We start from the raw sequence: 72,089 nt of genomic DNA, 5'->3' as shown, positions 1-72,089 counted from the left end.
TCTACTTGCCTAAAAGTCCACAAACTGTCCATAACTCCTACAGTATATGTTGACAAATCATGAAATCATGACTGATGCATCTTTCTGTTCTATCTCTCCTCTGCCCTGCTTAATTACCAACCAGGCTAAGTATTCCCTACTTGCTGCAAAGGGAACCTACTATCAATATTTTGATGATTCATTAATGTGGGCCCTATCTGATCCTGATCAAGCTTTATACTTTTTCTCTTAAAAAGTAACACTTGGTGACCTGGAAATATGAGCATGAAAGGGAAGATACTGGAAGATTTGCTGCATGTCACTGTCACCAAATAAAACTTCTATTATGGATACACTGAAATGAACTGATGGAAGAAAAGAGAGCCACCACTGCTAAACCTACCTTAGCACAAAGTCTGTGTTATTTATTTACAATATTGCATGAATCGTCTGCACTTTCTCTGATAAGCCCACGGCTGCGTGTCTTTTCATTTCACCTGACATTTTGCTACCATTTGATAGGCTAAGTAACACTGGAAGCTGATTCATGGTCATTGTTTCACACAAAATGGATAGTTAAGACAGCTATAAGACTGTTTTGAAGAATATAATTTGACAGAGTAAATTTTTGCTTATATAGCAGAAATCAAGTAGGTCTGTACCAAATACAACTTTTGAGATAGCTAAAGGGAAAGCAGAGAATTTGACGAAGTATTTTACTGCTGTGCATAAAATAAGAAATTTAGAACAAAAAAAGATTTCTCAGGGTGCAGGAAGGCTTTTATTTGGAATTATATTTATTCTTAGCCTTGCCTGATAAGATGTTTGAAAGCTGTGTCTTTGTAAAGACAAACAGTTTTTCAGTTACAAATTCTTTGAGTGCCTTAAGAAAGATCAAATACACTGACATTTTGCTCCGTCTTGTATTTGTCTTTTCTTGGTGTTTCTTTTTTTTTTTTCTTTAGAAATTTGATTCAGAATCACAATTTCAGTTCATGGAATTGTAAGCTTGCTGTGTTGCATGATTCTTTAGCTTGCTTGATCATGCTCTGAAATGATAAAATCACTGGATATATTGTGCATGGAATAATTCAGACTTTTTTTGTCTTTCTAAGTGCAAGAGCCAGAAAATTGAGCACAATTCAAGTATAAGAAATTTTGCCTGCAGTTGTTTGCAGTTGGGCAGTTGTTGCAGTTGGGCAGCTGGTGAAAAAATTTGCTGACAGGTTTGCTTGGATAGTTATGCTCCAATTGGAGCCAAACAAACAAACAAAAATTGCAAACCTTGCAACAGTGGCCTGGAATTGTCCACAGCTGACAAGCTACTGCAAGTTAGAGATTTAGAGACTGCATGTTAATAATTCATGAGGTTGTTATGCAGTACACTATGTGACTTTCACTTTCTTGTTCATGGAGCATAACAAATGCAAGGTGTTATTTGTAGGTTCAGGCAGATTTTCACATTTTTTTTCTCTTCTAATTATTAGTTAAATATCTGATATGCTATGCGGAATTGAGAGGGGAAAGTCAAATAAGTCTAGTCTGAGAAAATGCCATCATGGTGTTCATCATCACTTTGTGACATTTGCTGTCCTTTCATTAAACTCCTTGGCATTTCAAGAAACCATGCCCAGACTAACTGAACTTTCACAAACTGTTTACTCCATAATATGTGGTTTGATAGTCTTCCGTTCAGGCACGTCAATGTATTTAAAAAACTCTAATGACCAAAGCTTTGCAACTGCTGATGTAATGTACAAAGATTCTTACCTGTCCCCATCTCAGTACAAAACAGTTGTCAATGACAAGACTATGGTCACAGTATTCAGTCAAAAAACTTCTCTGATGGCTTTGTTGACATTGAACCAAGTCAGGACTGTATCCAACCAATAGCCTATTTTCATAACCCCATGAAACATCTTGCCATTTGCCATAAAGTTTCCTCAGCATTCTCCTCCTGTTTGAAGTCTTCTGTGGATTCACAAAGGTGGAACAAGCAGTGCCTTATCCTGACTGCCTTTGTGTTTTTCTCCTCACAGGATGGTCTCTCTGTCATTCAGCTCCTATGACTCAGTGTGTGGCAGCTCATTCTCCCTTGCTGAAAGCCAGCACAGGCAGGATTTTATAGGGAGTTACACTAAGAAGCGTTTGGAATGAGACTTGTCAAGGGAGCAGATGAGACCAGCATCCTGATGGTGAGCCTGCAGGTTGACTTGCTGCACTTTCCCCTGTTCTCTTAATGGACCCAGGCATCCAACACACTATGGGTGAAGCAGCCCTGGCATGCTAGTCTGTACTGTTGTGTGTAAGGTGAAGGGCTGTGCAAAAACTTAGTTCATTGCCACATTCCCATGTGAAAATACATACACAGTGACAGCTCTATTAGGAAGAGTTATACTCTATAAAATGATGCCCTCAGATGAAAATCTTAAGATATTAATTAGTTGGGAACAGATTATGGATGTTAAACACCAAGCTATGCTGGAAGTCTTAGACATTTGTCAGTTGTATAAAAAGAATTGTGAAGCAAACAATCTTATGTTCTAGCTGTCTTGTCAAAAATAATTTGCTCACTAATCTTATCTTTATTAACTTGGTTATATTATGAAGGGCAAATGCAAGAAAATTCTTTCAGGTTTTCATCAAGTTAAATACAGCTCGCTATGTACGTAGTAGACACTGTTTCTTTCTAGAAGCAAAATTTCCATAATCTTTTAGCTTTCTCAACTTCTCGTACTGTTCTGCCAGCAAAGCCTTGCTAGGGAACTAAGACTTGCTAGGGAACTCCCTTATATGGGGAGAGGGCATAATTAGAACATCTCACCTAAGCTGGCCAAAGGAATATTCCATATCCTACGATATAATACAGAAGGAAAGCTTGAAAAAAAGGGGGACTTGGTCAGAAGGCTACTGCTGCTATGACTAGTTAGGCATCAGTCAGTGGGTGGTGATCAATTACTTGTGTATCATTTGCTTTAGTTACTATTATAGTTGTCATAGTTATCAGATTTATTGTCATTATTTTTCCTTCTTTTTTTCTGCATTAGTAAGTAGTTCTGATCTCAAACCACAAGTTCTGTTTTGTTTACAATTTTCTTCCATTGATGAGGGGACCAAGTGAACAACTGTGTGGTGCTGTGCTCCTTGCCAAGATAATGCACAACACTGGGAAAGACAGAATACGTGATTTTTGTGTATTGCTAAATTCTTCCCCCTCTTGTAGTTTCCAGAATTTTAGTTTGGGGTTTTCTATAATTTGTAAAGACATGGCAACTTTATGCCTTATAGATAGTGATGGTTTTGGACTGTAGGTTAACTACTGGGAGACAGATCTCCTGAGAAAATGAAGAACAAATCTACAAAGCTATTAATTCATTATAAAACTTCATACAATGTGTAGAAATTTGTCTACCTTCATTGAACCACAAAATAGCAAGGTAAAGGACGTGTAAGAAGTTTCAGTACAGTGAAGTGGATGGTACAACAACCGCTCAGAGAAGAAATTGGCAGCCATCCCTGAAGTTCATACATGTAATCTTTTCAGTTTCTGTTTATTAGTTTTAGGTGATTGCTGCCTTTAGGTTCTACAGTTTGTTCCAAGTCCATGGAGTAGAATTTTTTGTTGCACAGATTTTCTATTTTATTCTTGAGGTATTTCTAACCATGTTGTTTTAGACATTCTGGGTATTTTATAATGATTGGGGTTTGGGGTCTTTTTTCAGTGTTTTGCCTTTTTTGTTGTTGTTGTTTCTTTTTTTCCCATTCATAAACAAGTTGTTCAGCTATTCTATAAAAACAAATAGCCTAGGACTAATGCTTCCTTGACTCCTTGCCTTCCTTACTTCCTAATTTACTTAAAAGAAAAAAAATTTATACTAATTGCATGTATGCCTGTGGTTATTTCAAGAGTTTTTTCATTTGTTGCCATCAAAATATAAAATCTGGTGGTTCAAGACATCTAAGTCAGCCATATGCAATTTCAGAAATCTCAGTCCATCCAAACCTTTATTCCACAACATTTAAGCTTGTAGAATTTCTTGAAGTTCCCTTTTTGTTTGCAACAACAATATAAAATTTGATATAAGTTAGAGGGAACACTGTAATCTTCCACTCACTTTGCACGAAACAAGCCAGTAAAGACAGCCAGGTATGGAATAGAATAAGTATAGAATAAGTAGGAATAGAATGATAGGGAAAGTGCAAAATTAAAAATACTTGAGCATGAGACAATGCATGTTCTAAAGTAGTTGTGCCTGCATTTGACTGCATTGACTTCATAAAACTGCTCTTTTTTCATCTAGAATATGTTGTATATAAGACACAACCTTCAGGACAAAAAAAAAAAAAAAAAAAAGATATGACTGTTTTTCTTGTATTCAGGTAAAATACTGCAACCTAGTGTATTACTGTTCTTGAAGTCAGTTTCAAATACACTTTGGGAAGTAAGTTCTCAGCAGTACACTCTCTTGTTGCACTCTAGATTAACTCTCCTACTCCTCTGGGTGTTAGGAGAGCATGTGTCCTGAATAAACACAACAACACAAAATTAATCCCATTTCTAAAGCTTCACTCTGTTTTTACAATTTAATCTTCTGACATGACAAATGTACTGTCACCTGGAACATGTGCTCTGTTTAAGCAAAATGCTGGTGTGAAGTGTCCTGTTGGGAGTGATAATAAGATCTGTAGCCTTTACATCATCTGTTTCTTAACTTACAGTTGTGGTTTTGCAGTGAAGTCAATATAATTCATTTTTATGGGAAATTTGGAGAGACTGTGTGAAGGTTGTAGTCAATGATCCTTATTAAGCAAGTAGATTGACCTAGAATAGAAGAGTGTAAAATAATTGCAGAAGTAAAAATTTACAGAAAGGAACATTAGATGTTGCATGCTGTTAATTTTTCCACACAGAACAAAAATGCCTTCAACTGTCAAAGTTTTGCTTTGATTTAGGATTATTTCTGCATATTTTGCCATTCCAGTTAGGCAGTTTCTCATAACAGTTAACCTTCCAGCAGCTTCAAATCACAGACTACTAAAAAATGAATATTTTTGAAAATTATGTTATATCTCTATGTATGTTGATAACTGTATAAAAATTCCTGTATACAGGGACCTAGATAGGTTTAAAAATCTCTATCACACTCTTTAACGTTTTATTCTCTCACATTTCTTCATACGTAGATAGTGACTACCCACTCCTCTTTTGAGTTCAGATCAGTATAAAGACAAACTGGGAAAAATATAATTTATTCGAAATATCCTTCATTATCTATAACATTCATAGAGGGTTTTTTTGCACAGAAATGAAAATTAATGTGGTGTATTTCTGATACATCTGTTAAGAACAGTGGTGAAAAGTATTTCTTCCAGCATCGTTCTGCAGCTTGTGTTTGCTGGGAAATACTGATTTATTATCCAGTGTTTCCTCAGCCTGTGAAACTACCCACCTATTGATCACCTGGGTATTGCCAGTTTTACCCTAATTATTTCTTTGTGTTTCTGTGTGATATGAAACCTACTTGTCTTCTTCTTTGTGGAGAACTGGGTAAGTACATTTCATTTAATCACTCCTTATAAATATCTTCTAATGTAAGGCACAGTTTGCTAGCTTGCTTTTTTTGTTATTTTTTTATTACTCCTTACTATAAGAGTTCTTCTGTTCATACTAATCATCAGAGATACAAATGAGACCTGGTAGCATTTCTAAAAATTAATTGAAGCATTCTCATTCAGTTAGAAGCTTATGAAGCTTATACCAAATGTGGTGGCAAATTCTTGACAAATTCTACCCATTCTAAATTTTCTTTTTATTTCTAAGTTCGTAGTTGTTCCTCCTCATCAAAACACAAAGATGTACCTTGTGAAGTAGCTATAACCATGAATCTATATTGTGTATATCAAAACCTTTAAGCATGTTCAGAGACATGGTCAGAAATGTGAGCACCAGGCATCTTGTTTTATTTACAGTGACATGTAGACAGGAGGCAGGCAGCCAACACGTTTATTTCTGTTCATATTTATTACTACATGCTGTAGCACTTCTGCTGATGGCTGGTGTTTGGTGCAGGACAGATCCTGGGTACAGTAAGTGAAACACTTCAGACTGAGAAAACTGGAAAGCAGCTCTGCCAAGAAAGACTTGTGATACAGGTGGACAAAAAGCTGGACATGAGCCATCTGTGTGTGCTTGCAGCCCAGAAGGCCAATGGTATCCTGGGCTGCACCAACAGGGGGATTGCAGCAGCGTAAGGAGGGGATTGTCACCTTCTGCTCTGCCCTCGTGATTCTTCATCTCAGGTATTGCACCCAAGACCCCAGCATGAAGAGAATGTGGAGTTGTTGTAGCAGGCCCAATGAAGGGACATGAAAGTGACCAAAGGGCTGGAGCACCTCTCCTATGATGAAAGGTTGAGGGAGTTGGGATTGTTTTGCTTGGAGAAGAGGTGGCTCCGGGGAGATCTCATTGCAATCTTCTATCACTTGAAAGCAGCTAAGAGGGGGAATGACTTTTTACACAGGTAAAGATAGTGACAGGACAAGGGGGAATGGACCTAAACTGAAAAAGAGAATGTTTAAGCTAGATGCTAGGAAGAAATTCTTCACTCAATGGATGGTGAGGCAATAGAACAGTCTGCCCATGGAAATTATGGATGCCCCATCCTTGCTGGTATTCAACGCCAGACTTCATGGGTTCCTGGGCAGCCTGATGTAGTGGCTGGCAACCATGTCTTTGGCTGGGGGGTTAGAACTAGATAATCTCTAGGGTCCATTCCAATTCTAGTTATTCTATGAATCACTAATATATGGGAGAACCTTTCTTTGATGTTCATTATTCAAATGTTCTGTAGAAAGCATTAAATATTAGGATGGTAGAATTCTCTGTGTTCTGCCCTTTCATCTTTCTTAGTTCAAACCTTTCTCTAACAGAAACACTGCAAAAAGTTGCTGAAGGCACTGCCTTATCTCTTCCATCTTCCAGATACTTTCCTGCTGCTGCAGACAAAGAGTTGCAGCCCCTTCCTCTGCATTGGTCTGTCCTTAGTTTAAACCTTTTGTGATGGTGCTAAAACAAAAAGAAGATGTGCATAGTAACATGTGCTGGTTGGTTCAAAGGTGCACTGTCCTGTGCCACTAATGGTACAACCATTACCCTTTCCCCTGCTGTGCCAATTGTTGTTAAGCTGCCGTCCTACAGAATTAGTAATGTTTTTCACTCAACATTCACTCTGCTTCCACCAGTTTCTCCTCAAGAATCAAGATGGAAAAGAAAGCAGTATTTAGTTAATTGTAATTGAATTTTTCTACCCATCATTAAATGATTCACATCACTACTGATGGCTATTCTAAAATTCTTTGCTCTTGCTCTCTGAGTCACTGCAGAACAATCCATCTGATCCCTTTAAGTGTGTCTTATTCACCTAAGAACATTTTCTGTACCCTGAATATGTCCATTATTCAGCTATTTCCACATCTTATCTCTGCTGCTCTTACCTTCTGATGGCTTTTAATGAACGTCTCTGTAAGTAAAGGGCATTATTTGCATTCTACATGGTAAAATACAGATTTTAAAGCTGAAAGGGATGTTTAATTAGGGTATATACATGAGAAGGTACAATCTTAATGAGAAACTAGAAGACGGAGTCCAGCCCCTCACTAATGGATGTAACACAGAAATGCTTTCTTCAACCTGAAAAAGAGCTGAATTCTGTGGACTTTTCAGCACCAGACATCCCACTGAGCATAGAGGAGAACCTATGGGTACCTGTGGTCCCTAAGCTCATTGTACTCATGAAGAAAGATATTAACTTTTGCGTACTGGTCTCTTCCATGATATTAATGTGATTGGTGTCCCAGAAAAATGTAAATGATACCAGCCACTGCCTTTGTGGGAATGGAAGAGAAGAATGAATGGAGAGGCTCAAGCATTTTTAGCTCTAAAATTACACCGGGCTGCAAACAGAAGACTATAAAAGCTGTAATTTCTGCTAAGGAAAAAGATACGTAATACAGAAGATCATCACAAAAAAACACAGAGACTTTCATCCTCTGTTTCAACTCACAAGTGTCCACCACATTGTCCATATAAAGTTGGAATGAGATTTTCAGGCAAAACTGAAGTTGTCTAAAATCTGCTGCCATCAAAGATGGTGGTAAAATTTCTTTTTCTGACAGTACTAAGAATTCAGATTTCTCTGAGATTTGTGAAAATCTTACCTTTAGCCTTTTGTCCTATTAGAATAATAATGTTTGCTATTAATGTTTTCCCTATTGAAAATAATAGGGAAAAAATATTATTGCCTCCTTTTCTTGCTATTATTTTTAACATTAAATGTTGATTATTGGAGTATTTTGGTGCATCACACTTTCACAAACCTTGCAGAAGTCAGGTAACTACTCTTAAAGAAAGGGATATCAGTGTGCAATTATGTATATATTTTTTCTTTTAAAACTATATTATGTTCTTCTAGGAAAAAAGATCACCTATTCCTCACATAATGTATTAATTTTGTGAATCAGCTATTTACAGTTAAAAAGAAGAGTATAATGATGTTCTTGACTACTTGCAATGCTGTTGTCCTAGTGCCTTAATAAAGATGAAGAGTGTTGAACTGCCAGTCATTGGAGATCTCTTTATTTTAATTAACAAGGGTGCTTTTTCTTTTGTTTCACTCAGAAAAAAAAATGCAACCTGGAAGATTCCTTTCTTTCTTCACCACTGCTGTTGTTCTGTGGTGTATTAAAGGATACACTGTGGTAGGTTAATAATATGGAGGAAAAAATAATGTTTAGCATTAAAAGATATAGATGTTTCAGCCTTTTACTCTATCAAACCTTAAGGCAATAGGCAATGTCTTTCCAATGTCATGCTTCAGTAAAAGTCTTTTTAGCCCAGAAATGTCTTTCCAAACAAGAAAGACAAAAGCTTTTATTTTAAAAGCAAACAGCGATTTGCTGTACATTTGCCATGAATAGTAACGAGTAGATTTGTAGTATGTTCCTCTTTTTAATTAGCACATTGCTTTAAATTGACTGCTGCTTTTGCTGTATGGATGAGCACTGTCTTATTACCATGTATCTAGAGTTTGCCACTTGAAGCAGTTCATAAAGCAAGTTAGAAAAACAATGCTATAAAGTATTCTTGGGATTAGTACAAAATTCTTCAGTTTTACTCCCTACTTTGTGGGAAGAATTGGCTGTTATGGATGAAAGCAAACCCACTTGTAGGTATTATATTGCATAAGGATAAAATAAGATTATCTTAAAATAGATTTTTGTTGGGAGAGATATAGAATATATGTATGAAAATATAGCGTTTTTAACAAACTAAAAATAAAAAATACAGTGTTTAATAAAATAAAAAATTAATAATAATGAAGAAGATCACTGGATTCAGTTTTGTTGTTACAAACAACTTCTATATCCTTTAAGGAAATATATAGTATGTATAGTTTCATTATTGAATAAGATGAAAAAGAGAATTTTTAAAAAATCTTATATTTGATAAGTTTATCCAGTGTTTTAAAAGGTTACCAATATTCTCCCAGCTAATTCGTGAAAAACAGAATTTAAATATGAAGTGCTTATATTATGTGAGGTGTTTCAGGCAATGAAAGAAAAAAGCATAACAAAACAAAACAAAGCAAAGCAAAACAAAATAAAATAAGATAAAACAAACAATGGGCTTTTCAAAAGGGAATATGTTTTTCTTGATCACAGATGTACTTTTAATGGAGGCTTCCAGTGATTCAGAAAAATATCCCCTCTGTGGGATGGAATGATTAGTAAGGCAAAAGCCTACCTTGGCACATGCTTCTAATGGAAATTAAGAATCTTTCGGAAAATATAAGAAGCCTAAGCTGCCATAATGCTTCCTTGAGACATATGAATTAATGAATATGATGGCACATTAGATTTCGCAATGTTTTGAAAATGTGGTTGTGTCTTATATTTAAACAGCTGTGTGCATGCAGACATACAGATTTCTTTTAAAGGGAAGCAATAATTCCACACATTACATTCTGAAGCAGTTGGATTTTCAGGTGGTACAATTCTGATCACTCACTGCAACATTCACGTCACCAGATCCTGTATTGCTCTCAGATACCTTGCTCAAACATACAGAAATAAACAAAGGACACTAATGTGTTAGCTGCAGAACCACTTTCACTCATTAGTGGTGAGGCACTGTCTGAATTTGCAAAATGTGAACAGTGTAATGCTTCTAAACCCTTTGATATTTTAATGTTTATCTATGACATTTACACTGCAGAAACTGACTATCCTTATGCATTAAGACCACTGCTTATCTTAAGGGATTTTGTATCTGATAGCCTGAAAAAGTAGTCTAAAATGATGCCCAAAAAAGAATTGAGAGAAAGGAAATTATTAAATTATGGTGTGAATTAACAAATGTAAAAACAAACATGATTTTTCATGTAAACATCACATATATGTATATATTTATACAGAATAGATGTGTGTGTATAGTCCTTTACAGTTATGTATATCAATATCATAATTAAAAGTTTGTCTTCTAGAGTCTTTTTAAAGTTACAATATTTGAGTCAAATCCTGTTTCTAACAGGATAAGGTGGGTATTTTAGTGCTTCGAGAGTGGGAAATGTTGATAGTTAAGCTGTCAGCAGGAAATCTCCTTTGACCTAAGACAAATGTTATACAAAGTTTATCATGCAGGTAGATAAGAGGCTACAAAAAGTTCTATATTTGGGAAAAAAAATAAGGAAAAGAATAGGTTTGCTATCTGGTTTAAAAATAAAAACGAACAAAAATAAAATCTGAAAAAGGAAACATTCTGATGTTTATTAGACTTTTCAAATAAATGCCAGAGAAGGAAAGTGAACAGAGAGAGGACTGTGTGGTCAAGTGGAAATGTAAGAAGATATTTCACACAGATATGACCCTACCATATGCTATGCATTCATACAGTTTGTCTGTATAATTAAAGAAGAAAGCAGCCATAGTAATGTTTAAATCTGGCTTCTCCACAACAAAGTATGTCTGGATGCGTAAGCATAGCCAGCATAATCTGAATTTCTTCCAAAATGTGCTTTCCAGAGCACTTCCCACACAGCTGTAATTGATAGTGCACCACAATGATCTGACATCTTCCTTCAAGGTCTTCTGTAGAATACATCTGCTCTACAGTGGGAAAACAAAATATGAGTCTTAGCTGAATCTTGAGGTAGAACGGATTGAAGCTGGGAAATGGTTCAACACAATTTGCATATTATGCAGATGAAAACCTAATGATAAAAGAGTGTATTGGCAAACTCTGCCTCGTTATCTGGCAATAGTGTATGTGGCAGCATGGGGTACCTAGAAATAATCTCTTCTGATGTTACTTTGCAATTAAAAATTATGAAATCAGAGAAGTGCAGCGAGACACTTGCAAATAAGGTGCACTTGTGATGAACCACGTAGATCCATGCAATCCAAGAAGTCCAGTTCATTTTGGGACACAGGTTTCATGATTGCATGTTATTAATTCTGAATGGTGGAAGAGGGAAAGTAGCCAAGTGCTTACTGAATCCTCTTTTCTAGTTTAAGCTGCTGCATCTTCATCCTTGCCTGCCAGTTCCAAGTGTTTTTCAAGGAACATTGCTGAGAACAAAATTGAACACCATCAATATTAATGATCTGAACTAGGAAGATAGCTTTTAGTGTGCAAATTAATTACCCTAATCACAGGGTTTTTTGTATCCATTTTAATGAAATAACTATTTATTTCACTGAATCCTGGGCTTTTCTTTTGCAAATAAAGCACATTTACATGATAAATACGCAAAATGTAAATGGATGACTAAATTAAATTGAAGAGGAAAAAAGACCTTTTTAAATAAAATTTTCATAGGAAAAACAGCTAGATTAATGGGTTGGTTAGCTGACTGGCATCTGTGATTAAATCTTTTTAATGCATGTCAAATAGAATTTAATGGACTTCAAGAATTGTCTACATAGTCACTAATATCCAGGGGTTTATTGAAGATGCATTTTATTTCCTATTTCTAAAGCATAGACAGCTGGAGTTATATTTCTTATGGTTGCCCAGTATGTACAAGGACTGTACAGTTGGAAATAAGAGTAATAGAGGTTTGCATTTCATCTTTCCTGTGCCTTTTTATTCTGAAAACAACATTTTCTCCCTAAAGGAATGTAAAACAAGGAGATCCACTTTAAAATGGTTTCTGAATGTGCACATAGTCTTCTGATTTCGTCATTACATGCACATTTGTTTCATGTTGTTGTTTTCTAATAATGACAAGAAAGGAGAAAATGCTTAGTTCAGAGGAATTTTAAATGTATCTTTTAGATGCTATGTGTTTTGAAAACTTTATTTATTGTGGCAAAGCTTTGAAGGGCTCCAAATTCAACAGAGACAAGATTGGAAACACATTCGAGCTTGTGTTTTTGATAACAGTCCTGCAGAACAGAGCATCTTTCTCTACTTGTTTTTTTTTTTTTTTTTTTTTTTTCACACTCAATCCACCAGAGACATCTCTAACTTCCTTTGATTTGAGATGATCAATGGCAGCTGCGGCAGGCAGGCAGGATGCCCCAGGCACAATGCAAACAAGTCTCTCTCCCAGCTCACTAGGATTTACATTTCAATTGATGCCACATTTTTAAAGATAATTATAACCTATTTATATTAATATTTTTTCGGTGGCCTCTGTGATATTTTATCAACATAAATATTAATTTAGCACATCAAGGAGAACATTCTTTCTTCACTGCAATATCTCAAACAAAAATCTGCCCAAAACACAGGGCATCAAACCTGGTATCTCCAATCTCTGAGCAACAGTCACAGGAGGACTTCTGGATTTAGTTTTGCCTGGCCATATACTGTTTTAGGGATTATGTGAGAGTAACCTTTCCTTTCAACTTTAGACCAAGCTGTCCTGCTGCAGGAGCAGAATGTCTTCATGAGCTGACATCTGTGACTGACGTGCTTCCAAGCACTGTCTTTATGATGGTCAAAAATATCAAATAGATAAAATTAATTTTCCCGGAAAGACAAAGGGGAAATTGCTGTTGCTGGTACTGAGAATTTCTGAGGAGTTTTGCGTTTCATCACTGCAGACATTTTCTTATATTTAATATCAGTCCAGTCATTTATTTTCTTCTTTTTCTGGCTTTCACATCAGGAAAAGGCATTACAATGTATAAGCAGATTTTTCTACCTACCACATTAGATATTGCATCATATTTTTTTGATATTTTAGATATTGCATCGTATTTTTGCAACCTGTTCTACAGATGCTTAGTGTGTAGCATGCTCTACTTATTTATTAAGCCCCTGCTTTTCTTTCTTTTTTTTTCTTTTCTTTTTTTTTTTTTTGCATGCTTACTCAGTTTCTTTTACATTTTTAACAAACCCCCAATAATAGACATCATTCATTATTTCTACATTCAAGCCTATGGGTGAGGGGAATTAAGCATTTTTCACAAAAACTGACAAATAAGAGAAATCAAGGCATATTGCAAAGAAAATTGACACTAGTACCCTTCAGATGTTACAAGGAGTTCATCTGGTTGCTCTTCTTGATAAAGTACAGAGTTAAAGTCATTGACTCAGAATCTTTTTATATAGTAGAGCTTCATTTCCTACATACCAAGGCCATAAGCTTGAGCATTGCTTGGAGCTCACTGGGGGAATAAAACTGCTCATGAAATATTCATGACTAACATATATGCTGTCAGGAGAACTTAGTGTATTATGTATGACCCTCCTGTAATTATAACAAAATTATATTCACTTAAACGGATGTTTATCACTGTTAAAGGTACACCTAATGAGACAAAGGTCATGTGCCTAAAAACAAAGGGCTAACCCACCATTTCTGGCCATGTCTGAAAAGGCTTTGCCTTCTCACTGTTTGTTCAGAACATGTGATCAGCACTTATTCAGCTTGAAAGAATCCCCGTTCTCTGTAATTGGATGCCAAATACAGTATTAAACTAAATGCAATTCTAACATTATATGCATACATCTGGGAAATATCTAGACAGCATATTAAAATTCAAAGCAAATGTAACATAACTTTTTCATCTGATGTTGTCTGAAGGAATCAGAACTTGTTTTACATTATTATTTACATTTATGAGATTTATGTATCTTTATTAAAAGAAAAACAACACAAAACAATCCAAGTATCCTAGAGGGGATGGTTGTATTCAGCTTAAGAAGAATCTGTAGCTTTAGCTTGTTTATTTCTATCAGCCTTCCTCCACGCAAAGCATGATTCAAGGAAAATATTTTACTTCACTTCTTCCTCAGCGGTCATATTTTTGTAAGACAGATTTCTCTTTGTCTTTGCATGAACACATTTTGAGAGTTCAGAGAGAGATCTTACACAGAACATTACACGCAGCATCCTTCAGCAAAACACAGATTCAGTGCAATAAACAAACCTTTTCATTATCTCTGCAGATCTTTACCGGATCCTCTCTCAGTCAATGGTGTCCACAGAGACCACTCAAATATTCTTGCAGTGCTCATGAGAGTGACTCTCCAGCCCAGCAAAACTTCTACATCAAAGAAGTGAAAAGCAATTTACCACAATTCAAATTGCTGATAAGCAAAACTGACAAATTACAGGAAACTTAGCTATACAAGAACTGAAACTCAGTCTGGATATCATTACACTCAAGAAAGTAGGCTAAGTTCATCTCGGTCTAATGCTATTGATTTAATACTTCATCATCAACAGTACTGAAAGCAGATGATAAATCTTAAAACAAAACAAAACAAAACCACAGTGAATACCTAATCTTCCTTCAGGCCAAAAGAGTATTAACCTGCACATACTGCTCCTGAACTTCAGCAGGTTTGAAGCCAGACTATCTTGGGTAGAAGAAAGAACTGCAGATATTTCAGATGCTCTCTTTGTGTTATATCCGTGAGAAGAAGGTTTGAAAAAGACAGATGACTAGTCAGATGTCAGAAAGCTCAAAAGAATCAACCCTGTGCTCTCACCATGCCCTGAATTTATGAGGAAACACAGGGTTGGAAGTTTCAAGATAGCCTTTTGTCCTCAGGATCCTGTTTGGACCTGGGCTTCTACTCATTCCCCTCAACGTGTCATGTTGGCTAATATCCTTTCAGCATTTCTGATGTGGGGTTTTTTTTGTTTTTTTTTTTTAAGTTCTTGAAAAACTTGTACATGAGATGTACATGTGTGCATACAATATCTGTGAAACTCTGGTGTAAAAATAGTCATCTTTTGTTTTAATGGTTCAGCAGTAAAGGAGTGACATGGCCACTACACAGGAGCAGATTTTTTTTTTTCTGATGATAAAATAGATAGCCAGTTGAACTTTGTTTAGAAAAAAAATAAAATAAAAATGGAACAGTTCCACTGTAAATAGTTTCAAAATAATTAAACAATATATTGCTGCTTCACCCTGTCAAGAATGAAAAATTCTCTGAATAGTTCTTATCCTAATATGCTAACAAAAGCTATCCAGGTCCTACACTCACCTACATAAGAAAAGAATCTGCTTTTTGTACTGCTTTTCTGCAGTGCTGAGGTCAGAATGTGGGTCTTTGATTACAACCCATTTGCAGTGAGATAATGTGAAGACTGCAAAAGACACAGTACAATTTGAAAAAAAAAATGTTCCAGAACAGAACAAAGTACAAGCTACTTGTCATTTCCATTTCTTACTTATTTCCTTGTCTGTGTAAAGTGCCCTAATATTGGCAGTACCTTCATCTCATTTATCTCCTGTCAGATGCTGCTAGATGCTAAAATTTCTGATTTTCCATCTCAGATATAGAGAACAGCAAAAAGGATGGAAAACTGGCAAGAAGGATTGGATAGAGCTGCTCATGGGTGTTACAACACTGCATGTTCCTGTAATGTATCAATCAAATGAGGACGTTTTGTTAGTCTTTAACAAAGCCCTGCACAGAAGGTCACAGGTTTTGATTGTATAGCTCATTGGCTGTAACCAGCCCAAGACAGCTGCATGTAATATAGCAGTTAATACAGCATAAAGAACTCCAGTGGGCACTGACAATTCAGTGCTGCTGCCTAAATTTCACAAGTATGTCCTCATGCTTCCTTTTAGCCTGAGCAATCCAAGTATTCCCAGTAGGGAAGAAAGAGTTTGCCGGAGCTTTTGGAAAACCAAATGTGGTTATAAAACTGTTGATTAGCCTTTTTTTTTGCATCAGAACCCAAAAGGCAGGAAGAATCCTAGCCCATAACATATTGTTAGGTGACTAAATCGCTCTCTCTTCAAAGATGAAGCTGTATATTGCAAACTATGTTTTTATATTGTGAATGTGCTCTGGCATCTTAGATGCATATACCTCTACTGAGCCTGGATTTTCTGTAAGTTAGATTAATTACTAGGCAAAATTGAACTCATGCACTTAAAACTCTTCTTGTCCTTGAAACTAGAGCAAATTCTCCCAGCAGACTCAGAAATGAAGAGAAATACTTGTTTATTTTCTTGTATTTTTCTTTTTCTTTTTTTTTCTTTTTTTTTTTTAAAAAAAAAAAACCTCTAATGAGAAAAAACTTTATATTTTGTCTTGATATCAAAATGGGAGCTGTAAGAAGTCTGTCATCCACAAACGTCTTTGCTAGGCTCCAACTATAAGGAGCACATCTACATCAATGCGCGGCTTCCTGCCAGTTACAGTGATTCCTTTTGAAGAGACTGAACTCCCTGCACTTTTCTTTTACTCTGTGAGCCACGAGAAAACCAGAGGAAAGATAAGAAAGAAAAGAAAAAGAGGAGTGTGCTCAGCGTGATTCTGAAATATTTTATCAAACAATTTTGCCTGAATAGTATGTGGAAAGAAAGCAGCTTTGTGCACACTTTATATGTTCTTAAACAGATACAAAGCATTTGTGTACCATAATGCTGAGGGAGTTCTGTGCAGGTACTCTCTCACTATGCTGACTGGAGGAGTATTCCTGAGATCACCATCACTGAATCTGGCTTTTTTTTTTTTCAATTAAGAAACAAGACTCTTTCTTCTGTGGGGTGTGTTTTTTGTTTTTTATTTTTTGTTTTGTTTTGTTTTTCCTGGCAGTGATAGTTGGTTTTTGGTTTTGGTTCTTGTTTTTTGTTGTTGCTGTTGTTTTGTGGTTTTGGTTGGTTTTGTCCTTGTAGCAATTCTAAATATTTCCTTGCCTCTGTTCTACAGTAGTGGTGAAAAATTCACAAGATACAACTCACTGCCATACAGTTCTAGGAAGTAGTTTTTCATGCAGCTATTTGCACTGTTAAAATTGCAGAAATATTACCTGCCCTAAAGTCTTAAATGATTAAAATTACCTTGTAATGCTTTTGTTCTAGTAGCACTTGCATAAGAGAACCAAATAACCCCAATCCATATTTGACATTTCTAGTCTTAACTGTGAAGCGTTTTGAACAAAAGAGCCTTGTTTATCCTAAACCAAACAGAACTTAATGGTTCATCTGGAAAGACTGGGAATGGAAATGTAAAGGATAGTCTAGATTAGAGGCATTGTAAATCATTATCTGCCACGAGCATTAGTAATCTCAATCAATGACGCCATGGAGCAGCACCCTAACCTGCACCCTGTGTCCCAGCAGTGTCCCAGCACCTTTTAGACACAGATTTGTTGACTCATATTGAGTTTAGTGTCAGAAAAACTCATACCCCATTCTGCAAGGCTGCACTCCAGTCATTTGACCCTCTGCATATACATCCAGGGCTTCACTGTCCCAGCTGCAGTGTTAGGCATTTGCAACCATTAAATTTCACAGAGATGATAACTGTTCAGTCTTCTAATCTGTCAAAATCTCTCTGTGAGTCAATTAATCACACTTATCTGATAAAACCATTAAAATGCCTACTGGGGGAAATTGAGTAACTTTATTTTTGTAACCCTTAAGATAAAATGCTATTTAATATACAATCCACATGTTTTGTAGAGAATCTTTACCATGAAAATATTCTAACTGTTGATCTGAATCATGGTGATAAGAGGTGCACTTATATTAGTATTTTATTTTATTTCAGAATAGCTTTTTCAAAGCAAATCTGATTCTTGTCACTTACCAGATTATGACTCCCATAGTGTTAAATACATGAGGTAGATATGAACTGTGCATTTAATGCACTCCCGTTCACAAAATCCTAGAATGGCTTAGGCTGGAATGGACCTTAAAATCATCTAAGTCCAACTCCTGTGAGTTCCATCAAACTTGGCAAACATTTTTTTGTGAACATTAAATACATTGAGTCAGACTGGAGGAAGCCATCTTGAACTGGATATAGAATATACTCTTTTCCTTTTACATCCCCAGAACCATCTAGGTTTTGTACAAATCTGCTTTGAAGGAGCATCATTCCTTGCCAAGTTAGACGTACTACATGCAGCAACAGAGCATGAACACAGGTCTCATGGAACAGATGACAAAAAGTTTAGTGACCTAGGCAAAATGAGTATTCACTGATTATTTGCATCCTTGATTACTGAAATAATAATTCTGACAGTGGGAAATCAGGTGTTGTTTTTTTTATTAACTGTTTTCCATTTCATATTGAGTGCAGATTTATAAATTACCACTTCATGCTATGCCTAGATTTGACATTGTTACTTGTTTAAACATTACCTCAAATGGTTCTCAACTTATTCTCCTTTTTAAACACAAAACAAAATAAAACAAAAAACATGTATTGCACATTGACATATACAGTTCCTAATTATCAGCTGAATTTTAATTAATACTTCTTTCCACTCACAGATTTGGTGACATTTTTATATACTCTTTTCTTCAATGATCAGAATTTCCAAAGCTTTGTTTAGTCTTCCCTTACTTTAGTAACAATTTTCAGTTTATACTATTTTCTTGCCTTTCAGAACTGTTCATTTACTCATATAATTTCACCAGTATAACTACAGTGAAAAAGGACAATCTGAAAGTCATCCTTAAACAGCAGCAACAGACAACAAGTTGGGACAGACTATTATTTTATTACTTAGAGCCATAAGTGAAAGAGTAACAAAGTTAATGATGAGAATTATTTCTCTGGAATTAAATATCCCAAAAATATGATAGAAAGCATAGAATAAAAAGCCCTGCCAACTGGAAGGAGTTTTTTATTTTTACTTGGTTAGAGACAGTGAATAGTTTTTTAATCTTCTTCCTGAAATATGCTTCAAAAACTTATCAAATAAGCATTAGAGTGTCGTAGGAGAGGAGGAAAGTGTTTGTATATGTGCTTGGTGGAGGTAGGTGGAAAAATTAGCTGCTATGAAGTGTGTCTGCATGTGCTGTCCAAAAGGTGGATTTGTTATGCAGTGTGCAATAAGCCAGTTCCCACAAACTCAGGAAAAATATCCCTTTTTATTCAGGCCGAGGTGCTTGTGGAAGTTTCAAATCAAGCACAATAATCCAAGTTTCTTCACTGAGTTTATACATTATATTCCTATGTGCTCCACCTCTCTAATACAGAAGAAACACGCACCACCTAACATATTCATAAGGTTAAGCAATCACAATACTCCATCCCCTTTTGGCTAGTTTCCCAGCTGTCTGCTTGCTGAGGGTTGCTCAGGGGTCATACAGAGGATGCTCTCCTTCCTCTTTTTTACCACATATGGTCACTTGTCATCTATGGTCAAGCTGGCAAGAGATCTGCCAGCTTTCTTGCCAGCTTTCCAACTAGAACAATTGTCTGTACACTTTTGTATATATGCATGAAGTATATAGATGCATGAAGTTGAATGATAATTGTGGCATGACCTAATAAACCTTCTAAATGTCTTTTTCCTTACTGTATCTTCTCTACATGCACGTTCTTTGCAAATACATGGCTATGTATACTTTTGTAACCTGATTATACTCAGAACCACTTCCTTCCAGAGCAGTTTCCCTGGGCACAAGGGCTGTTAGTACAGCTTCAGCCACTTACACATCTTAGACTCTCAGTGACTATTCTCAGCAGGAATTCTTTCTTGGGGAAAGGTGCCCAAGCAGGCTCTATCAACATCCTAAGCGTTTATTGGGTGTATATTTATCCCTTTTGTCCTGGTTCCTGTTTTGAAGGCTGGATAACCATGATCTTAAGGTTGCCTGCCTCTGCCTCAGCCCTGGCAAAGAGCATGTGAAGCATCTGTGATATTCAGAGGCACTGCAGCAATTCCTGCAGTGAATTATCTCACAGGGCTTGTGAAACAAAGGGAGTTTCTCCAAGCAAGCTTATCTGCATTAGCAGCATTTAATTTGAGATAGTTGTAGTGCAACAACAATTCATACTAAAAGAATAACAGTGGCTGAGCAGAACAAACTTCCCACTGTGAAACAATTATAGTGCTGTTGAATGGCTGATTGCTTATGTGTGGTCTCCTTAGCTCCCTGATGTGGTTTGTTTATAATCTTGCATTTGGATAAAATTGATTAGAATGAGTACTGTCACATAGAACTGATAGCTATTCCACTATTTATAAAGATACAATTTAGCTGCTAATATATCCATTTCTTCTCTCATTCTCTTATTCAAAACAAAAGATCTTTGTTTGTAGATAAAGTGGGACTACACCTGTTCTGGTTTCAGGAATCTGTGCCCTATGTGAGACTCTTAAATAACAATACTGCCATCCAGCTAGAGATCTGAACAAGAATCAGATGGAAAGGGCTTACTTTCTTACAGATCAAGCAGACAATGCTCTAAAAATATACAGTCTTTGAAGACAGCTTCCTACTGCCTAGGCATATGCTTTTCATTTATTAAACCAGCTAGCTTGCTTTTAGTATGGGAGCACTTTATCAGTGCTCAAATTTTAATTTTTAGAACTTCACAGAAGCAAAGAATATACTGCCAATAGATTTATACTGAAATTAAGGGGATTGATTATGTCATCATTTGTATATGATTTAGTGGGCAGACAAGACTTCATTTCTTACACTGTAAGGGAAGAGAGAGTTCAAGTTTTCTTCTAAGATCATTTTCTTTTAAGATGGTTGAAGCCATCTGACTGTCATTAAAAGGGATTTATATTTAGAATTTATAGAATTTTTCTCATTTACATGGACTCCCTTGGAAATATACTTTGTTGTGCTAGTAAAAGAATACCGATGATTAGCTTTAAAGAAAGAAAGAAACAAAGAAATAAACAAAAAAACACTACAATATTCCCCAAAATGTCATTTCTGCAGTGATACACGGTTAGGGCATTTTTAACAAGCTTAGATAGTAGAAATGAAGGTTGCTGGTGAGTTGTAATAATCCTAGATCCTTCATTTGGCTCTACTAAAGACTTTTGATGTAAACTTAGGGAAGACCTTTCTCTTTTTCTCAACAGAAAAAATATCTCTATTATGATCCAGTTCAAATGTGAATGAAGTTAACCTAACTGCTGGTGGTAGTTACCTAAGGTACAGACAGCAAGCACAGTCTGCTGTTCTTCTTTCCCACTGCATTATGTTAATGACAAATACCATGAAAATCCCTTGCCTTTTTTAGGCAGCAAGTTGAGAATGAGAAACTAGCTGCCTAGTACAATACCATTTATAAAGCTAATTTGTAGCATATTAAAGCAAATGATTCTATTAATTTTAAATAATGAATAATGATGTGTAATATAATAACAGACCACTGAATATCAGACCTTGGAACTGCAACTGGATGTGATAAAGAGTGTGAAAGCACCTATTTTTGGCTTTATGTAGAATCTTCAAAATAAAAAAATTGTCACCAGATTACTTTAGAGGGCACTGATAAAGGTGTTTTGCTTGTTTGTTAATTTTATTTGTTTTTTGGAATAATCTAAACTGGTCAAAAGACATACCTATATGGAGATAACAATAGTTAATTATAAGTTTTGTTTAAGCCTAGTGTCCAATTTCAAATGCAAGTTTACATATTTTAACTTTCTGAGAAACCTGAGCATAAGCACCTTCCATATAACCAATAATCAAAGTGAATCATATAGTCATACAGTCATAGAATCACTAAGGTTGGAAAAGACCTCCAAGATCATCTAGTTGAACTGTGTCCCTTTGTACAACATCTAAACATCTCTTGAACACCTCCATGGATGGTGAGTCCATCACTTCCCTGGGCAGCCCATTCCAGTGCCTGACCAATTTCAGAGAGGAAATTTTTCCTAATGTCCAACCTGAACCTCCCCTGGCACAACTTGAGGCCATTCTGCCTTGTTCTACTACTACTACACGGGAGACAAGGTTGACCCCACTTTGTTACAATCTACCTTCAGGTAGTTGTAGAGAGCAATAATGTCTCCCCTGCGCCTCCTTTTCTTCAGAGCAAACAAATCCAGTTCCCTCAGCCACTCCTCATTAGACTTCTGCTCCTCAGAGCTCCACTGCCCTTCTCTGGGCACACTCCAAAGCCTCAATGTCTTTCCAGTAGTTGGGCCCAAAACTGAACACAGTATTCAAGGTTCAGTCTCCTGCTGAGTACAGGGATGTGATCACTTGCCTGCTCCTTTTGACAACAGCATTTCTGATACAAGCCTGGATGCTCTTGGCCATCCAGGCCACCAGGGCATACTGCTAACTCCTGTTCAGCTGAACATCAATCAAAACTCCCACATTCTTTACCTCTGTGCAGCCTGCCAGCTACTCTGCCTCAAGCCTCTAGCATTTCCTGGGGTTGTTGTGGCCAAAGTACAGGACCCAGCACTTGGTCCTGTTGAACTTCATTCCACTGACCTCAGCCCAGCTATCCAGCCTGTCCAGACCCCTCTGCAAGGCCATCCTATTGTGTCACAGATCAACACTACCTCCCAACTTGGTGTCATCTGCTGAGTTACTGAGGGTGCACTCAATGCCCTCATCCAGATCATCAATAAGGATATTAAACAAGTGAGGCCCCAGTACTGACCCCTGGGGACCACCATTTTTGACCAGTTACCAGCTGATGGGATATTACGAAGAAAAAAATGTTTTCAAATTCACTTTTAATTGGAGCTAGTAGGATCAACTTTTTGGGTCCAATAGCTATGGCGAGAGTTAGTTTATCCTTTAGTTACCTAGATCAATAATGTCTAACCAGACAAAGAGGCAAGTTGAATATTTGTAAGAATCTTTTTCTTTTCTTAGACTGACTGCAAATTTGTGAGAATTATACGGGATCTCGGGGAAGGTGGGCACAGTTCTGTCTAATCAGTGATGTGCAGTGGGTGGAGGACTAGCAGCATCGGCTGCAGCTCCAGACACTGCCACACAATATCTGAAGAAATTTAGGGACAATATCTCATCTCTAGAGCACTGCTACACATTTCTAGCTAAAAGCAATAACCTTGAATAGGCAAACCAGTTTATTTCTTTTACCTGTCTTCACGTTTTAGGCAAGAGGCTCTTTTAATCAGAGTCTGTTCCTTACTTAGATCAATAGAATGATGAGTGTAATGAATAGCTATTTACTTTCAAGTTCCTTGGGTCAAGACAAGTAAATAGATAATAAAATAGCTGATAAAAAGTCATAAATACCAAGCCCTAATTTATCATTTCTAGAAGAAATATCATTCAAAATAATCCGCCTAGATAGTTATCTTGTCTTCCTCAAATTTGCTTTAGACTCTGTGGGAAAGTAAACTGCAAATGAAGTATTTTGCAGACTGTGAAAAAGAAAAAAAAAAAAGAAAGAAAAAGAGAATAGAAATTAGGGAGGTAAATGAAAAATGTCTAAATAAAAATATGTAGCATGTGCTTCCTCTTCCTGCTGCGGACAACAAGCACTTGAATTTGGCCATCCAGTGCAATTTATTTCAATGTTTCTCTTTTACAGGTATAATGTATCAACTGACTTATTGGGGTTTACATTATTGATGTGAATTTTCATTAAACTAAGCCAGTTAAATGTTTAAATGAAGATGCTTTGTAATATGAATGAACAGAAAATAAAAAGAATCTGTAGTGATGACTTGTGAAGTTTACATTAAATACACTTATTCTTAGTTGCAGATGTTTCTTATATGTGTCACATTATAAATCTGGAACCAGTTCTGCTATTGTTAATCAGCTTTACTATGATGTAAATACTTTGACTTCTTGGAGTTACTCCTAATTCGTAGCAATGTAAGCAAGGAGAGATCACTGCATGAGTGTTCTTCCAATATCTGCAACTTGTCAAAAGACAACAGTTGAAGAATATTATTATCTCTAAGGGACCGAAGCAAATATTTGTAAATGTTAATATCTTGAGAGAAGATGAGATTTTATTTTTCCTAGAAGCATTTGTTTTTAACTTTGATACATAATAATAAACCCCACAGTGCATGATAAAATGACGAATACAAATTCTGACTTTCTGAATATTTGTTTGCAGAATTAGCAGTGAGGTGATGGATAAACCACTGGTGATAAAACATCTGGGAATAATCTTTAAAAAGGATGTAAACCTGTTCCAGCTTATGTTGTTGCAAAACTTCTGATTACTTTTACAATGAGCAAGACTGGACCACGCTACAGTTTTTCCATTTTTATGCAAGAATAACCATAAAAATTTCAGTGTTTCCCAATGGACTTAATTTATGCTCTTATGTAAACTGTAAAACCTCAAGCTGTAGTGTTTATCTCTTCGTACTGCATTGCTTGGGATCCAGCAACTAGCCCCAGAATAACTAAATGGGACAAAGTTCAGTAAAATGACGTTGAATTCCAGCAATAAGGATAATGCTGCAACTGTGGATAAGGTAATTTCATTTGTCTTTTGTTATTAACTTCACTTCTTTACTCTGCTATGGGATGTGAGAAAAGGAGAGTGTGAATATGTCCCTTTATTTGTTTGATACTCTAAGTTCAACACTTTAATGTTAGAGCTGTCATATTAACAATAAGAATTTCAAACCACATATTTACATCAGATAATCATAGGATGGCTTGGGCTGGAACGGACATTAAAAGCCCATCCAGTTTCAATTCCCACACCAAGAGTCCACTGGTGGTTGCCATCCATCAAGTCGGGCTGCTCAAGGCCTATCCAACCGGGCTTTGAATGCCTCCAGGGATGGAACATCCACAGATTCTGTGGACAACAAATGCTGAAGCATAACTGTCATAGAAACATAGAATCATAGAATGGTGTAGTGTTGGAAAAGACCTAAAGGATCAGCAAGTTCCAACTTACCTGTCATAGGCAGGGCAGAGAGCAGTTAGACCAAGTACTAGATCAGATTGCATAGGTCCCCATTCAGCCTGGCCTTAAACACCTTCAGGGACGGGGCATCTACAACCTCTCTAGGCAACGTGCTCCAGAACCTCACCATTCTCTCAGTAAAGAACTTCCCCCAATAAGTAATCTAAGTCTACATTCCTTTAGTTTAAAACCATTTCCCCTTGTACTCTCATTATCTACTCATGTAAAAAATTGATTTCCCTTATATTTATAAACTCCCTTTAAATACAGAAGGCTGTAATGAGGTCTCCTCACAGTTCAGTCCTCCAGACTGAATAAGTGCAGTTCCATCAGATAGGAGAGGTGCTCCATCCTTCTGATCATCCTCTTCTGAAACCTCTCCAAAAGCTTCACATCCTTCCAGAGTTAGGAGCAGCAATCTTAACTACTTCAGCTGGGGCCTCATGATAGCAGAATAGAGGGGGTCACGTCACTCAGCCTGTTGGCCACCTCTCTTCTGAAGGAGCACAGAATACCATTGGCCTTCTGGGCTGCAAGCACTCTCTGCTGGCTCATGTTAAGATTTTGTTAACCAAATCCTAAAGTCCCCTTCAGCAGAGCTACTGCCATGGATTTTTTTCTCCCAGCTTGTATACTTATCTGCAAATTACCTCGATCCAAAGTGCAAAACATTACATTTTGCTTTGGTGAACCTCACTAGGTTCACAATGGCCCACATTTTGAGTTTATCAAGACCCCTCTGGATGTCATCCCTTCCTTATGCTGTGTCAACAACACCAGTCAGCTTGGTGTCAGCGAACTTGCTGCGGGTGCACTCAATTCCCTTATCAATGTAATTGATGAAGACATTAAAGAGTACTGGATCAAGACATACCCCTGGTCACTGCTCACTACTGGCCTCCACTTGGATGTAGGGCCATTGATCAAAATCCTTTGGCTGTGATCTCCCAATTAATTCTTTATCCACTGAACAATCCATCCTTCAAATCAGTCTCTCTTCTATTTAGACGTCACCTGCAGTTACTTTGTCCACATATGCCATCACATCAGAAGGCCACCAAATTGGGTAGGCATGACCTTCCCCTGGTGAAAGCTGTCTTTGATCACCTGCTTGCCCCTAAAGTGCCTTAACATGTCTTCCAGGAAAATCTGTTCCATGATCTTCCCAGGCACAGAGGTGACACTCACCGGCCTGTAGTACTCCAGTCCTCTTTTCTCCCTTTCTTATAAATGGGAGTGATGTTTCCCCTTTTGTAGGACTTTTTCTGACAGCCACAATTTTCCAAATGTGATGGAGAACGGCTTAGCAACTACCTCATCCAGTTCCCTTAGAACCTTATGATATGCATCGTGGTCTCACTGTATGCGTTCATTCTCATGAGTTGGTCTCAAACTTGCTCTGCCCTTAAATTGTGGGGGAGTTTGCTCTCCCAGTTCCTGCATAGAGGTTCAGGTTCAGAGATGTAAGATTCAAGGATGAGAGAATCCTGGCTGCTAGTGAAGAGTAAGGCAAAGAACTCATTGAGTATGTCAGCGTTCTCCATGTCTGTTGTAGCCAGTTCTCCATGCTCATTTAGCAAAGGAGGTATGCTTCCATTGGCCTTACTCTTCTGGCCTATGTACTTGTACAATCCCTTCTTGTTATTTTCAGCATCTCTCACCAAGTTCACTTCCATCTATGCTTTGGCTTTACTCATCCTGTCTCTGCACTATAGTGTGAGTAAATAATTTCTTCCTAATCCCTAACCTAAATCTCCCCTCTATGTTCAGACCACTTCATCTTCTATTATAATCAGACTCAGTAAAATGTTGGACTGCCTCCTTTTTGTAAACTCCTTTGAGGCCACTGTGAGGTCTTCTTTGGTCCTTGTCTTTTCCAAGACAGTGAGGGACGGCATCCCATCCTTCTGTTGTATCAAGTGCACCATTCAGCTTAGTATCATTAGCAAAATTGCTGAGGGTGTACATAATCCTGTTTATGCTGCTGATAAAGATGTTGAAAGTGAACTCCTGAAGGACACCTCTCATCACCAGCATCCACAAGAACACAGCAATTTTGACAGCAACCCTATGGCTGCATCCATCCAGCAAATTCCTAATCAACTTTCCATATTATATGGGAGGTGAGATAGAGAGATCCCATAAGGAGCTGTAAATCCAACCTGAATTCCTATATATACTTCTTCCTCTCCTGACCTCAATTCAGAAATGCACCTGTGGTCTTTAATCTCTCTTCTTGCACTACTCTTTCACTCATCTCTGGAGTTGACTAAATCACTCAACATAATTTATTAGGTATGGTGAAGAGATAATTTTTTTTTCTTCAGAAGGCTTCAGTGGCTCAAAAGCCAGAGAGCAACTTCTGAAAGTGATCCAAGCATTTACAAATCTAATTCAGGACCTCATGACGACTCTCATTTCAAAGTTATCCTTTTCTCTATCCTACTTCTCACTTCAGAGTAGCAGTTGAAAGCAAATCTTACTTTTTATTTATCTGTCTACTTTTCATAATTTATTGATGGTCCATGCTTTTATACCTATAAAAGAGAGTGGTTAACTGCTCATATATAGGATGCTTTTGAGTGTCTCATTTGCTTCACTGCTTAGTTACCCCATTTTTGTGCAATGGTCTTTAAAATCCTTTGAAAAGGGAGAGAATTCCAGAAGTCACTGGGGTTTTCATCTCCCAAGCAGAGGACTAGGAGCACTAGACAGAGGTAGAGAAGCATTAAAATTATTCAAGCAAAGAAAGCATAACAGATTTAAGATAGTCTTCTCATGTCTTCCTGTTGGCTGGTTTCTTGAAACTTTTAAAATACATGGGCTCCTTGAAGTCCAAGGAGAGAGGAAGATATAAGTCTGATATATTGGCTGCCTAGCAAACTTCACTTTCAATTTTCCCTTGTCATATTGCTGATGAGTAATTGGCCATTCTAAACACAGAATGGACAGATAGGCATTTTCAGCATCTGTATTTTTGCTTGTCTGACAAAGTTCATGGGTAAATACTCCTTCTGCATTCATAACAGATACATCAATTTAAAATTTTCAACTCAGGGTCTCATGCATAATAATTATAATAATTTGAAAAAGAAAAAGTAAAATTAGCAAAAGATAACCCAAACATCCCATATTCTAATGTGATTTTTCGTCTTGGCATTACACCAGTTCTATCATTTGTGTACTTCAGGATTTATCTATTTTTCTTTTTCCCTCATCATCTTTCATTGCTACCACATTACTAACCAAACTTTGTAGGATTCTGTGTTCCCTTAATTTTCAACCCCCACACAGACTTAGATGATATAACTCTGATCTTTTGAAACTATTGGCTTTTTCACCCACTTTTTTTCTGTTTTTCATAATTTCCTGCCTTCTCACTGATGTTTTTTTTCTCCTCCTTTGCATTCTGATATTTCCTGTCCTTTTTCTGGCACTGTTTTCTGTTCATAATAAAAAAAAATCATATTGCACTCATTTAATGCCATTGAGACCATTGGCTAGGGTTAGGACAGAATACAGCTGCAAAATGCAGTCTGTGTCTGTCTCCCAGTTCTTCCAGAGCATTTCCTCCCTCCTTTTCTCAAATTTCTGTATCTCATCACATCTTTTCTCCTTCTACTCCTATTACCCTTTCTTCCAAAACCCTGAATTACTTAACATTCATCTCTGCTCCCTGCTTCTTGAGATCACTCATCTTCTCAAAATGCTCACTCAGAAGAAAAAAAAAAAAAGAGGAAAAAAAAAAAACAAGAAGAAAAAGAAAGAAAAATAAAGAAAAACTTGATGGAAGCAGCATGTTTGAACAAAACAAAGCAGTCAATGCATTTTTAATCTCAATATTTTCTATTAACCTGTGCAATACAATACAATTTTGTTTGGAATATGGCTTCTGTGGTATTTGTATTACATGTAAATGTGGAAAAGAATAGCACAAAACCTCATTAGGATGTATTAGTTCTATCATTTTTGCAGTGCTCACTGGAATTGATTGCTCTCTAAAAAATGCAGTGCTGAAGAATCACAATTTTTTTATTGTTGTTAACTTTATATTTGTTCACCAGTTGCGGTCTTCTGCTGTATCAAGGAGTTTCTTTGTCTTGTGCTGTGCTGTTGCCAAATTGCTTCCATTTGTAGCTTATTTATATGAAGCTAAATCTTTTAAATATGTTTGACAACTTCTTTAGCAAAGTCATTGAGATAAGAGACCTCTAAAGGGGTAGGAGTTATTGGGATTACGCTCAAAACCTTTTGTGTACGTCTAGCAAGACTTTTTTTTCTTCTTTCTTCTCTATCTCCTCCCTTTCCTTTTTATCACTTCCCTTTTTGTTTGCTTGCTTGTTTTTGTTATTGCTTGTTTTTTTGCTCTGTGGATTGGATGGGGAGGAATGGAGGACTGGGAAATAAATGTTCTGTCAATTAAATGTGAAATAATGCAGCAAGCCAATATGTTCCTGTAAGTACGAGACGTTTCTGCCTTCTTTTCAAAGCAGTACCACTCATGGGGTTATAAAACACTAAAAACAAAAATGGAGTCCAAAGAAAAGCTTTGCATTTTAAGATCAAAATCTTAGGGACAGTGAATATTAAAAAGACAACATACTTCTTCCCATAGAAAAAGACAAGTGAGAGTAGAAAGCGCGAAGTCACTGAGGAATCTGTCTAGAAAGAATAGGCATGTTAAAACAGAGAGAGGTATGTTACTGCCATTATCTTAATGATTTCTCTGCCTTGCAGTTCAGGCCAGTAGCATTTATTGTAGCTGTGTTTAGAGATGCTAAAAAAACAAATAAACAAACGAATGGAGAGCTGAATAAGCTGCTTTTTCTCCTCTTTCTACCAGAGCACAGTTATCGGGGGAAAAAAACATTTCTCCTCTTCTTTTACAGGGCCTGACTGAAACAAACTTATATGTCCTGAAATAACAGCTCTCCAAATCCGATCATCAGAGAAGGGTCCTTACTAAGAGTTCCTGCTTAAAGTGAATGCTCATTTCCAAGAAAAGTGAAAAACTGTTGTTTCAGTATTGTCTTTCTAGATCTGGACTTGCTAAATCAGACTGTACAAGACAGTACTCTAACAGTGATTTCTTTCACTTGTCACATTAAGCAGTTATTATTCAAATAGGTACTGTGCAAGTGATAAATAACAATTAAAACTATCCTATATTCTTCAAATTCACTGGGGTGATTGTCCATAATGCTTGTTTTTCCAGCAGATTAAATCCTACCAGTGAAATACGTATAACATAAAGAAGTGTGATCTATTAAATAATTAGCAAAGGGGTTAGCATTCAACAGTATGTGAGATACAGCTGAATCTGCAAGTGCTTGCAAGTACTATTCCAGATGTACAGGAGTTCTAAAATGTGGTGTCAAAAAGTCTACCTGGATAAGTCTGATTTCTGTCATCTCAACACACTGCACATGCAACACACATCTGCATAGTGTTCCTGTGGCAGTGTAGATGGTGCTTCCTCCAGCTTCACTAATGAAAGGCATGTGTACTGGTGGCTAAATTTGGTGCTGATATTATCCTGTAGCTGCTAGAGGAGCCAGGAACAGACTGTTGGATGTGAATACAAGCATCAGCAAGAAGCAAGGCAATCTGATGAAAAGCATCATGGTGTGGGGTGGATCAAGAGACTGCCCCACCTTTACACTCCTGCAGAATGTGTGTACCAAACACACATCATGGGTGGCTGGACTTGACACAGGCAGATTTTGCATGACTGTGCTCCTGGAGCTGCTCATATCCTGCTGTTCTTACAGGGCTTCTGAAAACTGTCAATTCAGAGCCTGGTGATGACCCATCCATCCCTGCTTGCTCAAATCAGCCTGAGGCCTGGACATATACTGTGTTTCTTGACAGCTCTGCAGCTCCCTGAAAAGCAGGGAGTGACTTCCTTTGAGGTCACTTGTGGTAACCATGGTACGAAGGCAAAGGAATTAGGAGACAGCAGCAAAAAAGGGCTTGAGTTGCTGGTTAATGGCTTAAAGTTATAACAAGGTATGAGAAGTACTGTGTCCTTAATTTTAAACCAATAAGTACTACTGTGCCTGATACAGATGCACACTTATAATAAGATGTGATTGGTTGTATTTATCAGTTGTTAGTATTGTAGACTTTTTACTGTTATAGATAGGAGTCACACACTGGGGACTTGTACTTTCACCTGTTGTTTTCTCTGCATTACGATAAATTTTCAGTAATGCTTGGTTAAAGTGGACAATTCTTCAGGTATAAAGAAAATCTCTTGACACTACCAGGACTAATTACATTGTCCTTGCCGAAGGGGTAGTTGAATAATTGCATGCGATTATTGCACAGCTATGGTGCTTTTCATGTCAGTGGCAGTGCAATGAAGATTGATTCATTTTAATTAATCATTCAAAAATAACAGCTCATATCATTCCCCAGTAGGAGCAAACATGTTCCTACATCTCTCTTACAAAAGGCTTTTGGATGAAATTGGTTCTCTGACGAGACACACTGCAGTGCGTGTATATATGTTCTAGACAGAAAGGCCTGCTTTGTAATGATTTGGTGATCCAGTTCTCCACATTCTTTCATCTTATGTTTGAACATGCTTTATAATTCAGTTAGCCAAAAGCACAAGAACATAGCAGGAAAACCTGTATTTCCTGACCGAATTCTAGACTTCATAAGATATTGTCACCAACTCTGATCTTATTTATATTTATCTACTATTTCCCTGTCCTTTTGAATCAAGTGGCCTCATACTCATGCAGCATTACATTCTAAAATTTGTTATTGTAAGAAAATCCTACCCTCATAAAAAAAGTTAATAGTGGGTCACATGTAATTACAGCTCTCACTCAATATCTGTACTAGTGACAAAAATTAACAACTTATATTTTTTATATATTCATATATAGTTTTATTTTCTGAAATCTTTCACATCCTTTTATAAGACAATTGATCCTTTTAATTCTGCTTCTCTAGCATAATAAAATTTCAGAAAGACTGACAGGATAGTAATCTTTTAAATGGCTTAACCACTTATGATATCTGACATTAAAGAATATATTTTTTAATCCAACAATAGCTTTACATGACATTTTTTTTGCTGCTGTGGAGTTACTTCATAGAATGTATCGCTTTGAGTAAAATGCATAAAGAGCAGAGGAAGCAAGCATGTAGATTTAGAGCTGTAATTCACATCAGTTTTAATATAATCTGAATTAATTACACTGAACAAAGAACATATTTTTTGTTTGATTAAAAATATTAAATAATATTTATTTATTTAAAATAATTTTTGTTTTTATTTATAAAAAATATTTGTATAAATTCTGTGTCATAAAACTGGAGGAAAGAGCATAATAAATAAAACTACACATAATAATGCTTATGGAAAATTTAAAATGTTCTAGCATATTTTGTAATTTGAGATTTGAAGACAAAGGTTAGCACTTTCTCCTCATTTTAATATTATAGTGTCTGCTTGCATCAAAGCTTACAAACAGGTAGTTTCCACAGCACTTCTAATGAACAACTTACATTTTTTGTATAAAGTACACTACAGTAATTAGACTGCTGTATAAATACAGGACACACGTATGCACCAAAGGCATCAAGCATATTTAATGTCAGCAGTTTCAGAAAGGCAAGTGAGTTGTGCGTTTGCAAAGTCACAAGCCTTAGATTTAATGAGAGCTGCTGGGATAAGGATGTAAGTCTTGGACAAGTAACTTCTGTCTTAGATACTGCTTATGGAGGAACACAGTTCTGTGGGACTCAACATTGTTGCACTGCCATATACAGCCTATATACAAATACAGTAATGGACAAGCCTTCAAGCATCTCCTGAAAGCACTAACTCTCTGTCCCTGTGAATTTAGACAGATAAGAAAAAATGCCTGCACTTCTGTATGTAGCCTCCTTTCATTCACTGTCTGTTAGAGGCTAGAGGGAGACTTTTGCTATAAATGCAGAGGGTGTCAAAAACTTGGAAATGCCCTTTCCATGGCTTCTAGTCCAGCACAGTCTCTGTGAGTACCATGAAGAGTCTGTCCAGATGGGATTCCTCTGTAATGACTCCTGATCTGGACAAAAGGTAATACTTTGTCTCTTTACCAACAACAAGGAGAGTAAATGAGCCATAACATAATGTGTTAAATATGCTCTTGGAGACAAGGGCATGGATGTTACCCATATCATGCTAGAAAGGAGAATAATGTTTTGCCACTGCACTTAATAGTTTCCCAAACCATTTCTCTAGGGAACAAAATACTTCATGGAAGGAAGCATGCAAAAAGAGGCAGAAGTGAATGTAGACGTTATGAATTCCTCTCTGGGGTTTAAGAGGTTGAACAACCTAGTTCATTCTTGCAAAAGCTTGTTTCTCTATATACTGATTGCACATTCATTCTTTAATCTTTGTATGTTTAGAGCTTAGTAAATAAATAAATAAATACATACATAAAATAAAATTTCTGCTGTAAATTGTTGAACATTTGAAACAGATAAAGAAAATCACCGTTGGAAATCTGCACTGCAGGAAACACACTTTATATGTAAAGACTTGAGAGCTCCCTGGAATACAAGAGTATGTTTTGTACTGAAAAGAACTGTGCTGATTTTAGAATAGAACCTGAGGTGGACTAAAACATTAGCAGCAATTGATACTAAATTATTCCAGTTTATCAACCAGAACTATGTATTTTCAACTGGATTTCCTGGTGAATAGGACTTATGAACGCAAGTTGTTGATTAGGTGAAATATAAAGCTTCCTGTTTTTTTGAGCATCCTGCACAAGGGACAATTGTGGTAAAAGCTCTCACTTTTTGTCCATGCCTGCAGAATGAAGGTTTGTGGTAAAATGAAAAATCAAGCAGCTCCATTTAATTAGTTATTTAATTCCAATGGAAAGAATAACCCTCCCTACAGCTGCAGTTCTCTTCAGCTCTATGTTGTCAAGACTTTAACAAAATGACTGCCTCAAATCCATGACATGAGATTTGATGCAAATTTATCTGCAATTTTTAATTTGTGTACAAAGCTTCAAACTATTTTTCCTTTGGTTTTGATTACCAGGAATGCTAGTGTACCTTTAAAATGAAAATTCCACTTTGTGACTAAATAGTAACAGGTACGCATGCCAAAGCATAGTAAAAGTTGCATCCATTATTGTAGGATGAAAAATGGCAGATGAAACCATGCAATAAGGGCTTTCTCTTCTTTGTGTAGGATACTCTATGGCTTTTAAATCATGAAGGTTCACTCCAAAGTGTCCCTATTGCCAGACAATGTGAGTGCTCCATGCCGGCTGTGACTGTTACTTTCATCTCGCTAGCAGGAGCAAGACTGACATACCATTTTCTGTATTCTACATCTGGGCAACTGATGCTCAGAAAGATGTGATGTGCTTTGGGTCACTTGGCAATGCTGTTGCAAATTAAGGCTTTGTTCTGGATCAGTGTTACAACAGCTTTTCATATGAGAGGTAAAGGTAAAGCTCTTCTGGTACGAGAGTCTGTCTTCATCAGTTAGCTACAAAAAGGCCATTTTTTTTTTTTTCTCTTTGTGGTCTCACAAATTTTGGAGCTTTCAGCCCATCATTTGCCCACATAAGTAGTTCACATAAGTGGCAGTGAGCACTTCTAGCCATACTATTCTGTCCCACGTAAACAGCAAAATCTCTTTGTCAATGGAAATGCCTGAAATGAGAATGGGATCATGCACCCATTTTGTCCCTTGATGGTGTTTTAACAATCTGGTTACCCTTTGTTATGTTGAGGCAACGAAGATGCTGAGATTTTCCAGCTGAGATTAGGCAGTTACCCATTTAATCTCCAGGTCATGATGGATAGATAATAGGAGGAACTGAGTATTTACTTTCCTAGATTGAGCTGCTTTTCTATATTGTCACTTACTTTAAAAATCCAGGAAAGTTTCAGAACAAATAGGAAAAAGGCTGGTAAATTAATATATATGAAACATGAACTTCTCTCTGGAGTAAGATGCCTCTTCATTATTACTAGCATGTATTTTAAATAAGTATACTGGAGTGGAAGAAAAAGCAGTTAAAAAAACTGATTACTTCTCTGATTGTCTGTCTATTAGGAGAAGGTAAATTTCTTCCACACTGGCCATTACAGAGAGCTTGACAGCTTTCTCTGAAAGGTATTTTTAATTAGATAAACATCTTTTTTTTAGGAAGAGTGCCTGATAATGACACAAAATATCTATCTTTCAGCTCTTTATTTGCAACATTGTGCCAAGTTCTAATTGTAATATACCTAGCTACTTTTGATGCTAGTGGTGAACTGATTCTCAAGCAAGGTTTGCCTCTGAGTTTGCCACACTGGTATGTCTCCACTGACTTCAATGAAATTATTCCTAGCTTATATTCACATGTGAGATCAGAATTAAGACAGTTGTTCAAGTGAAAATAAATGATGGTTGAGATGAAGCTGTGCAGTGTTTCATCTTCTGGCAAGATGAAGTTAATTTTGCCATTACATTTATAAGTGTCAAGCTGCTCACCATCACATTTGAAAAATCATAGCTGCTACGTGAGGTCCCTGGTGACTGGGGAAAGAGAAATATCACTCCCATTTACAAGAAAGTAAGAAAGAATGACCCAGGAAACTACATGCCAATAAGCCTCACCTCAGTGCCTGGAAAGGTCATGGAACAGATCCTCCTGGAAGACATGTTGAGGCACATGCAAGATGTGCACAGCTTCACAAAGGGCAGACTGTGCCTGACCAGTCTGGTGTCCTTCTATTATGGAGTGATGACATCGGTGGACAATGGAAGTTCAGATGATAACATCTACATGGATCATCTATCATGCACAATATGTGTACAGAATGAGAGAACTCCTTGTGAGCAGCCCTGCCAAGAAAGACTTGGGGATCCTGGGCATGAGTCAGCAATGTGTTTTCTCAGCCCAGATTGCCAGCTGTATCCTGGGCTGCAGCAACAGGGGGGTGGCAGCAGGGCAGGGAGAGGACTGTTCCCCTCTGTCCTCATGAAGTTCCATGTCAGGTACTGAGTCCAGGCCTGGAGTCCTCAGCACAAGAAGGATAAAGAGTTGTTAAAGTGGGCCCAGAAGAGGGCACGAAGATGATCACAGGGCTACAGCATCTCTCCTACAGAGAAATGTTGAGGGGGCTGGGCTTGCTCAGCCTAGAGAATGGAAGGGTCTTGGGAGTCTTCCAGTTTCAGAGAGGAGGTTATAAGCAGGAAGGGAAGTAGCTTTTTATATAGTCTAATACTGACAGTAAAAAGGAGAATGGCTTTAAACCAAAAGCGGGGAGACTTAGTTTAGATGTTAGGAAGAAATGTTGTACTCACTGGAGGGTGAGAGCCAGATCAGGTTGTCCAGAGAAGTATGAAATGCTTGGAGAAAAGAAAGCTGTGGGGGGACTTCATTGCAGCCTTTCAGTGCCTAATGGGAGCCTACAAACAGGAGGGGAATCAATTCTTTGAAAGGATAGATAACTGCAGGACAAGAGAAAGTGATTTTAAGTTGAGGGAGGGAAGATTAGGTTGGATGTCAGGGGGAAGTTCTCTACTATGGGAGTGGTGAGGTGCTGGAACAGGCTGCCCAGAGAGGTTATAGATGTCCCATCCCTAGAGCTGTTCAAGGCCAGATTGGATGGGGCCCTGGGCAGCCTGGTCTAGTATTAAATGTGGAGGTTGGTGGCCCTGCATGTGGCAGGGGGGTTGGAGTTTCATGACACTTGAGGTCCCTTCCAATCCTGGCCATTCCATGATTCTGTGAATCTGTAAAAGTATTGCGTGTCTCAACCCTGGAAGTATTCAAAGCCAGGCTGATTGGGGTCCTGGAGCTTGATCTGGTGAGTGTGAACCAGATGCAAAGGGGTTGCAGCTCCAAGATCTCTAAGGTTTCTTCCAATACAAACCTTTCTATTATTCTATAATTCTCTGATTCTATATTGCCTTTTTGAAAAAGAGAAGACTAGACTAAAAAAATATAGTGATTTTCCTGACATTTCACAGTGCCACAAATAAGAGAAGTTCCCATTACTGGCTCTCCCTAAGGTCATATGTATCTGATATACAGGAACTCATGGAACAAAACCACATTGCCAAGGACCCCATTACTACATCACAAGTCTGCATGCAACGTTGTACCTAAAAGGTCATTTTCACTGTATGAATTCTCACATTATTGTATTGCATAGAAGTGTCATTTTCAGGTGAGCATTATTTGCATTTTTAGAAATAAAAGAATCAGAGATTTGATAACATGAAAATACTGTGAATAGAATAGTTGAAAAGTTTTATAATGAGACGAGCAATAAATATACTGCAGCTGCAGTGCTTTGTGTAAGGCGACTACAAAAACAAAATAAGCTGAACAAGGAAAAATCTTATTTGGGAGCAATAAAGGCTTGATATATATTCTACAGAGCATTGTTTTCTAGAATTCAGAAGGAAAATATATGACAGTAATTTTTCAATAGATTGTCATTTAACTATTTGAATCTTAGAATACAATTAAATAAAAAGGAACATTACCATATTCTGTATGATTAAAATGATCCCATTTCTGGCCGAGGGTATAATTGTGAAATCTCCTATTTATTTACCACCTGCATTTATCCATCTATATGAAATTAGAATCAAGCATTGTATATTGATTTCATATTGATGGATATCATCTGTGCACTAATAAAATGACAATCTTTCAAGATTCTAACAGCAGAGACTTCTATAATACATGACATGGTTTAAACATATTTTATTTTATGCCAGAGAGAATTTTCATTTCATCTCTCAGCTTCTTACGAAACTGTTGTAAATGATTTAGCTCAGCTGTTAGATTTAAGAGTAATTTCATTTCAATTTGGGCTCACTTGTGTAATTCCTAGCTTTTGTTCAAACATATTTAAACTTCTGACACTCAGCATGTGGACTAACATGTCAAAAATATTTGATGCCTCAATTCATGGCTTGTGAATGTAATAAAGTTGGGAAATATAGTATTTGATGCATGCAAAAGTCAGAGTAAAATGTAAGTGAAACTGAATTGTAAAATGTAAATGAGGCTTACCTGTATACCGTGCAATCATAGTTGAAATCCTGCTCTGTAATGCATGGCAGAAAATTTTCAGGGTATGCTAGAACTCCAAAATAAAGTCCAAGACAGGCTAGCTGTGACAAATACCATGATTGTCCATGGGCTTCTTCTCTACTAGATATCTGAAAATAGTCCTACAGGAAACAGAATGCATTAATTATGACAAAACCTCCCCAAAATTCAAATGCATATAAGACTACATGCCTTTTTATAATGCACGTAGCAACAGGATGAGAAGAAATGGCTTTAAACTGGAAAAGGGTAGATTTAGACTAGAAATTAAGAAGAAATTCTTCACTGTGAGGATGGTGAGACATTGGAACAGGTTGTCCAGTAAAGTTGTGAATGCCCAGTCCTTGGAAGCACTCAAGGGCAGGCTGGATGGAACTGTGAGCAACTCGGGCTGGTGGGAGGTGCCCCTGCCTATAGCAGGGGGTTGTGAGTAGTTGATCTTAAAGGTCCCTGCCAACCCAAACAATTCTGTGAATCTAAGATTACGGAGCAAGGAACTAAATGGCAAAACTTTGTTGTACTAAAATAGATTCAAAATGATTATTTAATTTTGATTTCCAGGGGAACTTGAGTTTCTTATCAAGCTCGTTACTCAAGTGAGCTTTCATTAAACATACAGACCATTTCAAGTGATTTCTTGCTTCCAATTTCTATACAAAACCTTCTAAACAACCCAAATGCCACAATATTACATCAACTAAGCTCCAATTTTTTTTCTGTTTTCTTTTTTTTTAAGCACAGTGACGTGTTGTCTGCAAGTCATGTCTGCTAAATACTATTCTAAGACATGTATTTGGATATAAAAATGAAGGCTTTTTTCTCTTTACTCATTACCATTTATTATATTTTACATGTTTTCTCTGAGTGTATTACATTGTTTCAAATATATAGATATTTTTTAATTAGATCTAATGTCTAACTTTAAAAATTTTAATTCTTCACCAACTATAGGAATATTTGCCCCTAATCCTACTCTTAAAAGCTACCTTTAGACAGAATGAATCTCTTTACAAAACACGCAGAACTCCAACTGCAAATTACCAGTTTCAGATTCTCCTTTATGTTCTAACCAGAGTTAGAGTTGTTGCCAGTATACGTGATTCTTAATTTTGGCCATAATCATGAACTGTAGCAGTGCAACTCTCTTTCCAGTACAGATTCTTTTACAGATTTTATCAACATGAGAAATGTCAACATTTTATGCATTCTTATTTACATGGCCTTCTGTAAAAATTACAAGAAATTCACACAGGACTAAAGACAGTAATATTGTTCAGTTTCCTTCCAATCTACAAGTGTTTCTTGAGCATAATTGTTTAGCCATAAAAAATCTGAATATTCTCTGGCTTTGTCAGTTGCAGACATGTGAAAGAAAATTTACTGATGTGATTGCCATTGCACTTTGCTCTCTTGCCAAGTGAAAGATTATCTCTGAGACTGTTAAAACACCGGAATACTTTACATCTTCATATCTCTGTTTTTTGTGGTTTTTTGATTATTTTTTTTTCAAACATTCCCAAATACCTGAATTGTCAAGAACTGTCTGGTTCAGCCTTCCTTTGAATATGAGAAACATGAGCAGATTCATTCATTTTATGTTGTGGTTTAACCTGGCAGGTGGCTCAGCACCATACAGTTGTCCACTCACTCCTCCCCTTCCCAGTGGAATGGGGAAGAGAATCATAAGAAAAAAAGTAAACAAAGTAAAACTCATGGGTTGAGATAAAACTACTTACTAAGATAGAGATAAGGAAAAGAATAATCATTATTACAATTTGTATGTGTATATGAATGTATATAACAAGTGATGCACAAGCATTTGCTCACCGCTTCCTGGTCAATGCCCAGCTAGTCCCTGAGCAGTAGGAGAGTGAGAAATGAACTCCCATCCTTTTCATTTGAAAAAGTCCTTCCATTTCATGCATATGCTACAGAATACCCCTTTGGCCAGTTTAACTCAGCAGCCCCGATTCTCTCCCCTCCCAGCTCCTCATTACAAGGAACTGAGAAACTGGATTGGCCTTGATGGTGCACAGTGCTGCTAAGCAACAAATAAAAATATCAATGTGCTATCAACATTGTTTTTCCCTTTAAACCAACACATAGCACCACACCAGGTGCTGTGAAGAAGAATTCTGTCTCAGCTAAAACTAATGCATTTGGTTAGATACACAATACTTAGGAATGCTTTCCTCCTAAAATATTCTCACTGTGAGGGCTGACCTCTATTTCATTCTTGATTTTCAGCTGCAGAACCCACATATTTCAATTTTTTTTTTGCCTAAAATACAGACTAGGACTAAACCTCTCCCTGTTGAATAGGAGAGGCTTTGTTATGGGTCATAACATAATGTGACTTGACATACAGAAGCACAGGGACCTCTTTATGGTAGTACAACAAATACTGGCGTGAACTCCTATTGGTGGAAACAGTAAAAATGATATAAAAATTCTGTGTCTGTTTCTACTGCTGTATTTGTTGCTATGTAGTCATATGTACATATAAATGCCCCAAGTGGATGCTTAAGAGAGTGTTATTTACAATTTCCTCTCTCTTTTTTATTAGAAAAGATTGCAAAAATATGCTTACCTAAATCAGAACTTTAGTCTAGGCATCTGAAGAAACAGCTTTTTAATCTTCTGAACAGATGTGAAGCACGTACTGAAGGGCTTGTGTTCTCAGTCCACTGATGTCATTGAACAAGTGGGTCAACCAGTAAGAGCATCAGACCTCAGGATTTTGACATTACATATACTCCACTCCTTTCTTGGGTAAAATATTTTCAGCTTTGAGAGTTTTTACTTTATTTAATTTAATGTTCACTAACATACATTTCTAATATCTGCCCTGGGCACTGAGAAAAAGAAAACATGAACAAATAAACAAGCACTTAGGTGGTCTGCAGGGAACGGGGCTGAAAGGTGCTGACCTGAAACAAACAGTCCTCCATATCCCCATTCCTCCAGAGAAGCAACAAGATCTCTGAAGCATCCTTGCAGGATGAAGTCAGTGCAAAATGCTTCCTGGAGCACCTCTCAGCATGCTGGGCATCTTCTGCAGATCTCTCCTTTTGAATTGATTTTCCCCTGGTCCAGCACAGACATCCACAGGCTCAGGGTGAGCACACCACAGTGTGGATGCACCAAGGTCTCAGTCCTTCCTTGGCATGGAGGTCCCCCTTCCTAAAGCACGTCTTCAGCTGCCCTTTGAGCAGCGTGCCTCCAGCAACAGGTCTCCCAGTATTTCCTTCCCTCATGGCCAGATCCTTTGATTGATGAGAACCATGGATTAAAAGTTACAGCTTAGGGAGGTGATGATACAGCTGTGACAGTGCGGGAGACAGCTGAAACCATGTGTGATGGGCACAGGAAATTGTCAGCCGCTCTCTTGACTGTTTCAAGTAATTCTGAAATTCAGAAGATATCAGGAGAAGGAATGTGATGAAATTTGTTTGGCCTCAAATATTAAAGTGGTCGTAAAATTTGACATTTATGCTTTTTCTTCTCCTTTCTGGAGCAGACACGAGGGGAGCAGATGCCCATGTTCACCCTGGTGACATCCCCTTGAGACAAAGATAGTCAAAGTAATACTTCTCTGTGCAGAGATGAAAGACCACAAGGCTGTGGGCTATTTTCCCCAGGAAGTGGCCAGCAGCCAGCAAACTGCTTCAAACGGGGGTGTGTAACAGACTTCAAGTGAAAAACAGGTGCAGACACGTCTTCTCAGTCACAAGTCTGTTGTTTGCAGGGCTTTTTATCATATATCTTGTTCTCTTCTATCTGAAGCATTTCTTTCACCCCTTTGGCTCTTTTTTGTCTTGTGATTATCAAAGCAAAGCGAAGCTGTGAGCAATCCTGAATGCTTTGCTGCCCTCATGCCTAGGTGCCCATTGCACACCCATGCCTCATGTAGCTATTCTCCTCACTCTAGACAGTGCTAATTTTTTCAGTATTTGTATTTTAAGAGTGGTTAGTCATTATAGTTGCTGTTATTACTGCCCTAGTTTTATATTTCTTGCTATTCCTTGCCACCTGAATTGATATGAATCAGAGTTTTATGTCATCTAGAATATTCTCATTACAACTCTCTTCAATGGCCAACACAGTTGTAACTATAACAGAGTATAACTTTGAGAAATGTTCACTGAAGTACTCTGTACTAACTACAGCCTAAGCACACACACTTCTTTGCTAAGCCTACTCCATAAAACAATCAGTAACCCATGTCATTGGAAAAAATGGAGGTTTTCCTTTTAATTTGTGTAGCATTTCTATTATTTTCACTAATTGGAAAACAGTTTTGGTGGAGTACAACTAGAGTGGGTTAAATATGGTAAAAAAAACACTGTTTCAAGGATTTTACACAGGGAATTTTGAATTGCACTAATTGTTGAGATTTTTTTTTTTCACATTAACATCAGTTTTAATATTAATACCAAGTTATTCGTGTGTGAACAAGAGTATTCACTTCAATTATTAATTACTGCTTCTGACTCATTCTCTCCTTGCGCCCAGAAGTTTCAGGCATCCAATCAGGATACAGAAACAACACTCAGGTAACTAATTAGAGGTTACAAATAATGAACAGCAGATAAAATGAATGTTGTCTAAATAATCCATTGGCTTAAAATACTCCACCCAAACTATTCATCAGATTCTTACAAATAAGGCAAGCATAAAAAACAGGCCTGTGTCACAACAAATTTGGGTAAGATAAAGGCCTGAATTCTTCAGCTCATTTATCTGTGAAGAATGACTCATGCAAACCTTGTCAAAAAGGATTAGATTAATCAGTTCTCTCATCCCTGAAAAACCTTGTCAGTGTTGAAAGCCATATTTACAAGCCGTTATTACTAAATTCTTTTACCTCATGCCTAAAAAAAATAGGCAGGCTCCAAGGTGCCAAATCCCTTAATTTGTTTATACAAAGTTCCGCTGCATTCAAAATACAATAGCTTTATGTGAGATGATTGCTGTTTATGTGTAAGGTTGTAAGAATAACTGACTTTTTCTCAAGGAGGTCTGCATTAGTGCTTTTCTGCTTTTTGATCTAAAAAGCCTTGATAAAGGGAGGGGTTGGTTTGAGGGTGTTATTTCTTTTCCATTTATGTGCTGTTAAAATCTGTGTTTTAAACCAATGGAAAGAATCCAAAACATTTATGTGTTATGATTTTTTTTTTCATTATACATACATATTTTAATATAACATTAGCTGCACTTCCCAAAGGAAAGGAAAACTGAAAATATTCATACTGTTAACATGAAGTTTTCATATTTCCTTTTTATTTTTCCCTGGCCAATACAATTTTCAAAATTTCATCAAAATTCACAAGTATGTGTTTGAATACCAAATATGTTTCAGTTGATCCAGAACTGTATTTTTTTGTAAATATCACTTGTATTTGAGTAATAGTCTCCAAATCTACACATAGGTTTGCATTTTAAGTTGGAAAATGCCACACCGTAGATAGATTTTTTATTAGCTGTTTTTACATACTTAATAGTATTGCATCTTTTTATCTAGGACTGGTATTCTTCATTTTTACTTTGAGGTTTTGTGCAGTAATAGTGTCTCACCCAAGGGGTGATTGACAGTACATCAAGGCTCACGTAGCATGTATCTGTAATGGATGACTTACAGGTTTGTATAGGAGTCAGAATTCCAATATCTATTAATCTATTTGTCTTCAGTCTGAGCTCTTCTGTGAAAGGAATTTTTATCTGTGTGATACCACTGTTTTACAAAAACCTTGCTTTATCCATGTAAAACAGGTCTTTATTTTGGAGTAATTATGAATCTCTATTTTCAGTTTTGCTTTATTTTCAATACATTTTTACTCAAGGAACAATGCTTTCACTCCAATTGCTCATTGCAAGTAAAGTGTTAAGTTCTAAGTTAAGAGAAACAACAGAAACATTCAAACAACTTTAAGATGACAAGTACTGTTCTTTCATAAGCTGTGTGTCTCTCAATAATTTAATCGCATATCAAAGTACTCCCACGAATAATTGTATACAGGGTCATAAAAGCATTTCTGCATTTTCTTAATTATAAGCATGCGAATGGTGCCATTGATTTGAATAGGACTACTCAAATACTCGAATTTAAGAGTCTAAGTGCTGTGCTTAGGACTGGAGCCATACAAACAAGGATAATAACCACAGAGCTTCACTCTATCCCTACTCAATCCAACAGGACTCTTTCCACTGCCTATGTTGAGGGCTGGATGAGATCCAACATTGGATGAAGCGCTCAGCATGAAAAAGCAACTGCAAGGCATTTGTAACTGAAAACATATCTGAAGAAAGAGTACATTTCCTGTCATGTAAGCATGATATTGTGCTGAATCTGTGACACTTAGAGGCTATTATCTATATTCATGTATTATCTGAAGAAAGAAGAGTAGCAGCTGTCATGAGACTGAGGCCTCTGAGTTTAGGTGGAGGAGAAAAAACTTTCAAAATGAGGCTATGCATTGCATTTAGAGAGTAATAATAACAAGAGAAAGCCACTTTCCCTTAAATCACCCTGCATCAAGTGTATATCTGAGATGTTTTGTTTTGCTTTCTTCTGCCAGTTGAGCAATTTTTGAGCTACTGCTGAATACTGAATAGCATGACATTCAAGCACTAAATGTGAAGTCATATTTTTCAAGTGTAATACCCTCAGGTAGCTGTTAGCTGTCTCTGGAAAACAAAATTATTTTGCAGCCTGCTCCTTGAGGACTGCCTATAAACAAATTGGCTATTTCAGTGAGCTTGTTTTCTGCCTGTTGGCTGCCAGAAATGACCATACTCTTCATATAATGAAGTAATCTGAACAAAAAAAACGTCTTTTACATGGAATTCATGAGCAAGGGCTCATCTTTGTCTCTCTTTTGAAAGCTTACCTTCATACTTCCTCCTTCCTTGTTGTGTCTGGTCAGTTTTTGTCCAAGTAAATTTTATAATCTGCCACATGAAAGCAGATTGCCCTTCAAGGCAAGTGTAACTCACGAGGGGTGCTATTTCCTTGAGCTGTATTATCAGTACAGTAAGAAGAAAAGAGAGAATAAATCTTAATTCAACACTAGTCCTAAACTGTGCACGATTGCATGGAATTGATGTAGATCACTACAACTTTTGTACTACAGGCATATAAATATCTACAATACAGGAATTTGGAAGTACCATTTGTACTATATGATCTCTGAACATGGCTATTTTTCTATAAATTAGTCTTAGAACATATCTTTGCCCCAAAGAATAATGTTTAACCCATTCACCAGAGATCTGTGTATCAGTTACTTATTCAGTAGGTAAACCTCTAAACAAATACCATAATAAAGATGCTCTATGTAACAAAATAGCCTAGCCTAGATGAAATCAAATTAAGCATGATAAATTTAAGGAAATTTGACAAAGCTCTTCATATTCATTGGACAGTTGGTCTCAGAGGAAGGAAAATTGTTCTCATATAGTTGTAGAATATATAGACCAGGTATGTTCAATACGTAGCCTGCAAGCAGCTCAGGATAGGACAGCCCCATACTGTCTTGGTGGCAGCTCTTCATCAAGCACTTGGCCCAGCCCCAAGTGCACACACATGGCTCAGCAACAATCATATACTGGTGAGCAATTGGCACTGTCTGAGCTGGATCCAGGATATGGGGAGGGTGCAGCACAGTGATAATTCAAGTTATGGTGAACAATTTTACATATTTTGATACAGTGCCTAAACACAGTCCTGTGAACAATGAAAGATATGCAGCCTTGCTTTAAAGGAACTGAAGAATAAGTTTCAAGATTGCTGAAAAAAACATTTATTTTAATCGGCGTAAATTACCTTCATATTTCCAAATGGAATGCATAGATTTACACTCTGATATTGAACGAAAAATAATTGATCACATCTCTCTACTAGAGTACTGTAAGATCTGTCCTACCAGAGAAAAATAGCCCTCCCTTCACAGTCATGCCTTATTCATGTCATCATTTGTGCATAACTTTGTGCTGTTTTCAAGGATGAAGGACAGGAAGAATAAAATTTCATCAAAAATATCTGATGAACATCTTGAGAATGCAATAAGAAATGCAACGACAGCTGTAAAAGCAGGCTGATGTCTTAGTTTCAAAAAAAACAAGGTCAAACATCCCACTAGTTCTGTTTTTTCTTGCTTTTTTTTGTGTGTGTGTGTTCTAATTGAAAAACATTAAAACAATACAAGAAGTTTTGTTCCTTACATATACAAAGTTTATGATATATCTTATATGTGGCCCAAGAACTTTCCTCTTCATTCGTTGTGGCCCAGGCAAGACAAAAGTTTGGACATCCATAGATTCTAATGTTCTTGTTTTCCTTAGATATATCACAGCATTATTAGCCATTAGCAATCCAAATTCCCAAATAATGTTATGTTTTCTCAGATTAATATGCATGGGTAATTTTTATTTTAATAATAAATCATTTGCAGATCCATGTCAAGACAAATTCATTTTAGAAGACGCTATCCACACATTAGGTGTCCTGTCTGGATGAGGAATTTGATGGCATTTCCTGTTGTACTTTCATTGCTATTTTTTAACTTGCAGATACGTCTAAATTATTCACTGCATTTGAAGGCAAAAACTTTTACTTGATAAGAACTTATTCTGTTGTCTAGGAACATGAAAAATGACTTTATTTATTTTTCTTTTTCTTTAAAGAGAAATTCTAAGTTCTTTAACTGAGATGCATTCTTTAGGAATTTTGCCAAACCAGTGAATTCTCAAGCAGGACATTTATTTATAAGAACCACAGTCTACAGATGCGTGATTCATCCTAAGAAGTATGTCCTGAGTAAAGACACAGGCTCACAAAATCTTACATCCAAACAGCTGACTCTTATATAGAGGCTTGAATCTGTTGTCCAGTCAGAATTAGTGGCACAGCAAAACTGAAAGAAATGAGTGAAGGATGGGCAAACAACGGTAGCCCAGAAGTGAGCTTTGCAGAGCTGGCCACCCAGCTAAAGAAACTGTGTCCTGTAACCTGTGTTGAAAACTGCCTCTCACCTTGCTTCTAGTGTGGGCAAAATAGGAAAAAGGAAGAGGAAACCTCATGGCTTTATCCTCCAGAGCAAGCTTGATGGTGGGGAGAGCTCAAGGAGGGTGTGTTTTGGGGCAATGTGATTAAGCAAATGTAATCCACATTAATGAAACATAAATCTCAGAGGAAGCTTATACATTTCATTCAGGACAGTGGTGCCAGTTTTACAAGGAGTTTTTATGCCAGCTGGACTCTTTAAGTTCCTTTTTAAGACTTTTCAAGTACAAATAATGGTGTTCTAATGTAAAATTCACATGAAAAGACTTTGTTTTTCAACCAACATCTGTGGGGTTACTCCTAAGCTTGCACAGCTTTATGTGCTAATAAAAGAATGAATTCAGAGTGCTTTCTCCTGATATTCAGTAGATTTTAGTTATGCCACGTTTCAGTACCCTTTTGGTAATGCAAACACATCCATTCAGATATTTATTCAAGGACAGAAAATTCATACAGGTTGAGAGAGCGGAAGTCAAAAGTGAAATGTAGCTCTACCCAATAGCAGCATTCTGGTCCACATGATTTGCAGTCAAGGGTAGTTTTAACCTCTGTATCACTCACTTTCAAAATATACAGGGTGTACTGTCCTACAGTGCCTTGCTGTTCATAGAAGAGGCTAATTCTACATTCCAGTCACCCATGAAGGGAGAGTTTTTCACTTCTAGCAGAATTGCATCTGGTAAATAAAGCTACTGTTGCATTTTTCATCTAAAAGACAATAATTACTGTTTCCACCATGGCCTCCCTATGCTCTCCTGAGCAGTCAGTGCCCTAGGAAACAGGGTTGTTTATAATTAATAGAAGAAAAGGATGACTTATTTCTAAAGATGTCTTCCCCTTGCTAATAATCTGTTTTTCATGAACTGCAGCTGCTCCAGCTTTAGAATCATTAATCTGTCACATGCACAGTCCTTTCCACAGAAAGCACATAAAAAAGTAAAGCAATCAAATAATTTCCTTTTGGAAACATGATCCATGCTCATAGAATTGCTCATGAGAGTCTCAGGTAGAATTGCTCAGGCAAGCTCCAAAATAAATTGGCTTTTACTCTGTTTAGCACAGACAATAATTCCTTTTCAAGGTACTTCATTTTCATTTAGTCTGCAGTTCTATGCTGACACTTTGGATTAATGCAGCCATGTGTTAATTGAACATAAACCATGATATAAATGCAGCATTTTTTGTCTTGAATTTAATAACCATCATTTGTAGATCACATCATGTATTTTATTGTAGGAATAATTTACTGATAGGGTATTTTATGCATAGCAGTGATTAAGAAACTGTGCAATTTACAATAGAAATGAACAGACCCATATATGTGTTCATGTATATAAATTTGTTTATATGAAACACAAATTAAAAATTTAAATACTCCTGTAATGTAAGACAAAGTGAAAGGAGCTTTTCATCTTATTATCCTTCAAATTTATATGCAACCAAATAAAAGATCCAGATTCACAGAGGGATTTGCTTTATATAAAAACAAACCCTTTCACTAGAAGGAAGCATCTGTTTCAACCATTAATAACACATGTAATGTATACGCTGCTTTGAACTGAACATTTCCATTAAAACTGAAAGCCCATTTACAGAGACAGAAGCAGTGCCTGAATGTGATCAGTCATAGTGTCAAACTAGCATACGATTACTGCTGCAGAGCTAAGAGCTTGAGCATATGCTTCCCCAAAAGCCTCTAATGCTACTCTCAAACACTAAAGGGGAAACATTAAGTGCATCCTGCCACCATTAGCGAGGAAAGGAGTGTAAGTGATTCTCTTGGCAAGTTGCATTTTGTGCTAGTATATCTTTATAAAAGTTAAACTTTTCCACTGAAACTAATGCAAAAAATATTTTCTTGTTTTATGTTGTATGAACAGCTTTCTCTGTTTTCTTCTGACATCAAAAAAATGCCATTCTCCTCCGTCTCCCTACCAGCCCTCATCCCTCAGCAACCTGACGCAGTAATTTCTCTTTTGAAATGTTTGAGAAAAAGCCATTTTTCTGCAGAGTTTTAGGAAGAGTTCTGCATAGATTTTTTAAGTTTTCACAATGCAACTTAAACAGGAGAAAACCTGCACCTGCATTACTGACCTTAAATACTGTTAGCTAATGTAGCGCAAAGGCATTCGGCAAATTTTTCACACCAAAGTTTTCTGGGCAGCCTTCCAAAGCATAGCAGCAGTTTAAAATGACCCCAACTTTGTGAATATGAATGGAGCCATTATAGAGTAATCATCTTTCCCAGCTTTAAGTTACATTTAGCGGCTTAGTCTTAACTAAGGTTTTTTTCCAAATGGCAAGCTTTAATTTCTTATAAAGTTAATTCTTCTGCAGGTATTTTTTTTTTTTCAGTAATGTACTATGAAATCATTTCCAGTTTCCTAGAAAAGTTCGTGTTGGTTGACAAATGTGAATGTTGTAATGCTTCTTTTGATGAATAATAGTAGATCATTTCAGTGCTTAGGATTTCTATATCATTTCTACACCTTTAAATATAAATTCTATGCTTGATCTTGCTAGTGCCCTGCAGTACTTCATCAAAAAATGTGTTGAGCATGGGAAACTAAAGCAGGTAGGGCTGGAGGGAGGGATGCAATTTAATGGAAAATGTCTCTACATAAAATCCTTTTAACCATTTCCTGGAACCTAGAGTGATGCTGCTCTATAAACTCCTTGTCTGCAGGATAGCCGCTCCACCCCCAGAAGTGCAGACATCTCCCCTTCAGCATGATTCACATGACAAAGCTATCTAGATAATTTTATATTTTGGAGCCATGCTGAAATCTAGTTCTGCAGCTGGTAAGCTCCCAGGATTCGACAGAGTCACACAGGAATCTTGTCATCATGTCTCAGAAATGGATATTCTGCTGTGAAATGTGTTAGTATAAGCAGTTCAATGACTTCCCATGATTAAGCAATCTCTCAGTACAGTTGTGCTGCAGCCGCATCAACCACACTGCGTTGTTTAAGCAAAGGCGAAGAAAACAATCTGTTTCTTTTAGAAAAAAGTATGTTTGTTTGAACATTAGAATTTTTGCTTGTGAATAAATCAAGTGACCCATTGAGGGAGAAGGTGAAAGTATATTCTTATATGTTCCACGGAGAAGTCACAACAAACTTAAGAAAACCAGAGATGTGCAGGATTCCATGGGCAGCCTAACCAGAGGAAATTCTATTCTTTGACCTCTGTGAGATGCCTAAGTACCATTCATGTTCTTCTGGGTTTACTAAGTTTTCCTCTCATTTCTGCAGATCACACTATTGATATGCAGAAAAATCACAATGCTTATCAGAATAAAAAAATATATGCATTATTTCTTGATAAGATTGCATACATGTTCTCCTTCTGGCTGAAAATCAGAAACTGATATTAGCTGAGTTACTAAAACAGCCCCTTGTCCTGGATCCCTGAGAGTTTGGTAGCCCAGACAGAGAAGGGTGCCTCTGTCACAAATATGTGGGAGGCTCTCAGCCTGTCAGGCAATTAAGTGGACCTGAATAATCCTATGTAATTAAGCTTCTTACTGCATAATTATCTTTACTTTAAATGTGTCTTTTGATGGAACATCTGCTCCTCGCTCTAGATTTGAAAAGATACATCCCTGCACATGATCAAAATGGTGCTTATGAGGCCATTGCACGTGGTACTGCTGCTCAGTTCCTTGGCGACAAATGCTGTAATTTGCTCCATCTTTGCATGAAAGAGGCAGGTGCTGCTGCATCCATGGCCTGCTTTGCCTGACCTCCATGCTTGCTGCAGCTGCTTTTCATATTGTTACCCAGATAAATAATCATATTTGACAACCAGACTGAAGATTGTTTTGTGGGGAAGTGGGGAAGGAGTGCACAGAGTGGAGGTACTGACAGAGCTCTTAAAGGTGGCGGTGCCAACCCACTGGGCAGTAAGTAGGGTAAAGTAGAAAATTGAGCCCCAGTAATAGGATTATGTTTTTCTCTGTCTAAAATCAAACAGAAATTGACTGCTGCTACAAAGAAGGCTGGTCCACTTCTGTTAAATATTTGTCTTTTCCAAGATAGTTTCAATTTGCAAAATGCTGTATGCTTTCTTACACAAGCCATAGTTTCTATTAATCAGAATTACCTTCTCATACTGATTTTTAAAGCAAGGGAAGCTTCTATTAAATATAAGAATTATTTTTCTCTTAGGCTTATATGGTACATGTGTTAGTAAAAAGTGATTCATACTAATTCATAGTTTCTTAAAAAAAAATAATAAAATGTGAAACACTGGTGTGGCTTTTGTTTAGGCTATGAACTGTGTTTAGCAACTGTTAAGGCCACATAAGGGCAGATTGCTTCTGCACTGTTTCACTCTAGAATGCCCAGGAATGCTTCCTTAGGCTTCTCAGAACTACGCATGGCCTCAAACAAAATTTCTGTAGACCACCAGACATAGAGACATCTGTGTCTCTCTCATTACCTTTCCTTCTTCATGGGATATTTATGCTTGTATTAACAGAAGGAAATAATGTACATACATTACAACAATCAATACTACACTCATATAGTGCCCACACCCAGAAGAGTAAGATTAACCACTGTCTGGATGAGCACATGAAACAGTTACACTTATACAGCATGGTTCACAGTTATGTTTGAGATCTCTAAATGTGGGTCTATCTGGTGAAAATGATCAAAGTAACAGCAATTAACTTATCAGAGAGCAGGACCACGTCCTTTTTATTTTCAATACTACTCTAGTACATGCTCTTCTGTCTTCTAATTTTGAGTGTGGAAACTGGCAATCACTAGCTTACCACTGTTCCCGTAGTTGTAGAAAGAGGAGCTGGCTGTCAAATCCAAAAGGCATGCATTTACTCCTGGCTCTCACTTATATTCTCCCCTGTTACGCAAAAATTTGTAAATATTTTTTTCCAAATGAGTCAATTCTATGCAAAATAATCCACTCTGGCTAGTCACTCAAAGTTCATTTTTAATACTTCTTCTCAATAAAACTAAAAATAGTTGAGACATCTTAAAAAAAGTGTATAGTACTTGTTGGTCAACACAGCTAAATGAGCTATTAAAAATAGCCCAGGTTGGTTTATATAATGCAGTAACTAGAGTTTCCAGACATAGCTTTGACCACGTTTTGAAATGTTTTGGAATGGAAGGGGTCTAAACAGTATCATGTCAACATCCCTAATTGCTGTCATGTAATCAATGTTCACACCAATCTTTCAGCCACGCCTCTTCAGGATTCCTGAGGAAAAGCAGTTGACTGAGTTCTCTGAAGAATTCCAGAATTTTGTTTGTCGTGGTAATGCCTATTTGTGGACAACTCCATGCCTACCATTCAAGGTAGCCTAGGTACAAAGCTGGGATAACCAAACACTTCTAAGAGGAGTGCATGCCTCATCTTCCAGGGTCCCTCCAGAGACTAGAAGCTTTCTGCCTGCACACCTCCTGGTTATTACTGGTCATTAAACCTGAGTCCTTTCACTGAAGTACCCACTGTAAGTCAGCCGGAGAAAGAAATGCTGTCAACTTGTCGCCTTGCTTTGGTAGTCTGGCAACAAATCCCATCATACTCAGACATCTGAACTTTTCACTTAAAAAACTAACATATAACGCAGGTGAGACGGATAACAGTGCAAACGGCAACATGTCATGCTGCCTCCTTTTCCTCGGTTTGATCACTGTGTCCACCATCACCATATGCTGCCATAAAAATCATTATCGATTTTAAATTGTCTTTCCAATGCAATTTGCTTCTAATTGTTCATGAAAAGCATAATTGTTCTTAAAACTGGTGAAAGTGTACAGAAAACTTTTGAAAATACACCAGAGAGACCTCAACAAGATGAAGAAATGGGCCAAGAAGAACTTGCAAAATTGAACAAAGATAGATGTAAAATCCGTGGAAGGGGCAGTGCTGTCAACACCAACCAGCACTCTGGTGCTAGGGAGCTAGGTCCTCATGGGGCATGGCAGAAGGACATGCCACAGGAGTTATCCCTGCATTTCTGTTCTGTGATTCTCCTTGGACTCTAGAGATGTTAACCCGAAGCTGATATGAAAATGCCCTGAAAACAGTATTAACACTACTAAGCAATTTGGGCTTCATTGGCAGGAGGGAATGTTGATAAAGAGATCTTGTGGTCCCACCTTACAGTGTGTTTTTGCTATAGAGTTTTCTTGTCAATTTTAATGACTTTCAAAGCCCTTTTCTCCATTCTGTATCAATTTTCCAAGTGTTTGTAGTGAGATGGATTTTTCATTTCTAGGAATGGGATTAGGGAGTGTTTAAACCTTTTCTTATAGCTTTTCCTTTCTAAGTGAGAAATTTGGAGCAGATTCTAATAGAGCTGAGGACTAGTTCTTGTTTCATAGCTATACATTTTGCTGTCTTTGTAAGAATATTCCTAAATTTATACACATTATAAGTATGTTGAGAATTGGAGTTTCATAAAGTTAATAAAGTCTGTTTCAGATTTGAGCCTCCAAAATGGAAAGCTATTACTCAAGGTTGAAAAGCATGTTCTTATGGCAGTTGCCTTCCACATGGCTTGTTTGGACCTCTTCTACACTGGTCCCAGCCCAGATGAAGGAGAAAACAGCCTGAGTGGAAAGCAGGTGATTATCTTAAAATAAGTTAAGAACCCAGGGAGACAAAAATAATGATTAGGAATAATATGGCATTGGTAGGAAGATTGTCCATGTAAGGATGTTTTAAACAGGACCTGGAAGAAAGTACAAATAAAAAAGTAAAATACTATGATGGAGGAGGACTGAGAAACTGGGGATTGAGGTCATTACTAAATCTCTACAAATGTAGCGTTGCCTATTTTTGTGTGGAAGTATTTAGCACTGATGGCACTGAGAAATTTTGCACTTTGCTGGCTGTATGTCTCGTCCCTCAATCTTTCTTGAGATGAAATTCCACTGAAGTCAGAAAGGGATAAAATAAGAGGTAAGAGTTGCTATATAAAATCATAATTTGGGGCAAACCTACTTTGTTTAGTGGCAAAAATACAATAGGATATTGAAATTACACTAGTATAGCCATAAATATGTCGAAATCATAGGGGTTTTTAATATAATCTCCACTTGTCAACATTTATTCCAGACATTGCTATTGCCAAAGACAGTAGCAATTTAGATAAAATGTATTTTATGAATACTATCTATCCTACTGTCATTCCTGTAAAATACTCACTGCATACTCATGGAACTTTGCTTTTAAAGATTTTTAATGCTGATGTGAGAAGTACTTTACTTTACAATAAAATGTGTAAATTTTATGCTCTTATTGTGTGCACTGTATGCAATTTGGCTTTATTGAATTCAGTACAGAGTCTTATGCGCTGGATGGTAGAGTAGTGGCTAACAATGCTTTCTTTATGTTGTTTTACGGATTTTCTTCTTTTTATCTGTGTTACAATGAGCTGAAAGCTCCTTTTTTGGTTATTTTTGAGGCCTTTCCAGGCCACTTCATTACTGAAGTTCAATGATAAATTTTAGAAATTAAAATGTCATCATATAAGCTGCTCCCTTATCACCTCTGTCTCAGTTCTTTCCTGTTCCCACTACAGGCTTGTTCAAATTCTCTCTCTTCTTCTCATGTTCTGGTCCTTGCAGACTGTACATAGTGTAAGTTACAAGTGGTGTCTTTTTCTGAAGATTTTCCAGCATTAAAGAGTGTTGTCACTGAAACTTAAAAGTGTTCCTGTTTATACTGATATGGACTTCAAGGTAACTAGTAGAGGCTCAGCACCATGAAAGAGACTTATGTGAAAAATTGGGTCTCTGCAGGGTTGAAAAAACAACTGTTATTAATTGTAGGAGTGAGAAGAAGAAAAAAAGAAAGAGAAAAACTGGTTGGATTGTGACTGATTGCTTTTGATAAGAATTTTTCTCTGTTCTCACATGAAATAATTAATAGCTGGAGGATCTAATTTTTGATTTTATGAAGTGCCAACAGACAGTGGGAATGTTGCAGATTTGAAAAATTTCTGGGCAAAGGTTTCATTGGCTCTAAAGGTAAAGCCTATTTTCAATGTGATAATCTGAGTGGAGAGACTATGTGTAGCAACTGATTATATTTTACATGAGTATTAGGTCAGGATGCAGATCACAGCTGGAATGTCTGGTTAAGACCTTGTTTCTCTTTGGGGAATTTCTCTAGCACCATAAACTTGACAGTTAGTAATTTTACTTTGGATATACATGTATTTGCCAAGTATGTCTTCTCAGCAGAATAACTGGAATTACCACTCAGGGCTGGACCCGAGCCAGCACTGTTCCTCTCATGGTGGTCAACCTTCAGCTTTGGATGAAATCAGTACAACTATTAGAGTTCCAGTGAAAAATTACTGAAATATTTGTGAGTTTATTTTTAATACACACAAGCAAGCAAGCAAAGAAAGAAAGAAAAAGCCCTCACAATTGTTGCTGCATTCTTTTCTTCTTAGGGCTTTTTAAATAAAACAATAGTTTTGGTGCATTTTCTCCATTAATCTAGTCCAGTCTTTTGCCTATGTTCATCACTCATTTCTGACAGATAGGAAGGTTTTAACACTGGTTCAATCACATATGGGGAGCTCTGAGAGAGAGATGTGGAGCAAAGAATCCATAAATCCACAACTATAGAGAAACAGATGAAATGCTAAGGGAAAAGGCAGTTTGAACGGATGCTGGCGAATAGAGAACTAGCAGCATGAGAGATGTGCTGATACAAACGGAACATGATGAGAAAATTATGTTCATTCCTCTTTCACTCCATGCTTGCGTTATAAAACAGCCTTAATTTGTGTAACAATGCACATCTGATTTCTAGCCACTAGATATTGCTATTATGTGAAAAGGGGTGTTTTGCAAACTTAAATCTGACTTTTATAGTGAAAAAGTATCTTAGAGCCACTTCTGTCCATGTTGCTGCATAAAAAGCTTCTGCAGAACAATATGTGGACACAAACCATCTGCCTTCATGTAGTTTTTCAGTTTTTGAGAAGAATAAAAGTGTGAGCAGGCGATAAGAAAGGAAGTTTTAATAAAACTACAATTTTCATACTGCAGGACCAGTCTGTCAACCAGTGAACAGTCTCTGACTATAAAATTTTTATGAGGCCACAAGGGACAACAGAACTAAGTGAGAAACCTTTCCCTAGAGGATTTCAGGTGCTTCAGCGTGCTCTTTCATTGTTACTTGGTCTGAACCTTGGATTTCTTTGTAGATGGGTATCATTCCCCTGCTTGCTTAGATTCAGATCTACTGCTATTGCTTAAAATTGTACATTTGAATGCTCTTCGAATTCTTTATAGAAACACTATTCTTTGTCTTAAAGAAACTGTAATGAGTAGCTTGTGTGGACATCTTAATTTTTTTCCTTTTTTTTTTTTTTTTTACTTTTTCATTTTTTTGTTAATGTTAAAGCTTTGTGATTGTACTGCAAGTTATACAAGGCTGTTTATGAAATATGCTTGAACTCCACATGCTTGACTGATACAGCATCTAAAATGCAAGTTCAGGCCAATAATATTGAACAGTAGCAATAAGAGAAGAAACAACAAGGAAGCATGAAAAATCTAAATCACACTAAGATCTGCTTCTTTGAAAAAATGGTTTGCAGTATCTAAATAAACAAAATTTATCCTTAAGCATAATCTCTGTTTTTGTCCAACGGATTGATGGCAGTTTTGTCACTTTTGATAAATTAAATGTAAATGTATAGCAAAAAAAAAAAATTAAATAGACTTTCTTCTGGGGAACATTAGTAATTTTTTTTGCATTCTGAAAAAAAATATTTTTTTTTTGTTTGTATTAACACAGTCTGAAACAGGGACCAGACAATTATTGTAATAACTCCTGATGTAGGTTTGTTATTCTACTTTGCACTGCTCTTGAGTTTTCCCAGTTTTAGCACTTCCCAAGCCCAGGATAAAAGTTTCTTCTGCTTTTGATTCCTGAACTACAATCACCACTCTTTGAGATCCACCTGTCATACATGTCATACAAATGTCAACAATTGACCAGAACTAACACATAACCTTAAATTAAATTGACTTCTATGCTACAAATGTAGCTCAGAAAGTAATGCATCCTATGTATTTCCTTGCAAACTACAACAAAGAGTGCAATAACAGTTTGATGGAGAAAACTCTCAAATGCAAAACACTTTTTTTCATCATAGTCACCACCATTATCCATGTGTTTTCACCAGCGATCAACAAGGGTCTGAATGCTGCACTCATACAATCTGCACCAGTGGAGATAACCCACAGTATCACAGCTGCTATTGATGGCTTTGTTGCTAGGAAAATGCTGTCCATGCAGTTCATCTTTCATTGATCTGAACAGACGGGGGTCAGATGGTGCCAAATCTGAACTGCATGATGGGTATGGTAAAACAGTCTAGCAGTGTGCTCCACAGTTTGCATTGCTTGCGGAAGGCTGTCTTTTTCTCTGGCCTTTCTCTGAAAGTTCAAGCCTCCAGCCTAGCATCGCTGTGTAGTGGTCAGGCTGATGGTTTGTCATTGTTCCAGAAAATCCAGAAAGGTCTTCCCTTTCCTATCCCGAAGACAGTGCACATCACTTTACCAGCTGAGGGCCATGTCTTGAACATTTTCATCAATGGGGAGTTTGCACATTACCACTCCATGGGCTGCTTTTTTAACTCCAACATGGTATTAACACTACATCTGACTACTGGTAATGATGGGCTTCAGGAAGCTATTACTTTCAGTCTCATAGTGGTTCAAAAGGTACTAACAAAATTGCATACGATGTTCTTTCTGTTCCTGTATGAGCAATCATGGAAATCACTTGGCAGAAACTTTGTAGTGTTTCAATTTCTCCATCCTCATTTTCAACACATTGAAGTGGATTTTCAGCTCCATACTGAAAATACAGTTCCCTTGTCATAAGCTGCCAAAACATGAGGATGCACTGATCAAGACACTCTTCATTTTGTGGTGTGACAATTTTGCTTAGCTGTCTGGATCGTGCCTTGTCTTTCACGGATCATTCATTGCTTCACTTTGGTAGCATCCACTGTTTGGTCTCCATAAACACTCGGTATGAATCAGTGAATGCCAGTGGGTGCAATTTTTTCCACATGGAATTCAGTTCCACAGCATTACTTCATTTGTACTTCCATGTCAGACACTGCCTCTCTGACAGACTGCCCCTCTGTTGCCACGTGTTACATGGCAACAACATGTAATGGGATATTGGTGGGAAGGTTCAACCTCTACTGCCATATCTCCAACATCTGTCTCTGATGTTATGGGCCAATCTAACAAAATAGGAGACATTACATTAGGAGCAGCTCTCATATCTTCCTATCTTTTGATATCACAGAACTACTTTTGTCCTATACTTGGTGACATCAAAAAATAAATGCAAAAAACTGTTTCTGAGGGTTTTTTTGGGATTTGCTTTGATTCAGTTTCTTTAAACAGCATGTAAGGGAATTGTCTCAGGGGATCTTCCTTTACTGACACCATTCAGGATTTGTTTAGTCACTTCTGCTGTCAAATTAATCTCCCCTAGCAGTGTAAATAGTACTACAAATATGGGGACAGAAGCTGGTGGACAAATATTTAACCTCATTTTTCTAAGAGCTCTTTTCAAGATATGAAAGCTGTTCCGGACAATTGGGGCTGAGTTGTAATTGTGTCTTGCCTGTTACAATTAATCGCAACTTTGTGCTTATTACAAAGCGCAAGCAAGAAATACATTTTTTTTCTCTAGATTGAATTATTTTTTAAGATACTATTGTCATGACTCCAACAACTACTTTTTGTTAGCACCTTGGGGGAAAATACATGCCTTTTTGAACGTGTTGTATGAAGATATTGAAGATATTTCCTTGAAGGAAATAGTAGAGATTGAGGCAATGATCCTAGAACAAGAACTAAGAAAGGCAGAGCAGGAAAATCTAAAGCTTAACATGTTGTTAGAGACATTTCCAGTCTGCAGAATGCTGTGGAAAAATTTCACTAGAAAGTGCTGTGACATGTGTACGACCAACTGCAAGACTGAGATTTTGACAACCAAGCATTGCTCCACAGTGACTCATTTACCTCTTCCCAATTTTGTGTGTAGTTCCCTCAGTGACACTGATACTTAGCAAAGAGGGACAAACGCCAAGCAGACATTTTAAGAAAAATTCTTTATCATTTTTTTCCTAAGCACGTCTATCTATACACAAGTACTTTGTCAAATGTTTCCATGAAAGCAATTTTGTTGAAATCCAAAAGACAAAAATGTATCTTCTGAGAAAACAACCAACCAAACAACAAAACAACACTGCATATTCTGTCCATGGGATCCTCTACCATCTATGCTATATCCACCTTACTGTCAAAGAGGCCCCTCAGCTTAGAGCTGCCCATCAATATCCTCATCTGTTGTGCTGAAACACAAAACTATACTTCTTTCACATGTTCTCCACTGGTCTGCTGTCCTGACTGAAAGCTTGGATAGACAGATAGATTGGTAGACAGGCAGACAGATAAAGAGATAGAAAGAAAATAAACGAATCACGTTGCACCCACATGTTGTGGGATTTGGGCAAGAGGAAAGCAGTGAGAATACGCTGAGGAGAGCAGCGCACCATGCAGCAGCATCTCTGTCTTAGACTAGCCTAAGCCATCTGTGAACCCGCACACTTACAGCTATCCTCTTGCCTTGTTCCTTTAAACATTTTGTCTCTCAATACTTGAAAGACTTTTCCTCCCACCCTTCACTGTTTGCCAAAGCTTTCATGAGGAGGGAGTGAGAGGGATGAGGAGGAGGGGGAAGGAGGAAGCTAGTGCTGGGGTTTGAACAATTAAGCCTTTTCTTCATGAAAGCAACAATCTGTTTCATTGTCAGCTCTCCCTTTGTGTGTGTCAGAGGAAGGGTTCTACCCACATTGTCTGCTCCCTTTCCAGAATCCAGATGTCTTTGTTTGCTTATCACAGAGAAATATATTTATTTGGCTTTTACAGTATATTTCACACTGAGGAAAATACACATTCGCTACAGATTAGTGACTCGCTATGAAGAACTGCAAATTCCAGTTTGCAGACTTTCTTTGTAAAGGAAAGGCCATTGTAAATCTCACTTAAATGTTTCATCCCTCTTTTCTTCACATTTCTTCTGACTGTATGTCACTCTTCCATCACATTATTTTCCCCCCTCCTCTTGACTGCTGCTGCTTTGTGTTATTTTTCCCTTAGAGTGCTTTGAGATTTGTAAAGCACTATATAAATATTAAACATTAAACAGTAATTATGAGCTTTTAAACTTAGTTTTTGTTGATAGAGTGATATTAATATGATGCTGTCAAACTGATGCCTGAAAACAAAATGTTAAACCAAAATAAGCCTAGCATTGGTGCAGAAATCAGTTCCTAGCAACCTCATTTTGAAACAAATAATAGTTCAGGAAATAAGGGTCTGAAAAGGCTTATGAGTGTATTACTCTGATGGAGCTGTCAGCCATGGTAAGTCCTACTCTTCCTTCTGATGTATGCCAGGAATTTTAGAGTGGGATTCATGTGGATGCCACTCTCTCAGGCACCTATCTCATAATTGTGTGGAAGTTTAGACTCCCCATCAGGGTGAGCTGTTGGGGAAGATGTGCTGTCAGCTTATGTCTGTTAAACATGGACAGGCGTGTGTAAGTGTCTCTAAAGAGAGTTGCAGAAAAGCACTAAAAATGAGGACATGCTCCAGTACTTCTACATATACGAACAGGATTTCAACAAAAAAGAATTGTCCATTATGCTGTCTTGAATCCTGGACGTTCAGAATAATCTGCTCTATCCTAAGGACTTCCAAATGGCCTATTTTGAAATATTCATTTTATTTTATTATTGTTATTATAATTGCTGTAATATGTGTATAATTGAAAAATCTAGGCAAGAGAAAGTTTTTGGATAATGCTGAATTGGAATAGCTGTGCTTGAATCTATTAGGATCCTTTAGATCTGTGAAACATAACAAATCCAAATCATGCTTTCCTAAACAAGGTACAGATCAGAGTTTGAGCTGAAAAATTTGTACCTGTAGTTGTTCAGGTTTTTTTTTAGTTATTATTTAAACCATAAATCTTATTTGATGAGTAATGTTGATTAAGGAACTGATTTTCATGACTTTTTATATAAGTAGATGACTCGTAGTACGTAGAATGAATTCTCTTTTTTGAGTGAAGGGTTTGATCTATGTTGATGAAAATGCTATTCTTGCCTTCTGTTGGTAAAATCATTGTAGAATGAGCCTCATGATCTTGTGTAGAACAGGCTTCATGACATCCTTGAAGCTTACACCCTGCCAACTTATTGTGTAGCACTGACTGCACAACTTACGACACACAGACTACAAAGCCAGTTTATTCAGCTATTGTATTTTGTCTGAGTCCTTTCCAAAGCTGAAGCAGTCATTGCAGCAGGGTGCACTAATTGCTCATTTGCTGCAGTAACCTTTTCAACTGGACAGCATCTCATGTCTGATTTCATGTTGATGTCTCTTTTCTTTAATTACAGTGTGCTGGCAGGGAGATAAAGCCTGGAAGTGCCATAGAGTGCCTGAATGGGCTTACTGTGCTCTTCAGAGACTTACTATAAGAACAGAGTAACATGAGTGTGTCTTCTGTTCACTTTTATTTTTATACATCATATTATAGCCAAGCTTAAAGTCTGTAGTAACACGTATGCCTTACTACAATAGGTGTATTGAAAGTCCTTTCCAAATCACATGTGAAATAAAGGCGGATGTTCAAATTTGGGAAATAATTTCCTGTTCAATTATGAAAGCAAAAAATGTGACCATTAGGGGTGGAGAGGGGAAAGAAAGAAAGAAAAGAAAGAAACAGAGAACTTTTCTTTAAAGATTAAAAAAAATAATAATAATAAAAAAAATGAAATTTATCAGTGATCAAAGTAGTGATAATTCTTGTTTCTTACACTTAAAATGTTGAGATTATAAAGCGACTTGCTTTTCTCGTTATTGTTTATACAATGCAATATGATTTGGAAACTTATCTGGATTTTACAAATATGAAAATTTGGATCTGCTTCCAATTCTCTATAAACATTCTGATAACAAACTTGTATTTAAAAAGTTGGCACTATCAACAACAAAACCAATGGAGTTTTAAAACTGCTGAATAAGTATGTTGTGAATTTAGGCCCTGTCTGTTCATTAAAAAATGCCCTAATGCCCATTTACTGTTCAGTGACTTGTAGCAAGCCCCATACTGGAAAATATCATTGTTAAAATCCTTCTTGCAACGATCTTAAGAAAATAAAAAAGTGCTCATGTTTCTATTTTCTCAGTGGTTGGCCTTCATAGAATTGTGTGTATTAGACACTCATTAAGTTCAATGACTTTTCTGTAGAGTACATCACAGGTCTTGAGTACTATCAGCTGCAAAACTGCAGCTGGAGATAAAAGATGTTAGCATCACTTCTCTATGTTTTGTATTAAAAAGAGCATAAAACTATTAGAAGGGCTTATAACAATATATTTGTTCTTGAGGGATAATGCTCTTAAGGAGTGAAGCACAATTTTACTTAGTACATAAACTATACTTGATGAATTTGGACTCTTACAAGTATCATTGCCATCTAAGGATGATGTGGGAAGATATGAGTTGATAAAGGAAAACGAATTTGAAGAATTTGAATCAAAAATGCATAATTGACAAAGGCTGATGTTTATATTCATATCTTCTACTCTTTGACATTGATTTTTTGTGAGATTGCTTGTGTATTTGATAGGGTACCCCCACTTGACAGTTAAGCAGTGGCATGTCTCATATTCAACCCCACTGCAAGCATGTGGGATGTGGGGGAAGATGGGAAGAATACCAGTGAGAAGATTCAAGGATCAAAATAAAAAGAAAACTTGCCAACTACTCTGAAGGATAAAGTAAAGTTGGCTTGGGGGAATAGAACATAAAACAGATAATTACTTTTTTGTGTGCTAAGAGCTTACTCAGTTCATATTTAAACATTCAAGGAAGACAACTTTCCTAGAATCATAGAATGGTTTCCTCCTTTCCTCATGTTGGGTTTTACAACACTCAACCCCCTTGCACCTTGTAGTGTCTACACTTTATTACTGCAGTTTTACACTGTGTACTATTACACTCGGTACATTCATTGGAACCTATGAGTACATTTGATCTCATTTTTTTCTTAAAATCAAGCCTAAAAGATGATTCTGTACTGTTATAAGTCAAGGTGATTTTCTTCTCTTTTAAAATTTTTAAATATCTGTATCAACATAGGATTGTCATTCTCTCCCAGTGACAAAGAATAACTGTCTGGCTGCATGCAGAACCAGTGGTCGAAGATGACTTCTGATCTGAATCTCAATCACAACTTCGTGGGCACAATTTATAAAGTGAACATGTTTATATCTCAACATGGCTTAGTTCTATGGCAGCTAAATGATTATGAGGGTCATTCTTCGAAACAACTGTCTTTCCACAGCAATGGAAATTCCAGGAAATACACATTAATTCCCAAAATTGCAAATCAAAGGAATAATTAAAGAGGTGGCATTTCTTCTTCTTATTATTATTATTCTTTTTCCTTTTTTCTTCCTTTTTTCCTTTCTTTTAATGAAACTGCTACATAAACAAATTCTGTCGTTCTGATCATTTCTGGTGTAGCTCAAAAAAAGTTTATTATTTCATAGAATCACAGAATTATAAAATGGCCTGGATTGAAAAGGACCTCAAACATCATCCAGTTTTAAACCCCCCTACCGCAGGCTGGGTTGCCAACCACTGTACCAGACTGCCCAGAGCCACATCCAACCTCTGTTTCCTCTGTGTAATTCAACAGGGAGTTGGCTGCTGGACATTTAGGGTTCTTTACATCTCTCAGCATTACCTAGTTAAGTTAATGATTTTCCTGCTCAAGTGCAACTAAACCAAAACATTCAGCTTTTGAAAGATAATTTAGCCAGGTAGAAGTTGAGTGCACACTACATGACTAAACGTAATGGAAATGAATCTATCTATCTATCTATCTATTGCCTGCCCTCAGTCCAACTCCAATCTTCTGGTTTGTGCCTGTACTCAAACGTGAGGGTGATGGCTTTCCTAGAATCATAGAATTAAACACACTCCAATAGCTGAGCTATTTTATCCACTGCACTAGATGATGTTCTGTTAAACGCAAGGCCTCAGCAGTGGTAGGATAGAAAGCCTATATTTTTATGTATTGTCATGCTAACACTTTTGAGATCCTTTTTAGACAATTTATAAAGCTATGACTGAATTAGAAAAGTTACCAAACACACATATTAAAATAAAAGAATATTTATATTGTGTTCTTTATTTTCACTTACTGATCGGAGTCAATGTTAAAAATAGATTGAAGGAAGAATATCTGGAATAATCCAGGTCTTGCATCATGTCAGAAACAGATATGGGTTATGGTATAGTTCCTTTCTTTCTTTAAGTTTGCCATCAGTATCCTTATGCAGCATCTTAAGATCCTGTGGAATTTTTATTGTTAAGTTCTGAGATACAAGAAGTTTATCTAAATTTACTGAAATTTGCAGAAAAGTTTACTATCTTGAATGCATTTACAAGAGCTTTTGCTAGCTTTGAGTTTTTATTGGTTTTCTTTATGTTTTGGACACTTTTTCTGTGTAGTATTTGTTTTACATTGAATAAAATACTGATTAAATAAAGTCCATCATCAAGGAAAATTTATCATAGCAGTTTTTGCACTTAACTGCCCATCTGTGATGACACAGAGAATTTTCAACACAAACTCAGAGAATGATCAAAGATTATTCTGTGAGATCCATGCTTCATAACATACCACTGAGACTGTGAAATCGAGCATGAAAATTGGAAATAAAATAACTACAAAATACTTTTACCCTTTAAGTGAACAAAGCCAGTGGTGAAGCATGCTCTATAACCAAGCTGTGTGTCCAGTACAGTCCTAAAGACTGTCATTTGCTGACATCAAGATTCAGACTTAAAGTCTGTAAGCACCCAGATGAAGAGATTCTTCCAAAGCTTCTACTTAGTTATGGTGATGACAGGTAAATCTATAGGAAAACGTGTGCTTTGTTTGCTCTAGAAGCTACAGCAACAGTCCAGCAGACATGAGGGACCACGAATCCCCTTAAATAAATAACTTTTTGGGCCTAGCAATTGTCTAGCAGGGCATTGGAAGAAAGGGATGGATGAGAGCAATCCAACATTTAAAGATTTATTTAGCACTCTGATTGCTGCAATCACTTCTGCAATACTTGACACAGGCCCTATGGCTGCTCCACCCCCCCATGGCAAGTCCTGAAGTTCTCCAACTTTTTTTGACAGAACCTATTCTAACCCTTCTGGCATGTTACACTGTAAAATGTTATCTTTCAAACTGAAACTAATATAAACAAAGAGCCATCTGTGAGCTGCTATTAAAGGGAGGGGAAAAGAGCTGATAAAAAGCTCTGATGTAAAAAATAATAAGACTAAAAATGTTCCCAAAGGATGAGGTTCCTTATTACGGAAAATTACATTTGACAGATGTCAGTTTGTCAGCAAGAGTAGCTTTTATTTGATTTTATTCCTGCATTTGCAGAAAGGTGTTAACTGCTTTGGCAAGACAAATTGGCATAATGAAGACAAGAAGAATTTTAACTGTTTGAATTTGAAAACCATTTCCCATTCTGTATCCATGACAAATTAGAGCTACACATCACCAATTAGATCTCTAGTAGGTAGATAGGTGGCATTGCCACCTGAATACAGTCTTGCACAGCACTGCACTAGTGCAACTTGTGCATTTGCCACTAGCATTGAAAACAGAGTTTATATAACCTCATCTCAATAAAAGCACTGCCGTGTGTTAAGAAAAAAATCCAACAGTTTAACTCTTACATTGTGTTCATTCCTATGAGACCTGACCAGGCCTGACAGAATTAACTAGAACAGTTTAAGGAATTGTTGACATTACCCCTGAGGCTGTATTTCAACTCTCTTGCTTCACACTTCTACTCCCCCAGAAAACCCAGAAGTCCAAGAAAAGCACTCACAGCTCAGCAGGTCTGTGCAAATTCTGCAGTGCTGGTTTAATGCCACAGTCCCTTGAGTTTTGCAATTTGCCTCAGGACTTTACACCAAAGGTAAAAGGTCTGCGCATGTAATGGCTGTGATAGTAATACATCTGGCAGAAATAGCAACCGACTGTGGTCATCTACGGAATGGGTGCCCAGGATTTTGGCTTGTCTGGGACACATTGAATGAATAAGAATCGCTTCAGATCACATACAGAATATGTAACATAATTAATGTATATATATGTAACAAAACTTCTTTTTTTTAAATTAAAACATAAAAAAGAGAGAATCAAAACCATAAAAATAGTGGGTTGGATATGTATGATCCATGGATTTTCCACATTCTGAAACCATTTTCTCATCCTGTATTGGAATCTACTAAATTTGTTCTCTTCAAAATTACACTGTTACTAGGTTAATGGTAGCTAACAACTTGCAGGCAGGAACTGTTGACATTTGTACAAAGCCTGTATTAGTGCAGTGCTCACTGTTTTGACTTCTTAAAGCAACTGAAATTCAAAAAGGTCAGAATTGTTTGATGTGTCCGCTGTAATCTCTATTAAGAAGATCCTTACTAATGACTTCATGAAATGTATGTAATCTTGTTTTTCACCATCTCAGATAATTTTCTCTGCTGTGCGGTAAATCATGAAATTAATAAATCAAGTTTACAAGTACATATTGTACATTCTTTCCATATTTTATATGAAAATTTTATATATATCCATTACATTTTCAGTTAAATTTAAGCTATTGAGAAGGAATTAAAGCTAAAGAAAAACACACCCCCAGACAACTTATGTAAACACGTCCATGAAGTGGTTCACAGAGTGTAAACTCTATGTTAGGTTTTTATCACACTATAGAGGTGGATGTGGTACCATTTTCTTCTGTGTGGCCAGACAGCTAGAGATAACTTTTGCAGGAAAATTCACATGTGAAGGAGAAAATAACATTTTGTGGAGAGTTTATTTTCCAAATATGTTCCACTTTCACACTTCAAGATTTCCGAAGTTGAATCACATAATTGTTGACTGGGAAGATGAAAAAGAAAGCAAGGAAATCCATACAGATTGCATTTGACATCTGGTGAGAAGGGAAGCAAATAGCTAAACTCCAAAATCCTTTCTCTTGTTCCACAAGGAATATCTTATAAGGATGAGGAAAAGTCACAGACATAATCCCTTTTTTGCTTCAGTTTTTAATATTGATTCGTGATGTTCGGCTGCTCTGTCCTCTAAGATGGAGGACCATGACTGGAAAGGAAGTGTGCTTGCAGTAACTGTAAGGGATCTGTTACATTTGTTGAATATCCATAAGTCCAAGGGGCCTCATGGACTTCACCCCAGGGTCCATCCCGTTCCCCCATCATATCTAGTTTATAGCCCTGCTTACCAGCAGAGTCAGCTTGCTCCCTTGGTCTTTCTATTCAGTTGCATCCCATTGGACATGAGCATTCCCCATTTCTCAGAGCTATGTCCCAAGTGATAGTGTCCAAACCCCTGAATGTGACACCATCCTTGAAGCCATTCATTCAAGAAGTTAGCAAATTTTATAGCTGAATTCTTCTCAAAAATTTACTAAAAATGTTGAGAGTCCAGAGAGATCCACACTGACTTGAAGCTAGCCAACATTACACAGACCTACAAGACAAGTATGAGAGAAAACAAACAAATAAACAAACAAACAAACAGGAAACTACAGACCTCTTGGTCTAACCTCAGTACACTGAAAAGCTATGGAGAAGGTTATCATTAGTGCTGTTGACAGGCACTTAAAGAATAATCATTTATCAGGCATAATCACCATGGCTTCAGGGAGTGAAATTCCAAGCTCACCACCTTGATCTATGATAAGATTACGGGCTTGGTTGATCAAAAAGGGAGTGGAAACCTTTTCTGGTATGTAAATGTAATCTTTCAGAATTTTAGTAAGGTGTTTGATACCATCCATCACAACATTCTTATTGACAAATGGTCCAACTGAGGGACAAAGAGGTTCATGCTACGCTGGCTCATGAACAGGCTGAACAGCAGGGCTCACAGAGTCCTAGTGAATCACTTTTTACCTGTCTGGTAACCAATCACCAGTGGTTTTCCCAGGGCTCAATTTTAGGGCCAATTTTGTTCAGTATTTTTATCAACTATCTTTATCAGGAGTACAATGCATCCTCAACAAGTTTGCTTATTACATCACAGACTGGGAAGTGTCATTGAGTTCCTGGAGAGGCTCTGCGGAGGAATCTAGATACTTTGGAGAACTAGACAGTCATCAATAGAATTAAGTTTAGAAAAGGAAAATTCATTATGCACCTGAATCAGAGTAATGAAGGAAGGCACAGATTAGAAGACAAACAGCCAGAAAGCAGCAGAGCAGAAAGGGACCTGGGATAGTAGGCTCAACATGAGCCAGCAGAGTGCCTTTGGATACAAAAGTGCAAACCTCATTAAATCCAGCATAGCCAGCCAACAAAAAAGTGTTGGTTCTCCCTCTATATTTACAACTGGGGCAGACTCATCTTGAATGTTGTATGCAATACTGAGCTCCACAAAGTAAAGCATTAAGGTCCTCCAATTCAGCTGGAAGAAGGCAACAAAGATGATGATAAAAGGGCTAGGAAACGTCCTGTGAGGAGAAGCTGGGGACTGTCCAGTCTGGAAATGAGTGGTTCAAGAGGCAATTTCACTGCTCTCTGCAGTTTTCTGAGAAGGGGAAGCAGAGGGAGCCACTGGACTCTGCTCCATGGTAACATGTAACAGATTGCATGGGAGTTGTACAAATCTGTGTCAAGGAAAGTTCAGTTTGGATCTTAGGAAACATTTTTTTTTCCATGAGGTTGGGCAAACTCTGGAACCGGCTTCCTTTAGAAGTGGTGGATGCTCCATACCTGTCAGTGTTTAAGTTGCAGTTGGATAATGAATCATGAAATCGCAGAATAATAATAAATAAATAAAAAACAACATAACTTTTTTTTTTTTTCCTTTCTAAGATAAGTGCAATTCTTGTAATTTAGCAAAGCTGAATAAAGAGATTTTGGCAAGCATAAGTCAGTGGAAGTTTGCCTAAAAGATGAAGTGGACAATGCCACAGTTCATTTTTCAGAAAGCCATTTTCATTCCCAATACTACATAATATACTCTCTTCTACATGCATTTCACAATACGGAGCAATGTCAACTCATGTCCCATAGTATGAATTGAGAAAAATTAATATAATCTGGCTAATCATAACTTATTAGCTGTGGTACCTGACCAAATCAGTGCTTTCCAAACTTTCCTTCCTCTCCCTCCCTTACTTTCTCTTTTTCTCTCTTTTTTTCTCTACCCCTATACCACCTCAATAAATAAATAAATAAATAGATAGATATATAGATAGACAGATAGATAGATAAAAGTGAAATGAAATAAAACAAAAAAACCACCTCCCTACCCAAGAAAAAAGTCCAAAAAGTAATAACAATTAATTAATTAATTAATTATCATCACAAATGTCCATTAGAAATCAATCTGTATTGGAACTATGCATTGCATCTGGTGCTGACAAGTCCTGTTTGTAACAACAATATGAGTCCACTTCATTTCCGATTTATCTTTATGTGATAATTCAGGCTGCGTATTTTAGAGCATGCTTTCCAGGGTGCTGAAGCTTATGGCCTTTAACATCAAAAATTACTCCAGTGAGATGTATTTCTTGAGATGTTTTAGATAAAGTATGATTGCACCTGGGATTGCATTTACCCTACGTAGAGTTTCATTGGATGAATGCTGACAGAAAGGATACAAAGAGCATGTAGAAGTAATTTCTATGTGTGCCCACAAAAAGAAATGAAAAGATTTCATTTGACCAGTTGGAATGGACTCATTTGCCCAGGTACATAGCAAAATCCACTTGGAAGGAAAAAGTCAATTTTGGGTACAATAGGTTTGGAGTTTTATTCCTACATTTTTAGTTCTATAATTTAAAAACTGTTTCTATGTCCTTGATCATGTAAAATTTCAGCCTCATTGTGAACAATCCTAGAAGAAATGATCTGTTCTCAATAATTCCATTATATTGTACAGCAACGTTTTTCTTGATAAAAGAAAAAAAAACCACTTTCTTTAATGCTACATCTGTAATAAATATATAATTGAATGGTATAATATTTTTATTATTTATGCAAAGTCAGAATTTCATAGAAGTCAGCTTAAAGTAAGCAGTTATTGAAATTCTACTTCGTTGCCTTTTCTTTTGTCTAAGTATTTTATTATAGCTAATGTTAGTTCAGGAGATTTAAACTCAAAGCTCAGACTCAGATAGTTTGCTATCTAGTGTTTTGACTTTGTGCAAGATCTACTCAGTCTTCATGTTACTAATCTGAGAATATCTTTTACCTAACGCCTAGAAGAACATGAACAGAAGAGAGAAAAGCTACGAAAGCAGATTAAAAGTTTTATGTAAGTACTTGAATGTGTGAGATGGCACAGACACTTGCAGCCTGAAGAAATGGAACGGGGACTCCCTCCAGCACAAATGTAACAAGTTACAGATACAAAAAAGTTTTTCTCTGACTGTGTTTCACATTAGTTTATAAAGAGAAAGCTGGCAAGTAGGAGTAATTATTGTCAATCAGCTGGCTTTTGAGAATATTCATGAACTGAAATGGCTCTTTTGGAGCCTTTTCACTTGAGCTGAAATCACAATCTTTCTGTTAGAATACACAAAACAAGCCTCAAGCCTGGGAATCTGACTGGTTTTATCTATTTATTTATTTTACACAAATACTCCTTTTTGTTGTTGTTGTTGTTGTTGTTGTTGTTTTCAGTAGCATGGTAGAGATGATTATACAGCTAAACAGTTGGATCAATTCTAGAGCTTCGACCACTTTTCTTTCTCTATCTTGTTATAAGCAACCTAGTAATGGAGACCACTCAAGGGAGTCAATGTCTTTTCCTTCCCTCTCATTATGTGTAAAGGAGTGGACCGACAAGTCAAAATATATCTACCTGTATTCACTCTGGATTTTGTGTCTTAATGCTTCATGTACATTTGTCATGCCTGGCTGATGCTGCTTGTTAGTTAATATTTTGGCAAGATGGAAACTCACAGCTTTGTATAGGAAGCAAACATCCACACTTTAAGGTGGTAAGAACTGTTTTAGCACAACTGATGGCATCAATTATGGGAATATTACTGTATTACATCTAAAGTCTGATTTGATGACAATGTGGCCTAGAGCAGTCAATAAACTCCCTGCTCCAGTACAAAAGCATTAATCGTTCTCTAATAAAACCACGAAATGTCGACATGTACAAGCCTAATTGCAATAATGACCGCAAATTTGGGCATTTCTTTTGCATTAATCCCACTAGCTTTAGTAAAACTATGTAATAGAACCATAGAACACTGACATGAATGGGTCTAACTCTAATAATCACTCCAATCCTGGGCATTTTCTTAAGTTAATCCCATGAGTCTTCATTAAACCTGCCAGGAGTTAAATATTTACTTAGGAAGACAGTGATATTTAACTTACTTTCATTAAAATATTGATTTTATTACAACTTTGGTTTTGAAAAGTGAGAACAAAAGACAAGAACAAATTAAAAAACCTGTTATTTAAATTCATTTGTTTCCGTTTGTTTGTTATGTTTGTTGTGGACTTATTTATTTATTTATCATTTGTGCAGGTCAAAATCAGCTTCCTAACATGGAATTTCCAATCTCTTATTAGCTTTATTTTAACCAGCTGTTTTTCAGCTGTTTTTTTTTTAATTTTTTTTTTTTCCATTCTTTCTTGTTTGTCAGC

This window comes from Lagopus leucura, unplaced genomic scaffold (genome assembly GCF_019238085.1).
Source record: "Lagopus leucura isolate 7727_CA_CO unplaced genomic scaffold, USGS_WTPT01 Super-Scaffold_54, whole genome shotgun sequence".
Classification (NCBI taxonomy): Eukaryota; Metazoa; Chordata; class Aves; order Galliformes; family Phasianidae; genus Lagopus; species Lagopus leucura.
This window is presented reverse-complemented; position numbering follows the sequence as displayed.